General features: G+C 54.8%; 1 protein-coding gene across 2 annotated transcripts; it reads left to right on the forward strand.

Moving 5' to 3' along the window:
• The first annotated feature begins 5,546 nt into the window (after nt 1-5,546).
• LOC133343638 (semaphorin-6B-like) lies at nt 5,547-57,608 on the forward strand. Of its 2 annotated transcripts, XM_061553337.1 has the most exons (18): nt 5,547-5,722; nt 18,662-18,815; nt 20,064-20,196; nt 20,842-20,902; nt 21,423-21,485; nt 22,579-22,698; nt 37,309-37,399; nt 37,685-37,804; nt 38,930-39,018; nt 40,079-40,296; nt 40,695-40,826; nt 41,881-42,036; nt 46,674-46,841; nt 51,477-51,611; nt 52,094-52,168; nt 52,412-52,470; nt 54,394-54,414; nt 55,570-57,608. In XM_061553337.1, exons 2-18 carry the CDS (start codon nt 18,677-18,679, stop codon nt 56,595-56,597), a joined length of 2,808 nt encoding a protein of 935 aa, XP_061409321.1. In that variant the 5' UTR covers nt 5,547-5,722; nt 18,662-18,676; the 3' UTR covers nt 56,598-57,608. The 2 variants fall into 2 exon arrangements, with proteins under 2 accessions (XP_061409321.1, XP_061409322.1); XM_061553338.1 differs by lacking the exon at nt 46,674-46,841.
• Nucleotides 57,609-61,579: the final 3,971 nt, after the last annotated feature.

Below are 61,579 nucleotides of genomic sequence, written 5' to 3' on the forward strand. Positions count from 1 at the left end.
GGTCGCGGTGAGATCAACAGAGTCAAATGCGGAGCGTGTGGGACGAGGGACAGGCCCAGGTATAGGTCCGCTCAGCCGTGTGATTGTGGTGATTTTTTGATCAGCTTTGTGGCCCGGGTACCACCACCTCGAGCCGTGATGGCCTTAATAGGCGCTCGCTAACAACTCGCCAGACGGCGTGTCGTATGTTTACGTGAGCGAGTGAGCTTACATGCGTTTGCATGTGTGCTTAATGTGAGTCCTATTGGTAGACTCGCCCCCGCCATGGGAACGTGGCTTTGCAAGGTTGTGGACTGGAGATGAGCACCGGTGACTCTGCTCATTGAGCAGCAGGAGGTCACCGTGGCTTGTACAGAGATTACGCGTTGTGGAGGAGCGGTAGCCCAGTGGTTACCATACTGCGTCACGAACCCGGCCACCCCAAATTCGAATCCTGTCTATGGCCACCATCGATATCAGGACCGATATCCTAGGCCTAGTTCTACTCTGCTTTTACAATCTTACCTGGTGCGGTATCAAACATCAGCACTAGGGAGACAAAGGCGGCCGGGGGTGACGCGCTTCTGACCACACCAGCCCTCATTGTTTGCCTCTCTAGCCATCATAGATGCTCGCTAATAGAACTTGCCCCAACAGCCTGTGTGGGCTACACGGGGAATCTTTGGTTTGTCTTCATAAGATTGGCTGATTACACTGCTATTGTCAAGTTTAAATAAACTTTCGTAAACACAACTAACCACATATCCACCGTGTCCCATCCACATCATAACCACCTCCTCCATCATCACCTCATCCTAACATCTCCCCAACCACCTCCTTAGGGGCCGTCCATAAATGGACGTCACGCACCTGGGGGGGGAGGGGAGTCAGACATTTGTGACGATGTGTGACGAGGGGGGGAGGGGGGGTTGAGAAATGTGACGTCACATCAAAATGCGCAACTTGACATAGAAACAACACGTTCTACTTAATGAAATAGAATTGTTATAACAACACTAATTTTGATAACTTTTCATTATTAACTATTTGATTATTTCAATTTACTAAGGTCACCTTTTATTTATTCCACGAAGGAGCATTTTGCTTCTCCATGGGAGAATGGAGAAGCATAAATGTTGTACATTTTTTTAATGATTGTTATTAAACATTTTGATTTTAATGATTCTACCAGGGCTTTTCATTCTGTGGAATGAATATGTGATTGTTATAATTGTACTCTCCATTTGACTTCGTTCTACTACAAAGTATTTTTTATAGTTAGAATTACTTTTAATATTTTATAATTATAAGACAATTTCAATATAATAGTCTGAACATCTGCAGTTTTAGTTAGACGTTGAATATTTTGAAGTGAATTTTATGCTAAATTTCAGCTTTCCAACGCCACCTTTTTAATACATTACTTCTCCTACAACATCAGAGTGCAGCGCCACATTAAATACGCACTACAATGACAATAGTTTAAAGTGATTTGAAGCATGTTTTATTTTCAAAATGGAAATATGTTTTTTTTTTTTTGGGGGGGGGCAGAGCTTTGTGACGTCATATTTGAGGGGGGGTGTGACTTTTTGTGACACCGTGTGAAGAGGGGGGGTCAAAAATCGTCCAAAATCGCGTGACGTCATTTATGGACGACCCCTTATCGCATCATCAGTTCCACCTCAGTAAAACCGCCTCGTCAATCACCTCATTTCCATTCATGAATAATTATCCCTCTGCTTGTTGACCCAGGAAAGCCTCACCGGGGCTCAATACTCTCTCAGGAGGGTCCTGCCACGTTTTAGCAATAGGGGGACGATGCTGCTGCTGCTGCTGTGTGAACCCGATCGTGGGGAGCGGTGGCGCAACGGTTAGCGCACTGCATGACGAACCCGGCTACCCGAGTTCGATTCCAGCTCACGGCCAACACCAGTGACGATTATCTGAACCGGCTCTGCGCCTCCCCGAGGTCGACTCAAACGAGTACCTGGTGCGGTGTGTAAAAACATCGCCACGAGGGAGACAAATGCGGCCGGGCGTGGTGTTGGCCACCCACCCCCCTCGTGTGCCGTGCCGGACTTCATCGGTGCTCGCTAATAGCACTTGCCCCAGCAGTCACTTAAGGCTACACGGGGGATCTTTGTCTTTGATTCCGATTAAGTAATCTGCGGGTAAATGTTCAGCATTGGGGATGGAGTGTGAGTTTAGCTGTGGGAGGAAATCAGAGAAAAACACAAACTCCACTCACAGCAAACACCAAATGACACACAGGGGGCGTGTCTTTACGTGTCTAACACGCCCCCCTCAGTGAGGCAGATGTGATAGCTGCCTCCCCTGGTGCATTTTCATTGCAGTTTCATGACGAGACCAGCGAGCCTAAATATCTTTATACACACACGTGAAATAAGTCACCTGGAGTATGGAAGGCGAAGACATGAAATGAAGGGGTCTACAAACATTACATTGGTGACATACTGAGATAGTAACAGGCACGTGCTTATTGCCTGCGCTCCATCCAGTTACTGAGGGGTTGCGCAATCAGAGGGGAGGCTAAGCTCGCCGCTGCCTCACCTCTCGTCTCTTCCTGTTTTTGCAGCGGAGCTCCGCAAATTTGGCGATTTTGACTATAAAAATGTAATAAAGGACTTTGCCACACACTGCTTGGTCTCCGTCACTCTTTATTCGGGTTGACACCCGCACCCAACAGCGGACCAGCTGCTCCTCGCGCGCATCCCGCACGCGCCCTCTCGTCAGTCCTTCCCGCTCCCCCGCTCCGCACACCGCTGGCCGACGGTGTGACGAAGCTCCTGCAGCCACGTGGCTGATGGCGCGGATTCCCTCCCGCCACCCAACGTGGTCCAGCTTCGTGACTCTACCAACTGACCCGGAGCCCTTCCGGGCTCCCACCTATATCCCCTTCACCACGTGACCCAGTCTCCTCCCTCTCACCACGTGACCCTGTCTCCTCCCTCTCACCACGTGACCCTGTCTCCTCCCTCTCACCACGCCCTTCCGAACCTTCCAGATCCGGCCTCCCCATAGCGCCCTGCTGGCTCCGCCCCTAGCTTCCGCCCCCACTCACCCCGCTTCCGATTGGACCCGAGGTGAGCGGCGGACCTTCACATACGCCCCCATACTGGTTCCGCCCCCCAATACCCCGGGCCGTATGATTGGCCCAGAGCCCAGCAGCGAACCCTGCTTACGCTCGCATTACAAAAATGATTGGAATCGTACAGAAATGACATTTATAACACAGATCAGTGGAAAAATCTTAATATTTATTTTATTGTTCTATTTTGATTGGAGTATGGCAGGTGAGGCTCTGCCTTCCCTGCCTCCCCTGGCCGCACGTCCCTGCTTAACAGACTGTTGGGGCAAGTGCTGTTAGCGAGCACCTATGAAGCCCGGCATGGCACGCGAGGAGGTGGGTGGCCAGCACAACGCCCGGCCGCATTTGTCTCCCTCGTGGCGATGTTTTTACACACCGCACCAGGTACTCGTTTGAGGCTGAGTCTACCTAGGGGCAGTTCATGACCGCTTCATATAATCGTTACTGGTGTTAGCCGTGAGCGAGAATCGAACTCGAGTCGTCGGGTTTATAGCGCAGCGCGCTAACCACGACACCACTGCTCCCCACACGTATATACAACAACAACAGCCGCCATTCACCACGGCGTTCGTGCCAGACTAGGTGCGTGGAAGGCTGCCGCTGCTGGCAGCAGGTCACGGGCCAGACCCAGGTGCTATGGGTTGACTGAGATAACTGGCAGATGCAATGTGCCACACAAACACGCACGCACACACGCACACACACACGCACACACACGCACACACGCACGCACACGCACACACGCACACGCACGCACGCACACACGCGCGCACACGCACACACACACACGTGTTCTCTGTTGTTGCTGATCTTGCCCCAGCCAGGCGATGCCATCCGTCTGTCAGCGCTACGCACGTGCAGAGCGCGCGCGTGTGCGGTTGGTCGGGAGTGGTGGCGCAGTCGTTAGCGCACTGCACTCGGAAGTTGAGTTCCATTCCTGCTTGATGGCCGACTCAGCCTTAAAACGAGTACCTGGCGCGGGGTGTAAACCTCAACACTGGGGAGACAAAGGCGGCTGGGCGTAGTGCTGGCCACCCAACCCCTTCGTGTGCCGTGCCAACCTTGATCGCTGCTCGCTAACAGCACTTGCCCCAACAGTCTGCGTGGGCTACACGGGGTGGAGGCGCCGTGGGCTGCGTGCAATGTCCCTGCCGCGTCGTTTACGCAGCAGAGGTCGCGTCTCAAGACTCGCGCACGTTGCGACCAGGAGGCAGCTTCATTGTGCGTCAGGAAACCCGAGAGCCCCGAGGAAACCCGCGCAAAAACAGGGGGAGAACATGAAAACTGTACACACCGAGACAAAGACCCGTTTCGCCTTCAGCAGGCTGTGTGGCTGTATATGAATAGCGTGTTCTCGGGGTGTGTAATGTGCACTGGCATCACACTGTGTGTATATGTGACGGTGTTGTAATGTGTGTGTTTACAAATACACACAGACACGGTGTGCAAGATCAAGATGAGCCCCATAGCCTGAGCAGGCTATTGGGGCAAGTGCTGTTAGCGAGCACCATTCCACTGAAGGCTGGCACGGCGCACGAGGGTGTGGGTGGCCAGCCTCACGCCCGACCGCCTTTGTCTCCCGAGTGGGGATGTTTACACACCGCACTCAGAACAGTACTCATTTTCGGCTAAGTTGACCTCGGGGAGGCTCAGGACCGGTTCAGATTAAGCCTCACTGCTGTTGGCCGCGAGCGGGACTCGAGCTCGGGTGCGTGAACGCATTGCGCGCACGTGGGGAGCGGTGGTGCAGCGGTTAGCGCGCTGCGTCGCGAGCCCTGCGATCCAGAGCTCCGAGTCCCGCTCACGGCCAACATCGGCGAAGAATGTCTGAAGCAATCCTGGGCCTCCTCTAGGTCGACTCAGACTAAAATTAGTACCCGGTGCGGTGTGTAAATGTCGTCACGAGAAAAAAAAAACAAAGACGGCTGGGCGTGGTGCGGGCCACCCTTCCGCCCTCGAGTGCCGTGGCCGGCCCTCATGGGTACTCTCTAACATCACTTTCCCCAATAGCGTGTTGAGGCTACACGGGGGTCCTTTGTCTCTGCACATGCATACGTGCGCGCACGTGTACACACGCATCGCGTGTACATACATGCGACCCCACCACCCCGCCCCGCACTGATGAATGATTAAACGCGGCTCGTAATTGGTTCGGGGCGGGCCGAGACGAGAGATGGAGGAGGCGAGGGGGGAGGAGAGGGGGGAGAGGAGGGGAGAGGAGGCGAGGGGTAGGAGCGAGGAGAGCTCGGACCCTCAGCGCAGGAGGGGAGAGGTAGAACGAGGGGAGTAAGAGCGGAGGAACGGGAGCGCGGAGAGGAGGGCGAGGAGAGAGGAGAAAGGAGCGAAGAGGGAGGGGAGAGAGCGAGCGAGTCCCGAGGTAGAGAGAGAGGGGAGGGAGAGGGGAGGGAGAAAGAGAGGGGAGGGAGAGAGAGGGGAGGAGGGAGAGAGAGAGGGGAGGGGGGATATCCCCCGTGCCATCAGCTCATTCGCGAGGAGCAGGAGGAACCTTCCTCGTCTCTCCCCATCCCTCACCTCTCCTCACCTCGTCACCTTCTCGACTTAACCAGTGAACGTTGGTGGCGAAGGGGGTCACTCCCAGAACCCGCTGGGACTCTGCGCGGGGTCCACAGACAGGTACGGGGTACGCGTATGTGTGTGGGGGGGTGTGTGTGGGTTTGTGTGGGTGTGTGTGGGTGGGTGTACGTGTGTACGTGTGTACGTGTGTGTGTGTGGGGTGTGCATGGGTGGGTGTACGTGTGTGTGTGTGGGGTGTGTGTGGGTGGGTGTACGTGTGTGTGTGTGCGTGTGGGGTGTGTGTGCTGTCGGTGTAGGATTAACCAGATCCATGACATCCGCGTGCGTGGGGCAGGTGCGGTTGTCGGTAAAATACACAGCCGTGGGGGTGCGTGTTCACGTGTGTGTGTGTGTGCGCGTGCGCGTGTTCACGTGTGTGCGCGCGTGTTCACGTTCGTGCGCGTGTTCACGTGCGCATGTGAGGGAACAGTTCGCGCAGCGGTTAGCGCACGTGGATTCGAATCTGGCGACCCGAGTTCGATTCCTGCTCACAGACCAACACCAGTGACGATCCTTGGCCTCCCCAAGGTCGACTCAGCCTCAAATTAATACCTAGGCAGACAAAAGCGGTCGCGAGTGGTGCTGGTCACCCACCTCCTCGTCTGCCGTGCCGGCCTTCATAGGTGCTCGCTAACAGCACTTGCCCCAACAGTCAGTTAAGGCTTTACGGCGGAGGGTTTTTTTTGTAGTTGCATGTATAGGCGGTAACACCTCTGCAGGATTGACCCAGTTATGAGCCTCAAATATTGGGGGAAGTAGTCACCCGCTGAGGGTCCACCCTTGTAAGTGAGTGGCTGGCTTTGTTGTCATTTCTTGATAGCAGACGAAGAGCGATCCAGAGCCTGAGACCAGGTAAAGCGCTGACCAGAGATGACCTCCCAAGCGAAATGCTGAGGGAGTGTGGCGATTGTGTGTGTGGGTGGGTGATCGGGTGAATGAGTGGGTGGGTGAGTGAGTGAATGAGTAACTTGTGAATGAGGGGGTGAATGGGTAGGTGAGTTCAGTTCAGTTCATTTATTAGGTGTAGCCCTGTGAGCCATGCGGCTCTTGAATCGGGTGCAACCGCAACAAACAAAAACACGAACAAGAAACATCTCAAAGTGACGACGCACAACAGAAAAATACAGGAAAAAACAGCAAAGTCTTCCAGAAAAAGCACCGTATATCAACGCTGTGTGCAAAAATCCCAGTGGTATGCAAGTCAAACAATAACAACCATAAGACCAAATTAGATTAAAGTTATCAGTCTCTGTACTACAACAAACAAATATGGCCCACAGGACGGGTTTTGCAGGATTGGATGGGTGCCCTGGTGGCCCCATTTTTAAGAAGGGGGGCACGCTGATTGTAACAATTACAAGGGTATATCCCTCCTAAGTGTGAGGCCGCGAAAGGTCCTGCCAAGGATTATTCAACATCACCTTGCCAGGCATGCTCAAGAGAGGTTTGCGGAGCCCCAATGTGGTTTCAGACTGGCGGTCTTGCACAAACACCATATTCAACAGCAGAGGTGTAGGGAATTTAAACATGACCTACATCTCTGCTGTATCGACGTGGGTGGGGCTTATTATACCATCAGTAGGCTCGGGTTATTCTTCGTGCTTTCCGTGTCCCTGACCCTCTGCTCACAATCATTAAGGTCCTTCATGATGGTGGGTAGCCCGGGCAAAGCTGCGTGGCCGGGAGTCAGAGCCATTCCCTATCCACCTTGGGTGCGACAGGGATGTCCTCTGGCCCTTACACGATTCAACACATTTTTTGTTAACGCTGAATAATGAATGCACTGTACGTGGCGATGAACGCGGGGCGGTGTGCGTGATAATACAGGCTGGCAGGGTGATGGTGCTGTGGTGCATGGAGGTCGCTGAGTGGTGGTGATGATGATTCAGAGAGGGGAGTAAACATTATATGATGCAAAACGGTGATGATAGAAGAGGCAGGGTGATGATCCTGGGTGATTAATACAGGGTGCAGAACGATTAATGTAGGAGGCTGAGTCATGATGATGATGATGCAGGGAGCAGGGTGATGTTGTTGAATGATGTATGCAGAGTGCTGAGTGGTAGATGTAGGATAATGAGTGATGGGTGCAGGGTGCTGAGTGGTGGACGTAGGGTGCTGGGTGATGAGGATGCAGGGTGATGGATGCAGGGTGATGGATGCAGGTTGCTGAGTGATGGATGCAGGTTGCTGAGTCGGTAATAACCCCAGGCCACGCCCTGCCTCCACCTCATTCATTATTCATCCGGGCGCCAAGGGCGTTCAGGGCGACACGTGGACGGGGTGGGGGTTGGAAGGGAAAGGGGATAAGGCGGTGGGGGGGCGACCCCCACCGCTGCCCCCCCCCCCCCCCCACTGCTAACCCCATGTCCGTCAGCCCTGTCGACCTGTGGGCTAGCGGCGCTGGTTCTGAGCTCAGGCAAGCCAAGCAGAGGTGCCCGGGGGGCGAGGTGGCAGTACACCACGTGGGTTCGTGAGCGACTGGGCGCTGTCCGTGTCAGAGAGTTTTGACTCCTGAAAGCTCGGCAAGACGTTGAGCATGGTTGTTACTTGGGAGAATTCCTGCAGGGAATACCAGATGTTATAGGCTTGAGTTGCAAAGTGGCAACACAGGCGATGTCAGTACAGCTATAAATTATTTAATCCATCTGTGCGGAGCTTTGAGAGTTACCCCCTCGTATACAGCAGCGTGGCGCTGGGTTTTCTTCAGGTTCTCTGGTTTACACCACACGAAGTTAAAGTCACTACTCATGGAATTCAGAGAGACCCATAGACTCGCACAGAGACTCATAGACTCGTACAGGGACCAAAATTCTACCACGGAGACCCATAGACTCACAGAGACGCATAGAGGCACACACTCACAAGGAGACCCCAGACTCAACATAGAGACTCATACTCGCAGTGAAACCCACACTGAATAGCATAATTCATGGCCAAACATCCCAATGTATCAGCACCCTCCTGAAAACGAGTCTTGAGTTTGGGTCAGGCTTTCCGTGTAAACAGAGGATCCGTTTTGCGTTCATGTCCATGTGTTCACGTGTGTATATGTACACGTGTTCAATGTACGCGTGTATCTATGTGCCTTGTTGGAGCATTCATGTATGTACACATGAACACGTGTGTTGTTCATGCCTTCGTGTACACGTGTGTGTTCGTGTGTGTTTTCATGCGTGTGTGCACGCGTGCGTGAGGAGCGGTGGCGCAGTTGTTAGCGCAACGAACCCGACGACCTAAGTTCGATTCTCGCTCACAGAGCAAATACTGTAATAGTGATGAATATCTGAACAGGTCATGTACCTCCCCTATGTCGACTCAGCCTTAAATGAGTACCTGGTGCTATGTGGAAACTAGAGAAAGGCGGCCGGGCGTGTGCCGTGCCAGCTATCAAAGGTGCTGGCTAGCAACACTTGCCCCAGTAATCTGTTGCAGGCTATACGGGATTCTTTGTCTTTGTGCACGCCAGTGCCCGCGTCTGTATTCATGATTATTTCGGATCGATCCAGTGATGGATGCGAGGGGCGGGGTTGACGGGGGGGGGGGGGTTCGGCGAGGGGGCACGTGGGTGGGTGGGGGCTAACGGTGATTGTGAGTGGGTGAGTGTAAGGGTGGGGAGGGGTGATAGTGTATGGGTGAGCGATGGTGAGTGTGGGGGTGAGCGATGGTGAGTGTAAGGGTATGAATGAGTTTAGGGGTGAGGGTAAGAGTGTGTGATTGACGAGCTGAGAGTAATTGTGAGGGTGAGTAATGGTGAGTGTGGGGGTGAGTCATGGTGAGTGTGGGGTGAGTAATGGTGAGTGTGGGAAGGAGTAATGGTGAGTGTGGGGGTGAGTAATGGTGAGTGTGGGGGTGAGTAATGGTGAGTGTGGCGGTGAGTAATGGTGAGTCTGGGGATAAGTGGGGGTGAGTGTGGGGGTGAGTCATGGTGAGTGTGGGGGTGAGTCGTGGTGAGTGTGGGAGTGAGTAATGGTGAGTGTGGGGGTGAGTAATGGTGAGTGTGGGGGTGAGTAGTGGTGAGTGTGGAGATAAGTGGGGGTGAGTGTGGGGGTGAGTCATGGTGAGTGTGGGGGTGAGTCGTGGTGAGCGTGGGGGTGAGTCATGGTGAGTGTGGGAGTGAGTAATGGTGAGTGTGGGGGTGAGTAATGGTGAGTGTAGGGTGAGTAATGGTCAGTGTGGGGGTGAGTAATGGTGAGTGTGGGGGTGAGTAATGATGAGTGTGGGGGTGAGTGTAGGGGTGAGTAATGGTGAGTGTGGGGGTGAGTTAATGGTGAGTGTGGGGGTGAGTAATGGTGAGTGTAAGGGTGAGTCATGGTGAGTGTGGGGGTGAGCGATGGTGAGTGTAAGGGTATGAATGAGTTTAGGGGTGAGGGTAAGAGTGTGTGATTGACGAGCTGAGAGTAATTGTGAGTCATGGTGAGTGTGGGGGTGAGTAATGGTGAGTGTAGGGTGAGTAATGGTCAGTGTGGGGGTGAGTAATGGTGAGTGTGGGGGTGAGTAATGATGAGTGTGGGGGTGAGTGTAGGGGTGAGTAATGGTGAGTGTGGGGGTGAGTTAATGGTGAGTGTGGGGGTGAGTTAATGGTGAGTGTAAGGGTGAGTCATGGTGAGTGTGGGGGTGAGCGATGGTGAGTGTAAGGGTATGAATGAGTTTAGGGGTGAGGGTAAGAGTGTGTGATTGACGAGCTGAGAGTAATTGTGAGTAATGGTGAGTGTGGGGGTGAGTCATGGTGAGTGTGGGGTGAGTAATGGTGAGTGTGGGGGTGAGTAATGGTGAGTGTGGGGGTGAGTAATGGTGAGTGTGGGGGTGAATCATGGTGAGTGTGGGGGTGAATCATTGTGAGTGTAGGGGTGAGTCATTGTGAGTGTGGGGGTGAGTAATGGTGAGTGTGGGGGTGAGTAATGGTGAGTGTGGGGGTGAGTCATGGTGAGTGTGGGGATGAGTAATGGTAAGTGTGGGGGTGAGTAATGGTGAGTGTGGGGGTGAGTAATGGTGAGTGTGGGGGTGAGTAATGGTGAGTGTGGTGGTGAGTAATGGTGAGTGTGGGGGTGAGTAATGGTGAGTGTGGGGGTGAGTAATGGTGAGTGTGGGGGTGAGTAATGGTGAGTGTGGGGATGAGTAATGGTAAGTGTGGGAGTGAGTCATGGTGAGTGTGGGGGTGAGTAATGGTGAGTGTGGGGGTGAGTAATGGTGAGTGTGGGGGTGAGTAATGGTAAGTGTAGGGGTGAGTAATGGTGAGTGTGGGGGTAAGTGTAGGGGTGAGTAATGGTGAGTGTGGGGGTGAGTAATGGTGAGTGTGGGGGTGATTCATGGTGAGTGTGGGGGTGAGTAATGGTGAGTGTGGGGGTGAGTAATGGTGAGTGTGGGGGTGAGTCATGGTGAGTGTGGGGGTGAGTAATGGTGAGTGTGGAGGTGAGTAATGGTGAGTGTGCGGGTGAGTAATGGTGAGTGTGGGGGTGAGTAATGGTGAGTGTAGGGGTGAGTAATGGTGAGTGTGAAGGTGAGTCATGGTGAGTGTGGGGGTGAGTAATGGTGAGTGTGGGGGTGAGTAATGGTGAGTGTGGGGGTGAGTGGGGGTGAGTGTGGGGGTGAGTCATGGTGAGTGTGGGGGTGAGTAATGGTGAGTGTGGGGGTGAGTAATGGTGAGTGTAGGGGTGAGTGGGGGTGAGGGTGGGGGTGAGTAATGGTGAGTGTGGGGGTGAGTAATGGTGAGTGTGGGGGTGAGTGGGGGTGAGTGTGGGGGTGAGTGGGGGTGAGTGTGGGGGTGAGTCATGGTGAGTGTGGGGGTGAGTAATGGTGAGTGTGGGGGTGAGTCATGGTGAGTGTGGGGGTGAGTAATGGTGAGTGTGAGGGTGAGTAGTGGTGAGTGTAGGGGTGAATAATGGTGAGTGTGAGGGTGAGTCATCATGGTGAGTGTGGGGGTGAGTAATGGTGAGTGTGGGGGTGAGTAATGGTGAGTGTGGGGGTGAGCAATGGTGAGTGTAGGGGTGAGTGGGGGTGAGTATGGGGGTGAGTGGGGGTGAGTGTGGGGGTGAGTAATAGTGAGTGTGGGGGTGAGTAATGGTGAGTGTGGGGGTGAGTAATGGTGAGTGTGGGGGTAAGTGGGGGTGAGTATGGGGGTGAATAGGGGTGAGTGTGGGGGTGAGTAATAGTGCGTTTGGGGGTGAGTAATGGTGAGTGTGGGGGTGAGTAATGGTGAATGTGGGGGTGAGTAATGGTGAGTGTAGGGGTGAGTCATGGTGAGTGTGGGGGTGAGTAATGGTGAGTGTGGCGGTGAGTAATAGTGAGTGTAGGGGTGAGTCATGGTGAGTGTGGGGGTGAGTAATGGTGAGTGTGGGGGTGAGTAATAGTGAGTGTAGGGGTGAGTCATGGTGAGTGTGGGGGTGAGTAATGGTGAGTGTGGCGGTGAGTTGTGGTGAGTGTGGGGGTGAGTGGGGGTGAGTGTGGGGGTGAGTCATGGTGAGTGTGGGGGTGAGTAATGGTGAGTGTAGGGGCGAGTAGTGGTGAGTGTAGGGGTGAGTAATGGTGAGTGTGAGGATGAGTCATCATGGTGAGTGTGGGGGTGAGTAATGGTGAGTGTGGGGGTGAGTAATGGTGAGTGTAGGGGTGAGTAATGGTGAGTGTGGGGGTGAGTGGGGGTGAGTGTGGGGGTGAGTAATGGTGAGTGTGGGGGTGAGTCATGGTGAGTGTGGGGGTGAGTAATGGTGAGTGTGGGGGTGAGTAATGGTGAGTGTGGGGGTGAGTGGGGGTGAGTGTGGGGGAGAGTAATGGTGAGTGTGGGGGTGAGTAATGGTGAGTGTGAGGATGAGTCATCATGGTGAGTGTGGGGGTGAGTAATGGTGAGTGTGGGGGTGAGTAATGGTGAGTGTAGGGGTGAGTAATGGTGAGTGTGGGGGTGAGTGGGGGTGAGTGTGGGGGTGAGTGGGGGTGAGTGTGGGGGTGAGTCATGGTGAGTGTGGGGGTGAGTAATGGTGAGTGTGGGGGTGAGTCATTGTGAGTGTGGGGGTGAGTAATGGTGAGTGTGGGGGTGAGTAATGGTGAGTGTGGGGGTGAATCATGGTGAGTGTAGGGGTGAGTCATGGTGAGTGTGGGGGTGAGTAATGGTGAGTGTGGGGGTGAGTAATGGTGAGTGTGGGGGTGAATCATGGTGAGTGTAGGGGTGAGTCATGGTGAGTGTGGGGGTGAGTAATGGTGAGTGTGGGGGTGAGTAATGGTGAGTGTGAGGGTGAGTAATGGTGAGTGTGGGGATGAGTCATGGTGAGTGTGGGGGTGAGTAATGGTGAGTGTGGGGGTGAATCATGGTGAGTGTGGGGGTGAGTCATGGTGAGTGTGGGGGTGAGTAATGGTGAGTGTGGGGATGAGTCATGGTGAGTGTGGGGGTGAGTAATGGTGAGTGTGGGGGTGAATCATGGTGAGTGTGGGGGTGAGTCATGGTGAGTGTGGGGGTGAATAATGGTGAGTGTGGGGGTGAGTAATGGTGAGTGTGAGGGTGAGTAATGGTGAGTGTGAGGATGAGTCATCATGGTGAGTGTGGGGGTGAGTAATGGTGAGTGTGGGGTGAGTAATGGTGAGTGTAGGGGTGAGTAATGGTGAGTGTAGGGGTGAGTAATGGTGAGTGTGGGGGTGAGTGGGGGTGAGTGTGGGGGTGAGTGGGGGTGAGTGTGGGGGTGAGTCATGGTGAGTGTGGGGGTGAGTAATGGTGAGTGTGGGGGTGAGTCATGGTGAGTGTGGGGGTGAGTAATGGTGAGTGTGGGGGTGAGTAATGGTGAGTGTGGGGGTGAATCATGGTGAGTGTAGGGGTGAGTCATGGTGAGTGTGGGGGTGAGTAATGGTGAGTGTGGGGGTGAGTAATGGTGAGTGTGGGGGTGAATCATGGTGAGTGTAGGGGTGAGTCATGGTGAGTGTGGGGGTGAGTAATGGTGAGTGTGGGGGTGAGTAATGGTGAGTGTGAGGGTGAGTAATGGTGAGTGTGGGGATGAGTCATGGTGAGTGTGGGGGTGAGTAATGGTGAGTGTGGGGGTGAATCATGGTGAGTGTGGGGGTGAGTCATGGTGAGTGTGGGGGTGAGTAATGGTGAGTGTGGGGATGAGTCATGGTGAGTGTGGGGGTGAGTAATGGTGAGTGTGGGGGTGAATCATGGTGAGTGTGGGGGTGAGTCATGGTGAGTGTGGGGGTGAATAATGGTGAGTGTGGGGGTGAGTAATGGTGAGTGTGAGGGTGAGTAATGGTGAGTGTGAGGGTGAGTTATGGTGAGTGTGGGGGTGAGTAATGGTAAGTGTGGGAGTGAGTCATGGTGAGTGTGGGGGTGAGTAATGGTGAGTGTGGGGGTGAGTGTAGGGGTGAGTAATGGTGAGTGTGGGGGTGATTCATGGTGAGTGTGGGGGTGAGTAATGGTGAGTGTGGGGGTGAGTAATGGTGATTGTGGGGGTGAGTCATGGTGAGTGTGGGGGTGAGTAATGGTGTGTGTGGGGGTGAGTAATGGTGAGTGTGGGGGTGAGTGGGGGTGAGTGTGGGGGTGAGTAATGGTGAGTGTGGGGGTGAGTCATGGTGAGTGTGGGGGTGAGTAATGGTGAGTGTGGGGGTGAGTAATGGTGAGTGTGGGGGTGAGTAATGGTGAGTGTAGGGGTGAGTGGGGGTGAGTGTGGGGGTGAGTAATGGTGAGTGTGGGGGTGAGTCATGGTGAGTGTGGGGGTGAGTGGGGGTGAGTGTGGGGGTGAGTGGGGGTGAGTGTGGGGGTGAGTCATGGTGAGTGTGGGGGGGAGTAATGGTGAGTGTGGGGGTGAGTCATTGTGAGTGTGGGGGTGAGTAATGGTGAGTGTGGGGGTGAGTAATGGTGAGTGTGGGGGTGAATCATGGTGAGTGTAGGGGTGAGTCATGGTGAGTGTGGGGGTGAGTAATGGTGAGTGTGGGGGTGAGTAATGGTGAGTGTGGGGGTGAGTCATGGTGAGTGTAGGGGTGAGTCATGGTGAGTGTGGGGGTGAGTAATGGTGAGTGTGGGGGTGAGTAATGGTGAGTGTGAGGGTGAGTAATGGTGAGTGTGGGGATGAGTCATGGTGAGTGTGGGGGTGAGTAATGGTGAGTGTGGGGGTGAATCATGGTGAGTGTGGGGGTGAGTCATGGTGAGTGTGGGGGTGAGTAATGGTGAGTGTGGGGATGAGTCATGGTGAGTGTGGGGGTGAGTAATGGTGAGTGTGGGGGTGAATCATGGTGAGTGTGGGGGTGAGTAATGGTGAGTGTAGGGGTGAGTAATGGTGAGTGTGGGGGTGAGTGGGGGTGAGTGTGGGGGTGAGTAATGGTGCGTGTGGGGATGAGTCATGGTGAGTGTGGGGGTGAGTAATGGTGAGTGTGGGGGTGAGTAATGGTGAGTGTGGGGGTGAGTGGGGGTGAGTGTGGGGGTGAGTAATGGTGAGTGTGGGGGTGAGTAATGGTGAGTGTGAGGATGAGTCATCATGGTGAGTGTGGGGGTGAGTAATGGTGAGTGTGGGGGTGAGTAATGGTGAGTGTAGGGGTGAGTAATGGTGAGTGTGGGGGTGAGTGGGGGTGAGTGTGGGGGTGAGTGGGGGTGAGTGTGGGGGTGAGTCATGGTGAGTGTGGGGGTGAGTAATGGTGAGTGTGGGGGTGAGTCATTGTGAGTGTGGGGGTGAGTAATGGTGAGTGTGGGGGTGAGTAATGGTGAGTGTGGGGGTGAATCATGGTGAGTGTAGGGGTGAGTCATGGTGAGTGTGGGGGTGAGTAATGGTGAGTGTGGGGGTGAGTAATGGTGAGTGTGGGGGTGAATCATGGTGAGTGTAGGGGTGAGTCATGGTGAGTGTGGGGGTGAGTAATGGTGAGTGTGGGGGTGAGTAATGGTGAGTGTGAGGGTGAGTAATGGTGAGTGTGGGGGTGAGTCATGGTGAGTGTGGGGGTGAGTAATGGTGAGTGTGGGGGTGAATCATGGTGAGTGTGGGGGTGAGTCATGGTGAGTGTGGGGGTGAGTAATGGTGAGTGTGGGGATGAGTCATGGTGAGTGTGGGGGTGAGTAATGGTGAGTGTGGGGGTGAATCATGGTGAGTGTGGGGGTGAGTCATGGTGAGTGTGGGGGTGAATAATGGTGAGTGTGGGGGTGAGTAATGGTGAGTGTGAGGGTGAGTAATGGTGAGTGTGAGGGTGAGTTATGGTGAGTGTGGGGGTGAGTAATGGTAAGTGTGGGAGTGAGTCATGGTAAGTGTGGGGGTGAGTAATGGTGAGTGTGGGGGTGAGTGTAGGGGTGAGTAATGGTGAGTGTGGGGGTGATTCATGGTGAGTGTGGGGGTGAGTAATGGTGAGTGTGGGGGTGAGTAATGGTGAGTGTGGGGGTGAGTCATGGTGAGTGTGGGGGTGAGTAATGGTGTGTGTGGAGGTGAGTAATGGTGAGTGTGGGGGTGAGTGGGGGTGGGTGTGGGGGTGAGTAATGGTGAGTGTGGGGGTGAGTCATGGTGAGTGTGGGGGTGAGTAATGGTGAGTGTGGGGGTGAGTAATGGTGAGTGTGGGGGTGAGTAATGGTGAGTGTAGGGGTGAGTGGGGGTGAGTGTGGGGGTGAGTAATGGTGAGTGTGGGGGTGAGTGGGGGTGAGTGTGGGGGTGAGTGGGGGTGAGTGTGGGGGTGAGTCAGGGTGAGTGTGGGGGTGAGTAATGGTGAGTGTGGGGGTGAGTCATTGTGAGTGTGGGGGTGAGTAATGGTGAGTGTGGGGGTGAGTAATGGTGAGTGTGGGGGTGAATCATGGGGAGTGTAGGGGTGAGTCATGGTGAGTGTGGGGGTGAGTAATGGTGAGTGTGGGGGTGAGTAATGGTGAGTGTGGGGGTGAATCATGGTGAGTGTAGGGGTGAGTCATGGTGAGTGTGGGGGTGAGTAATGGTGAGTATGGGGGTGAGTAATGGTGAGTGTGAGGGTGAGTAATGGTGAGTGTGGGGATGAGTCATGGTGAGTGTGGGGGTGAGTAATGGTGAGTGTGGGGGTGAATCATGGTGAGTGTGGGGGTGAGTCATGGTGAGTGTGGGGGTGAGTAATGGTGAGTGTGGGGGTGAGTCATGGTGAGTGTGGGGGTGAGTAATGGTGAGTGTGGGGGTGAATCATGGTGAGTGTGGGGGTGAGTAATGGTGAGTGTGGGGGTGAATCATGGTGAGTGTAGGGGTGAGTCATGGTGAGTGTGGGGGTGAATAATGGTGAGTGTGGGGGTGAGTAATGGTGAGTGTGAGGGTGAGTAATGGTGAGTGTGAGGGTGAGTCATGGTGAGTGTGGGGGTGAGTAATGGTAAGTGTGGGAGTGAGTCATGGTGAGTGTGGGGGTGAGTAATGGTGAGTGTGGGGGTGAGTGTAGGGGTGAGTAATGGTGAGTGTGGGGGTGATTCATGGTGAGTGTGGGGGTGAGTAATGGTGAGTGTGGGGGTGAGTAATGGTGATTGTGGGGGTGAGTCATGGTGAGTGTGGGGGTGAGTAATGGTGTGTGTGGAGGTGAGTAATGGTGAGTGTGCGGGTGAGTAATGGTGAGTGTGGGGGTGAGTAATGGTGAGTGTGGGGGTGAGTAATTTTGAGTGTAGGGGTGAGTAGTGGTGAGTGTAGGGGTGAGTAATGGTGAGTGTGAGGGTGAGTCATGGTGAGTGTGGGGGTGAGTAATGGTGAGTGTGGGGGTGAGTAATGGTGAGTGTGGGGGTGAGTGGGGGTGAGTGTGGGGATAAGTGGGGGTGAGTGTGGGGGTGAGTCATGGTGAGTGTGGGGGTGAGTCGTTGTGAGTGTGGGGGTGAGTCATGGTGAGTGTGGGAGTGAGTAATGGTGAGTGTGGGGGTGAGTAATGGTGAGTGTAGGGTGAGTAATGGTCAGTGTGGGGGTGAGTAATGGTGAGTGTGGGGGTGAGTAATGATGAGTGTGGGGGTGAGTGTAGGGGTGAGTAATGGTGAGTGTGGGGGTGAGTTAATGGTGAGTGTGGGGGTGAGTTAATGGTGAGTGTAAGGGTGAGTCATGGTGAGTGTGGGGGTGAGCGATGGTGAGTGTAAGGGTATGAATGAGTTTAGGGGTGAGGGTAAGAGTGTGTGATTGACGAGCTGAGAGTAATTGTGAGTAATGGTGAGTGTGGGGGTGAGTAATGGTGAGTGTGAGGGTGAGTAATGGTGAGTGTGGGGGTGAGTAATGGTGAGTGTGGGGGTGAATCATGGTGAGTGTGGGGGTGAATCATGGTGAGTGTAGGGGTGAGTCATTGTGAGTGTGGGGGTGAGTAATGGTGAGTGTGGGGGTGAGTCATGGTGAGTGTGGGCGTGAGTCATGGTAAGTGTGTGGGTGAGTAATGGTGAGTGTGGGGGTGAGTAATGGTGAGTGTGAGGGTGAGTAATGGTGAGTGTGAGGGTGAGTCATGGTGAGTGTGGGGGTGAGTAATGGTAAGTGTGGGAGTGAGTCATGGTGAGTGTGGGGGTGAGTAATGGTGAGTGTGGGGGTGAGTAATGGTGAGTGTGAGGGTGAGTAATGGTGAGTGTGAGGGTGAGTCATGGTGAGTGTGGGGGTGAGTAATGGTAAGTGTGGGAGTGAGTCATGGTGAGTGTGGGGGTGAGTAATGGTGAGTGTGGGGGTGAGTAATGGTGAGTGTGGGGGTGAGTAGTGGTGAGTGTGGGGGTGAGTAGTGGTGAGTGTAGGGGTGAGTAATGGTGAGTGTGAGGGTGAGTCATGGTGAGTGTGGGGGTGAGTAATGGTGAGTGTGGGGGTGAGTGATGGTGAGTGTGGGGGTGAGTGGGGGTGAGTGTGGGGGTGAGTCATGGTGAGTGTGGGGGTGAGTAATGGTGAGTGTGGGGGTGAGTAATGGTGAGTGTAGGGGTGAGTGGGGGTGAGGGTGGGGGTGAGTAATGGTGAGTGTGGGGGTGAGTAATGGTGAGTGTGGGGGTGAGTGTGGGGGTGAGTGGGGGTGAGTGTGGGGGTGAGTGTGGGGGTGAGTGGGGGTGAGTGTGGGGGTGAGTGGGGGTGAGTATGGGGGTGAGTCATGGTGAGTTGTTTCCTGCAGGTGCCGCTGGACTCGATGGGGCTCCCGCCCCCCCTCCTGCTGTGGCTGCTGCCCGCGGGGGCGCTGCTGCTGCTGCTGCCCCCCCCGCGGGGAGGTGAGGGGAGGGGCTCCTTCCCCCGCGACGTCGAGGCGATCTCGCTGGTGGAGGCTTCGTGTGAGTGGGGTGACCTCCCCCACATGTACAGCGTGGTGTGTGTACTGTGTGTGTGGTGTGTGTGTACTGTGTGTGTACTGTGTGTGTGGTGTGTGTGTGTGTGTACTGTGTGTGTGCTGTGTGTGTGTGTACTGTGTGTGTACTGTGTGTGTGTGCTGTGTGTGTGTGTGTGCGCACTGTGTGTGTGTACTGTGTGTGTACTGTGTGTGTGTACTGTGTGTGTAGGTGTTGTGGTGTGTGCTGTGTGTACTGTGTGTGTGGTGTGTGGTGTGTGTACTGTATGTGTGTACTGTGTGTGTGTACTGTGTGTGGTGTGGTGTGTGCGGTGTGGTGTGTACTGTGTGTGTGGTGTGTGTGTGTACTGTGTGTGTGTTCTGTGCTGTGTAGTGTGTGTGTACTGTGTGTGCACTGTGTGTACTGTGTGTGTGTGTACTGTGTGTGTGTGTACTGTGCGTGTGCTGTGTGTGTGTGTACTGTGTGGTGTGTGTACTGTGTGTGTGTGTGCTGTGTGTGTGTACTGTGTGGTGTGTGTGTGTGTACTGTGTGTGTGTGTGGTGTGTGTGTGTTCTGCGTGTGTGTGTGGTGTGTGTACTGCGTGTGTGTGCAATGTGTGAGTGGTGTGTGTACTGTGTGTGTGTGTGTGGTGTGTGTACTGTGTGTGTGGTGTGTGTGTACTGTGTATGTACTGTGTGTGTGGTGTGTGTACTGTGTGTGTGGTGTGATGTGTGTCCTGTGTGTGTGTGGTGTGATGTGTGCACTGTGTGTGTGTGGTGTGTGTACTGTGTATGTGTGTACTGTGTGTGTGGTGTGTGTGTGTAATGTGTGTGTGTGTACTGTGTGTGTGGTGTGATGTGTGTACTGTGTGTGTACTGTGTGTGTGTGGGTGGTGTACTGTGTGTGTGTGTGGTGTGTGTGTACTGTGTGTGTGTGTGTTCTGTGTGTGTACTGTGTGTGTGATGTGTGTCCTGTGTGTGTAATGTGTGTGTGTGTGTACTGCGTGTGTACTGTGTGTGTGTACTGTGTGTGTGATGTGTGTACTGTGTGTGTACTGTATGTGATGTGTGTACTGTGTGTGTACTGTGTGTGTGTGTGATGTGTGTACTGTGTGTGTGTGTGATGTGTGTACTGTGTGTGTGATGTGTGTACTGTATGTGTACTGTGTGTGTGATGTGTGTACTGTGTGATGTGTGTACTGTGTGTGTACTGTGTGTGTGATGTGTGTACTGTGTGTGTGTGTGTACTGCGCAGACACGGCGCGGCACCCGGCGTTCGTGGGGGGCCCAGCCCCGGGGGTATCGACCCCGGAGGGGGGCGGCGCTCCCCCCTCGCTTCACTTGCAGCTGATGGCGCAGGTGGGGAGGGAGCTCCTCCTGGGCGGCAGGTGGGGACCCGAGCCCCGCCCCTCTTTCCCCCACAGAGCCCCGCCCCTCAGCCCCCTTAAAGCCCCGCCCCTCACCCCCCAGCCTCGCCTCTCACACCCCCACAGAGCCCCGCCCCTCTTTCCATCTCAAGGTTCCATCTCCACGCGCCCCCCGTCTCCTTTCATCTTCAAATTAAACCTGTTTGTGTTCACGTGGTTGTGTTCACCCGGTTGAGATCACGTGGTTGTGTTCACCTGATTGAGATCACGTGGTTGTGTTCACGTGGTTGTGTTCACGTGGTTGGGTTCACCTGGTTGAAATCACGTGGTTGTGTTCACCTGGTTGAGATCACGTGGTTGTGTTCACCTGGTTAAGATCACCTGGTTGTGTTCACGTGGTTGTGTTCACCTGGTTGAGATCACGTGGTTGGGTTCACCTGGTTGAGATCACGTGGTTGTGTTCACCTGGTTGAAATCACGTGGTTGTGTTCATCTGGTTGTGTCTCGCAGGGATCACGTGGTTGTGTTCACCTGGTTGTGTCTCGCAGGGATCACGTGGTTGGGTTCACCTGGTTGAGATCACGTGGTTGTGTTCAGCTGGTTGTGTCTCGCAGGGATCACGTGGTTGTGTTCACCTGGTTGTGTTCACCTGGTTGTGTCTCGCAGGGATCACGTGTACAGCCTGGATCTGGACGCGCGGCACGGACCAGAAATCGGGTTCAGCAAAGTGAGGGGAGGGGCGGGGGGGGACAGGGGGGTGTTCATGAGCGTGTAAGCGTGCTGGGGAGTTCTTGGAGTGATGGAGTGAGAGTGTGTGAGAAAGCGTGGAGAGTGTGAATGAGTGAGAGTCCGAGTGAGGGTGAGAATGAGTGAGTGTGCGAGTGAGGGTGTGAGTGAGTGAGAGTGCGAGTATGAATGAGCGCGAGTGTGAATGAGCGCGAGTGTGAATGAGCGCGAGTGTGAATGAGCGTGAGTGTTAATGAGCGCGAGTGTGAATGAGTGCGAGTATGAATGAGTGCGAGTGTGAATGAGTGAGGGTGAGTATATTCTTTTGGTAAAGTCACGTAGGTAAAAAATGAAATTAAAATTAATAAAAATAAAACAATAAAAAATCAAAATCACGACGTTTCGGAGGCAACACAAGTCTCCGTCATCAGGATGAGAATGAGTGTGAGTGAGTGGGAGTGAATGACTGAGTGTGAGTGTGTGAGGGGTGTGGGTCTCAACACGTCTTCCCCGTGTCACAGAGACTCGTATGGAGAGCAAGCGTCGACGAGCAGCGGCCGTGCGCGTGGAAGGGGAAGAGAGCGGTGAGCAGAGAGAGAGAGAGTGTGGTGAGAGTGTGGTGAGAGTGTGGTGAGAGTGTGGTGAGAGTGTGGTGAGAGTGTGGTGAGAGTGGTGAGAGTGTGGTGAGAGAGAGACCTCGACGAGTGGAGCCCCAGGGACCATGGCCATACCAGCAGCACAGTAATGACCCCCTGTGTGAGTCTATGAGTCTCTGCATGAGTCTATGAGTCTCTGCGTAAAGTCTATGAGTCCCTGCGTGAGTCTATGAGTCTCTGTGTGAGTCTATGAGTCCCTGCGTGAGTATATGAGTCTCTGCATGAGTCTCTGCATGAGTCTATGAGTCTCTGTGTGAGTCTACGAGTCTCTGCGTGAGTCTGAGTCTCTGCGTGAGTCTATGAGTCTCTGTGTGAGTCTGCGAGTCTCTGCGTGAGTCTGAGTCTCTGCGTGAGTCTATGAGTCTCTGCATGAGTCTACGGGTCTTTGCGTGAGTCTATGAGTCTCTGCGTGAGTCTACGGGTCTCTGCACGAGTCTATGAGTCTATGCACGAGTCTATGAGTCTCTGTATGAGTCTATGAGTCTCTGCATGAGTCTGAGTCTCTGTGTGAGTCTACGAGTCTCTGCGTGAGTCTATGAGTCTCTGCGTGAGTCTATGAGTCTCTGCATGAGTCTACGGGTCTTTGCGTGAGTCTATGAGTCTCTGCGTGAGTCTACGGGTCTCTGCACGAGTCTATGAGTCTATGCACGAGTCTATGAGTCTCTGTATGAGTCTATGAGTCTCTGCATGAGTCTATGAGTCTCTGTGTGAGTCTACGAGTCTCTGCGTGAGTCTATGAGTCTCTACGTGAGTATATGAGTCTCTGCATGAGTCTACGGGTCTTTGCGTGAGTCTATGAGTCTCTGCGTGAGTCTACGGGTCTCTGCACGAGTCTATGAGTCTATGCACGAGTCTATGAGTCTTTGTATGAGTCTATGAGTCTCTGCGTGAGTCTACGGGTCTCTGCGTGACGCCACACGGTCGTGACCCACTGTCACCTCACGAACTGCTCCCCCCAACTTCAACCCTTCGCCCTCCCCCTAATCCCACGCCGCCTCTCCAATCTCCCCCCTGCACACAGCGCGACTGCTTCAACTACATCAAGGTGCTGCTGCTTCGCCCGAGGAGCGGGGAGGGGCAGGGGGCCACTCTCTTCATCTGTGGCACCAACGCCTTCAACCCCACGTGTCGCGACTATGAGGTGACTGTCATTCCTTCATTCCTTCCATGAGTACATCGTCCCGTCAGTCATTCGTGCCATCAATCATTTCCTCATTCATTCATTGAAGCGACAGACCTCGCGGCCGCTGGGGCTTCGTGGCCACGATTCTCCCAGGACCCCAAGTTGCCCACCGGATAAGGGAGGATCCCAGCACCCTTACGGCAGCAACACCGCTCCCCGCACACAAAGGAACACACACCAACAAAGACGAAGAGCCCCCGTGTAGCTTGTTAGCGAGCACCTATGAAGGCTGGCAATAGTACATGAAGGGGTGAGTGGCCAGCACCACACTCGGCCGCCTTTGTCTCCCCATTGGCCATGTTTACACACCGAACCAGGTATGAATGTGAGCCTGAGTTGACCTAGGGGAGGCCCAGCACTGGTTCAGATAATCGTCACTGGTGTCGGCCATTAGCGGTAATCGAACTCGGATTTCCGGGTTCATAGCACAGAGCACTAACCACTGCCCCCCACACACCAACATACACACCCCAACACCAATATATACACACACACACACACCAACACACGCAACACACACAACACACACACACACCAATATACACACACACACCAACACATACACACCAACACCAATATATACACACACACACCAAAACCAATATACACACACCAACACACACGCAACACACACACACACCAACACACATCAACACCAATATACACACACCAACACCAATACACACACACACCAACACACATCAACACCAATATACACACACACACCAACACACACACACCAACATCAATTGAGTGTCCCTGTTGGCATGCATGTTCTGCCACTGCCGACAGTTGTGTTTGTTATAGTTTAATATTTATCTGGTGTTCTTTTAGTCTTACACTAACGTTACGCCCTGTCTGTCCAATATAGCATCTGCCACATACACAATTCATCCGATATACACCTTCTGTTGATAATTTAGGTAATTCGTCTTTAGTGCACGTTACTAGTTGTTGAATTTTGTGTACTGTACCAAATCTTACTGTAATGTTTTGCTTTTGCAAAACACGGGCTAATTTGTCAGTTACTCCTGAGATAAATGGTATTTTTATTGTTTTAATAATCTGATCGCTTTCAGCAGTGTTGCTTTGCGATCGTGATTTGATCACAATAAAACACATTCCAAATGATTACTAAGCTACAACTCGCATCGTAACAATAGCCTGATTACTAATCTAGTATATAATTACAATCACTCCCCCCTTGAATCTTTGCACCTGATGAGTTAATGAGTTAATGATGACGTCACCCTGCTGCTGCTCTATATAAGAACGGGAGACACAGCAGAGCCTCACCATTCTGGCGAATTGCCCGATGAGGGGGAAACCGCCCTGGCTTGCCAGGGGAGACACCAGGAGCATCGAGGTGATCCTTCTGTAGTGGTGGTATTGACGTGCGCCGGCAGTGATGGATCACGGGGCGCGGGGTTGGGCACGCGGTGTGGGCGTGGCATGGACGCGCGCGCCGGTGGTGAGGCGCGCTCACACAAGCTGGGAAAAGAGGATCGTAGCGAGTGCGCAGTGATTGGTCAGATAAGTGAGTACTCTCAGCGACGTCCGCAGGAGGGGTATAAAGGGGGACGCGCGAGAGCACTCGTGGTCAGTGTTAACCAGTTGAAGACCGAAGACGGGGTGGAGGAGGTAGGGGCCCTGTGTGGCTCGGAGCCGAGACTGGGGGGACCGTAGTCCGACGCCCGTGTGGGTCGGGACGGTGGTACCCAGAGCCGAGACGGGCACCCCGGCTGGGTGTGTCCCGGAAGGCTACAGGGCGTAAGAGCCCGTGTCAGTACAGCTGAGTGGGTGTTGGTCACCCGTGTAGCTGAGTGGGTGTTAGTCACCCGTGTAGCTGAGTGGGTGTTGGTCACCCGTGTAGCTGAGTGGGTGTTAGTCACCCGTGTAGCTGAGTGGGTGTTGGTCACCCGTGTAGCTGAGTGGGTGTTGGTCACCCGTGTAGCTAAGTGGGTGTTGGTCACCCATGTAACGAAGTTGTAGTTGAGTGGGTGTCCGTCACCCGTGTAGCTAAGTGGGTGTTGGTCACCCGTGTAACGAAGTAGGGTGTTAGTCATCCGTGTAACTACAAGTTGGTGAAAATAAAGAGTGTGCTACCCGTGAAGTCGTCTCCTGCCGAGTTACTACTTTACAACTGGCGTCAGAAGTAAACCTGTCTTCAAGGAGAATGGACACAAGGAAGACTTCTCGTTCCCACGTGCAAGACCGGGGAGACGACGACGTACCGGTGACACCACCCTCGGGAGGAGAGGATGAGGAGTTGCCGCCGATGCAGCACTTCGCGGAAATGGCCGATGCTCCGCCCGCCTCCGACACCAGCCTGCAGGACGCACACTCCCGCCTGGCGGAGTTGCTGCTCGCCGCCGCTGCGATCTTGGCGGAGATCTCCGTTCCAGCGGCCGGTGGAACGCCTGCGGGGTTGGAAGAGGCGGCGCGGCTGGAGGGTTCCCGCCATAAGGCGTTTCGCGCCAAAAGTTTGGGAGTTGGCGCCAGTTTTGAGGGTCCGCCTCCGGTTGGCGGGAAACGCGGACACCACGTGGCCAGAGGTCTCCACACAGCGCAGCCCGCGTCATCGGCGAGCGCCGGAGCTCTCCATTTTGCGCCTGCAGAGGGAGCCGACATTTTCTACAACCACAGCGGCGCGCGGGAAAATCGTTCCAACGACGACGACGACGATCGAGTTCTCCAGCAACGATTGCCCGCGCTGTCGGTGTTCAAGGCGGACGGGGGCGACTGGGGAGCCTTCCAGCGACGGTTCATCGCGCATCAAGAAATGTCGGGGTGGTCCGACACCACTGCCCTGCGCGCGCTGCCAGCGATGCTCGACGACGACGCGCTTGCGGCCTTCACGTCTGCCCCGAGGTCGTCCCGCTCAACGCTCCAGGCCGCGCTGCACCTGTTGGCCAAGGTGTTCGGGCCGCCCTCGACCTGTCGCCACCAGTTCTACGATCGGCGGAAGGTGGTTGGAGAAACAACGCTCGCCTATCGCACGGCGCTGCTCGCCCTGGCGGATTCAGCTTTTCCCCGCATGGACAAGGAGGGGAAGGACGCCATGGTGACGGAGCAGCTGCTGGCGCTGGCTCACGGATTGGGAGTTCCCATTAATACGGCGGACGAGATGGACATCTGCTCCCTGGGGATTGCCACGAGTATCCACGCTTACGAGGTCCTACAGCGGAAGCCGACGGTCGTCTGCGCATCGGTGGAGAACGGGGCACCGGCCGCCACGATCATCGGACCTCAGCCTGCTGTGCCTCGGGAGGAGGCCTTCGCTGGTTCGAGGCCGGGGGAGTGGAGAACGGGAGGTCGTTCGCCCACACGCTCCTCCCGCAAGCTGGAGCAACCGAAACCTACGACGTCCCTCGTCGTCTGCTACAACTGCGGCCTTCGGGGCCACGTCGCGTCCGGGTGCCGGGCCCCGCGTCAACGCACCGCGGGACCACGTCCGGACGACGACCAGGGACTCAAGACATCCCAACTGAACCCGGCAAGTCGCGGCACCTCACACGTTCGGTCCACACGCACGGCACGTTCGGGTCGCCGCTTAGCGGTGGGGGGACCGTGTATGGGCGCCGGGGGTTCGGTTCGGCGAGAGGGGTCCGCGTACGGCCCGAAGGCAGTCGAGTGGTCCGAATTGGCCCACAGGATTGTGGCTGCGTCGGCCGGGTCGTCCGTGGTAACGGGGTACATTGACGGGGTTGAGGTCCGGGTGCTCGTGGACACGGGTGCGTCGGCCACTATTATTTCGGACCTTATTTATAATATTCTTCCCGTACAATGTCGACCACTTCTGCCGGTGGACGTACCATTTTACGCGGCAAACGGGGGATCTTTGGGAATCATCGGCCAGATTCGGGCGAATATTTGTATTGGCGACATTAAATTGGCGGGTCCTATTTTTGTATCATCATCGTTGGCCGTTCCTTGTCTACTAGGCACGGACTTTCTGTCTAAAATGCCCATAAAAATTCTCATAGACCAGGCCTGCATTGAGCTTCCGTCGGGTCGGCGGGTTGAGTTTTTGAAGAGTCCAAATAAGATACGCACGGCTTGTGCGACGGTGCAGGCGCTGGCAACCCGGACTGTACGGGTGCCCCCGGGATCGCAAATGTTGGTACCCCTTCGGTTGAGAAAACCCCTTGGGGCGGATGCGGGGGCGCAGGGAGTTCTATTGGGGCCGTCTAACAGGGCTAAAGGGGACCTCAACTTAGCGGTGGCCCAGACCATGGTGAGAGGGGACAGTGAGCCGTTCGTTGTGGTCCTGAATACGGGGTCGCGGCCGGCCGTGATTACGCAGGGAACGGTGCTCGCTCACGCCGCGCCGCTACCCGTCGAGGAACAGCTCGTTGCTCACGCCGATTCGCATGTCGATACGCATCCCCAAAGTGAGGAGGGGACGGAGTGGTTGGACTCGTTGTGTGCCGGGTCCAGTACCTTGTCCAGTGTGCAGTTGGGTGCATTGAGGGGCTTGCTGCTCGAGTTCGCTGACGTGTTTAGCAGGCACAAGTACGACATTGGCTGCACAGACCTGTTGCGCCACCACATAGAGACTGGGGACGCGGCCCCTATTCGACAGAATCCCTTCCGGCTCAGTCCAGCCGAGAAGGAGCATGTGCAGTCGGCAGTAAATGACATGTTGGCGGCCGACATCATTGCGCCCTCTTCCAGTCCGTGGGGTGCTCCTATCGTCTTGGTTAAAAAACAGGATGGATCCCTGCGGTTCTGTGTTGATTTCCGCCGCCTAAACAAAATATCAATGGCCGATGCGTATCCGCTCCCCAGGATGGATGAGTCGCTGGATGCCTTGGCAGGAGCACAGTTTTTTTCGACGCTCGATTTGCTTTCGGGATTTTGGCAATTGCCCCTCGATGACGAATCAAAACCTAAAACCGCTTTCCGGACACCGGGAGGCCTATTTGAGTTCAACCGATTGCCCATGGGTTTACATTCCGCTCCTGCCACGTTCCAGAGGCTCATGGAATTGGTTTTGTCAGGCCTTCAATGGGACACCTGTTTGATTTACCTCGATGATATCATCGTTTTCAGCCGAACTTTTGAGGAGCACCTCCAGCGACTGAGGGCAGTGTTTCTCAGGATGCGTTCCGCGAAGCTTAAATTTAAACCGGCTAAATGTTTTCTGCTTCGGGAATCGGTCAGGTATTTGGGCCATATCGTTAGCCGTTCGGGGATCTCGACGGACCCTGCTAAGACGCAATGCGTCGGCTCATGGCCAACACCGACCTCTGTTACTGAAGTCCGCAGCTTCATAGGATTTGCCTCCTATTACCGTCGTTTTGTCAAACAGTTTGCCACCATAGCCAGGCCCCTGCACGCCTTGACGGCTAAAGGGGTGCGGTTTCACTGGGGGCCGGAGGAGGAGGCCGCGTTCTGCTCCCTTCGTGACGCCTTGGTGCAGGCTCCCCCCTTGTGTTACCCCGATTTCACGCAACCGTTTGTGCTCGACACGGATGCCAGTAACACGGGTATCGGGGGAGTGCTCTCACAGGTGGTCGGGGGGGTCGAACGGGTGGTCGCCTACGGTAGCAGGGTTCTGTCCCCCGCGGAACAACGCTACTGCGTGACACGGCGTGAATTGCTGGCGATTGTGTTTTTTATACAGCAATTCAGGCCGTATCTGTATGGCCGTCACTTTACGGTTCGCACGGACCATGCGGCTCTCCAATACGCTATGCGGGTGGCGCAGCCATCCGGCCAATTGTCCCGATGGTTGGAGGTCCTTCAGGACTACCAATTCACGACGATTTACCGCAAGGGGTTGCGCCACTCGAATGCGGATGCATTGTCACGGTTGCCGACGCGTACGGAATGCGCATGTCAGTTGGGATCGGCGCGGTGTAAACCTTCTGTCGATGTCCCCGCGGAAGTGGTGCTAGCCGCCACGGATACTACGGGGGTCGACGCCCCCACGGGGAGGGACTCGCTGTTAGCATTGCCTCTCATCGAGTGGGGCCGTCTGCAAATGGCCGACAGCTCCCTACTCGCGCTACGTCGGAAGGTTAACGTTCCCGAGGGCGGGGAAACGCGGGTCGGTTCCTGGGTGTGCAGACAGGGCCTCTTGATGAAGTGGGACTCCATGTCCCGGCGTCACATGCTTGTGGTGCCGGTTGCTGTACGGGGTAAGGTCGTCCTGGCTGCCCATGAACGACTCATGCATCTGGGGTTTCACAAAACGCTCGCCCTCATTCAGCGAGACTACTATTGGCCTGGGATGGTCAGTGACGTGGCGAACATTCTTAAGGGGTGTGTAGGGTGCGCTAAAAGAAAACCGCCACCAATAGCGGCTAATCCACCGCTTCAATCCATTCAAGTTTCGCGCACGAACGAATTGGTCGCGCTAGACATCTTGGGGCCCTTTCCCACTACACCTCGGGGAAATAAGTTCCTGCTGGTTGGCGTAGAGTACTTCACCCGCTGGCCCATGGCGTGGCCACTCGCCAACCAGTCGGCTGCGGCAGTGGCGGACGCCTTTGTCCAAGGTTACGTTTTGGACAAAGGCGCCCCCGAACGCTTGCTGACGGATCAAGGGAAAAACTTTTCGAGTGTTTTGTTGCGCGAGGTGTGCGACCTGTTGGGTACAAAGGAAGTACGTACCTCCCCGTACCACCCGCAGACTGACGGTATGGTTGAACGTCTGAACAGGACGATTACGTCTATGCTGTGCCAACAGGTATGCGACGACCAGGTGGATTGGGACTTACAGGTACCGGGGGTACTAGCGGCCTATCGGATGGCACCCCATGCGGCGACGGGGTTTTCTCCATTTTTTCTGATGTATGGGCGGGAGGCTGATCCGGCCATGGACGTCCAACTGGGGATTTCACAGCCACGTGCGAAATCTAAATTGGCAGACCACATTAAGTTTAACATCGCCAAATTGGCTGAGGCGCGAGAGGCTGCGAGATTGAATTCACGCTCTCGGCAGATCGCGAACGAGCGATTGCATGAACGGAAGGTGCATACGCACAATTGGGAACCGGGCGATAAGGCCTGGCTGCATTGTCCACACGCACCGTTGGCTACGTCCCCCAAACTGTTGAGACCATGGAGGGGACCGGTGGAAATTGTGCGGGTTGCACGACCCCAGAGTATACAGATTAAATGGGGAAAACGCCGTTGGTACGTGCACTCCTCCCGACTGAAACCCTACGCGGCGCCGCGTGACCCCGGGTTGTGCCGTGACGACCGAGCGTGTGATGTGACCGTCGACTCGGGGAGGGATGTGTCGCAGGCTGATCCTCACGTGTCTCCACCTGACCCACCCCCAGGTGTCTCGGACCTGACGGCTGTTGACCGTCGGGAACCGGAACCCCGCGGCTCGCACGGAGCCCCGATGCCTGGCCCATGCCTTCCTGAACTGCCGGCGCCGCCGGATGGCCAACTGCGTCCTGTGCCGTACGACGGTCCGGCAAGGCGGACTCGGTCAAGGACGCAACACTTTTCATGAAAAAAAAAAAAAAAAATTCTTTTTTTGTTAAAGCCCGACTTCGTTGCCGGCTTCCCCCTCTGCCGGGGTAATGTCCCGTTCAAGGGACGCTCGGACATTGGGACGCTGCATGAGTCGGAGAGAAAAGAAGAGAAAATGATTAAAGAAATTTTTTTTTATTGTTACTCTTTCCGCATACACAGTATCGTTGCCACTCGCTGGATTGTGCATGTTGTTCTTGTTGCGGGTGTGGCGGTTGCTGGGTTTTGCGGATTGCGGTGTTCATGTTGTGTTGTTAGGGTTTGTGTTATGTTACGGGGCACACATGGGGGTGAAGGGGTGTTGTAGGTTTTATTAGCAGCCGGGTCGGCTGCGAGCTATGTGGTAGGGGGTGATGTAGTGGTGGTATTGACGTGCGCCGGCAGTGATGGATCACGGGGCGCGGGGTTGGGCACGCGGTGTGGGCGTGGCATGGACGCGCGCGCCGGTGGTGAGGCGCGCTCACACAAGCTGGGAAAAGAGGATCGTAGCGAGTGCGCAGTGATTGGTCAGATAAGTGAGTACTCTCAGCGACGTCCGCAGGAGGGGTATAAAGGGGGACGCGCGAGAGCACTCGTGGTCAGTGTTAACCAGTTGAAGACCGAAGACGGGGTGGAGGAGGTAGGGGCCCTGTGTGGCTCGGAGCCGAGACTGGGGGGACCGTAGTCCGACGCCCGTGTGGGTCGGGACGGTGGTACCCAGAGCCGAGACGGGCACCCCGGCTGGGTGTGTCCCGGAAGGCTACAGGGCGTAAGAGCCCGTGTCAGTACAGCTGAGTGGGTGTTGGTCACCCGTGTAGCTGAGTGGGTGTTAGTCACCCGTGTAGCTGAGTGGGTGTTGGTCACCCGTGTAGCTGAGTGGGTGTTAGTCACCCGTGTAGCTGAGTGGGTGTTGGTCACCCGTGTAGCTGAGTGGGTGTTGGTCACCCGTGTAGCTAAGTGGGTGTTGGTCACCCGTGTAACGAAGTTGTAGTTGAGTGGGTGTCCGTCACCCGTGTAGCTAAGTGGGTGTTGGTCACCCGTGTAACGAAGTAGGGTGTTAGTCATCCGTGTAACTACAAGTTGGTGAAAATAAAGAGTGTGCTACCCGTGAAGTCGTCTCCTGCCGAGTTACTACTTTACACTTCCAGCCCGTCCGGATCTCAAGTGAGACCTAGCCACCAGCCCCCAGGCCTGCGAGGGCCCTGACCGTGTGGCCAGGGATGACCACGCTGCCAAGAAGCGGGGACTGCTGGAGAATGGAGACGGAAATCGCAACAGACGAAGAGGGGAAACGGCGAGAGTCAAGGACCACGAGGGCCACCCGAGTTGCTGAAGGAGACCGGGATGACTGAGCCGCCCAGCTTATGCTCGCAGCAGATGAAAAGGAAGCAGGGAGTGCGTCAAGAGAAATGAATGCCACCTGCACTGCTGAGGGAGCCTGGGACGACAGAGTCGGCCAGACGGTGACTGCAGGAGATAAGAAGAAGACGCGGCGAAAGCAGAGGGCCACCGACACCACCTACGCTCCCGGAGGGGACTGGGGCAACCAGACCGACCCGCTGGCAGCAGGGGGATGCGTGGAGGAGGCATGGAGACGGATGGAGGGGAACTTGGCGGAGGCACGGCAGAAGGAGAGGATGGAGGAACTGGATGGGAGGGCGGGAGCTGATGGAGTGGGTGAGGGAGGCCGAGGAGAAAAAGGTACGGCGTCCGGACGCAGAGATGCGGATGCCCCCGAGCGGAGGGTGGGGAACGAAGCCAGAGAGATGCCAGCAACCCTGGGGCAGGGGGAGGCCCGGAGGGAGAACGCGACAGTGGACGCTGGACCAGTGGGAGCTGGGAGGCCCCGGGAACGAGACGGGAAATGGCGAGGCGGGGCAGGGGTGAGTCTGACACCACCTCATGTCAAACGACATAATTGCGTCAGAGTAATGATGGACGAGGTAGCAGAAGAAATGACCATCGACCGAGCGACCTTTGTACGGTCTATAATGATGGGCTTGCTACAAATAGAGCCGACAGACTTGTACTGTTTGATAACTCTGCCGGGAGGGAGGGCGTTTGATGTAAGCTTCAACTGAAGCCCCCTGCTACAAAGATTTATGACCCGCTTCGAGGAAAAGGCGGAGGAGAAGCCATTGATATCAATGAAGCTACAACTGTTATCAGAGCTGGACACGAAGGTGGTGACTATTTTCCTATACAATGAAGCCCTACATGACCACGACGTGGAGGTCTGGCTAAGACAGCACTGCTCGGTACTGTCGGGCTGTAAAAAGGTGAGGGACTCAGTGGGGATATGGACAGGGGCAAGACAATGGAGGGTGCGGCTGAAAACAGAGGGAGGGACCTTGAGACACATCCCGAGTGCCCTGAACATAGGAGGCAACCGGGGATATGTTGTGTATGCCGGACAACCTAAACTGTGTAGGAGGTGTGGGGGCAGCGGTCACCTGGCTGCAGTGTGCAAGACAAAAGTCTGCTATAGATGCAAGGCACTGGACCACGAGGTAGAAGAATGCAGTGTTCCGGCACAATGTAACCTCTGCGGTAGCCGAGAACATCTGTACAAAAATTGTCCGGAGTCGTACGCCAACAAGGTTAGGGCGTATAGGGTAGGAGGAGCGAGGGATGAGGAAGGGGGTGGGAACAAACTGGACCCGGATAAGGAACTGGTGAGGAAAGGACGTGGGGAGGTGGCTGAGCAGCAGCCACCAGCGACGGACGGAGGGGGAGAAGGGGAGAGGCATGCAAAAAGAGCAGAATAGACATCGAGCGAGCAGGAAGAGGGGCTGGCGGGGGAGGGGAGCGACGGCATGGGCAGCATCTCCGAGACGACCGTGGAAGACTGGGCGGAGGCGGTGGAGGAGGATGAAGGAAAAGGGGAATGACAGCAGGAGGAAGGCGGTAGCGAGACATGGGAGGGACCAATCGGAAGGAAAAGGAGGATACGGAGAGCCCCAAAAAGAGGCGCCCCTTTAGGCAGCACGGAATCCTCGGACTCCTCGCTGGACACAGAGGCCTCGAGGGAGGGGATGGAGGAAAGGGTGGAGAGCCGGCGCAGGGGGAAACCCTTGAGAACAAGGGGCAAAATGAAATTGCAGGAACTGGCGAATGAAGACGGTTACGGAGGGCGAGCGGAGAAGGCCGCTTCGGACTGAGACACATCCCAACATGGAACTTTCCGTGGCGTCCGTAAATGTGAGGAGCTTGAAGGGAAAGGGGAGGAGAGGAGCAATAATACAACTGCTACAGGCTACCAAGTGGGAGGTGGTCTTCCTCCAGGAATGCCACCTACCATACACCCTGGGCCGGGAGGAGCTGTTGGAGAGCTGGGATGGCTACTACTTTTGGTCCGGGAGTAATGAAAATCGATGCACGGGGGTGGTTACCCTCCTAGGCAGGAGGGGTATACAGATAGTCGGGTCCCAAGAGGTGATCCCGGGCCGCCTCCATTATGTGGACGTGTCTTATGGAGAGGCAAACCTGAGACTAATAAATGTGTACGCCCCCACGACGTGCACAAAAAGAGTGGACCTATGGAATAATGTAGCGACCCTGCTCGTGACGAGAAGGCAAGTCATAATGGGGGGTGATTTTAACTGCCCGTTGTGCCTGGCAGACCTGTTATCGGTGGCTGGGAGGAGGAGGCTCGACCCTTCCTCTAGAAAGTTGAAGGAGCTGATAGAGGATTTTAAAATGACTGACACCTTCAGAAAGGTACACCCGGTGAGACCGGGATACACGTGGTCGGATAAGGGTGGTAGAACGCAATCACGAATAGATTTCATCTTTGTGTCTGTCAATGTGAAGGTGGATGGAGCTGACCTGGAACCCTTCCCCTTGTCAGATCACAATTTGGTGAAGGCAAAGCTCGGTATTCCAGGTGGCCTGAAGATGGGGAAGGGAACCTGTAAAATGAATGTAAGCCTGTTGGAAGACAGAAGGGTCGTGGAAGACTTTGTAAGGAAGTACGAAGACTGGACGACCCTGCAGGAATGCTTTGCCACGAGGGTGGAGTGGTGGAGCATGGTGAAGGGCCGGATAAAGGCCCTCTTCCAGACACATAGTAGAAGGAGGAGTGTAAACAGGGAACTGCAGCTGTGGAACGCTAGAATCGAGAAGAAGCACAGGTTACTTGAGCTGGGATTCCCGGTGGGTGAGGATATACGGAGATTGAAGGGAAGGTTATCCTCGGTATTGGAGAAAAGAGTCAAACAAATGGCATACAGGGCAAGGGTCAGGGCAACGGAACAGGGAGAGAAATGTACGAGTTTCTTCTTTAAGAAATGCAAGGCAGGAGACAACACACTTAGGGAATTGGTAAGTCCGGTCAGAGGCAGGCAGGCAACGACAGAGGGTATGATAGAGATAGCGGAGGAGTACTATGGGGAGTTGTATGGGAGGAAGGAAACGGATAAGGGAATAAGGGAGGCACTACTAGGGGAGCTAAGACATGAGGTTAAGAACCCAGAGGTACTGGGAGGGAGGATCCAGATGGAGGAAGTGGAGGAGGCAGTGAGGAGGCAGAATAAGAATAGGACGCCAGGACTGGATGGAATTCCAGCAGAATTCTATATTACATTCTGGGATTTAATGAAAGGGGATATGCTGCAGATGTATAGGGAAATGCTGGAGGGCGGACTGGTGCCAGAAGAAATGTGTGAGGGGCTCATCACACTGATGTATAAGAAGGGGGACCGGAGAGAGTTGGGAAACTGGCATCCAGTTACCCTCCTGAACTCGGACTACAAGATTATGGCAAAAATAGCTGCGACGCGCCTGGGGAAGGTGGTGGAGGGAGTAGTCGAACCCGACCAGACGTGTGCGGTGCCAGGAAGAAGGATTTCGGACTCCCTGATTTTATTAAGGGAGGCAATAGATGTAGAAGTAGAGAGGGGATGCCCCCTAGGGCTTCTTAGCCTGGATCTTGAGAAGGCTTTTGACCGCCTCTCGCACGAGTATATGTTCGCAGTGTTGGAAAAAATAGGAGTGAGGGGACCCTTGGTCGATTGGGTGAGGCGTCTTTACCAAGGGCTCAAGACCAGACTACTGATATATGGGGAGCTCTCGGGGACAATTCCAGTAGAGTCAGGGGTGAGACAGGGGTGCCCGATGTCCGCGGTTCTATTTGTAATGTGTATGGAACCCCTTGCACAGGCAATGAGAAACAATGAGGAGATTAAGGGAGTGACCATCCCCGGGAATAAGGAACAGGGGAAGGTGGCGCTATATATGGATGACGTAGTCGTGCTCTGTAGGGACGTGGCATCAGTGTGGGGGGCCATGAAGGAGACAAACCGCTTCGGCCTGGCCTCCGGCTTGAAGGTGAACGCGAGGAAGAGCGACTTGATGGCCTTCGGGGACCTGAGACTATTTGAGGGCCGGCCGCCTGAGTTGGGGATAAAGACGGAGGAAGTCAAGGTCTTGGGAGTGTCCTTTTGCCGAGAGAGGTCGGCGGAACGAAACTGGGACGGGAGGATAAAGCAGGTAAAGGGACAGTTAGGCAAGTGGGCCGGGAGACGGCTCACGATGGAAGGGAGGATTCTGGTAGTGAGGGTGGTGGTTTTACCAACACTCAACTACCTCGCATATGTGTACCCGCCAGGTAGGAGGGAGGCAAGAATCCTGGAATCGCTGTTGTTTCAATTCATTTGGGGAGGCGGGATGGATAGACTGAAGAGGGTGGTGATGTGTAAACGCGTCGAGAACGGGGGGAAGGGTGCCCCAAATATTGCACGTGTGCTGTCCTCAATTTTTGTGTGCAACACTTTGAGGTTATTCTTTTCCGAAGAGCCCCGGGGGAAGGCCGCTTGTTATTTAAGGTATCGCCTGATGTGGCTCCTGAGGGGGCTTGGGATGACCCAATTACCGGCGGGCACGCCCTTGGCCTGGCCACAAGGATGGCTGAATGCAGCGGTGGGTGACTACATAAAAGAGTACAATTTGAGTCAGAGAGGGGGACCGTGGAACTCCAAGGAGGTATTGGCCAAAGTAAACGAAGGGGAGGCCTGCGAGAGGGTGATGGGCGCGAAGAGGATTATGTACCGTCAAGTGTGGAGGAACACTTCATCAACGGCGCTCACAGAAGAACAGAGAGATCTGTCCTGGTTGGTGGTGTGGGATAGATTGGAGACGAGGGGCTTCATGTTTTCTCGCCGAATGGCACGTTCGCCCAAATGTCCGAGGGGCTGCAACACAGATGAGGACGCGGTGCACGTCATGGTGAAGTGTCCCTTCGCACAGGAGGTGTGGAGACTGAGCAGTCCGCTGTTGTCCTGGTTTTACCCGTCGCAGGTGATAAGTCGGGACATTATGTGGGGAGTCTTAAGGGAGGTGCGGGGAGATGACAGAGATCGAACGTGGGCCATAATAGGCGCGACAAAGGAGGCCTTGTGGGGAGCTCGCAGAAAAGAGTTGGATGGGTCCCCTATATCACCGTTGGAGGTGTGCTACTGGGCGAGGAGGTTGCTAGAAAGGGTGATGGAAGTAGACCGGGTTAGGCTGGGATACAAGGCCGCAGGTGTGAAGTGGAAGTGGCCCCTACCCAGGGTGGGGTAGCGAGGGGACCGGCGGGTATAGGGAAGGGATAGTGAAGGATGGCCATGCACATTTTAGCCGGCCTGCTAAGTCGTGTGGGCGAGGAATGTACGTGTTCGATCGGGGGAAGGCGATGTGATGGAGCAGCGCATGGGTGAATGGTGGTGATGAATGTAAATAAGGGGAACGGGGCGGTGTGCGTTATGGCGGCGAGCTTTTTTTGTTGCATTGTATGTGGGTGGAGCTCGCGGATGTGACGGAGGCTCGAAGGGGCCAACCGGGGCGCCCGGGAAGGAGTGGTTTTCAGTACTCTCTTTGGTTTTCCTTGTACCCGCTGAGAAGTTAATAAAAACCTTTAAATCGCAATTACCAGCGAAACGTCGTACTCCAATTGTAAATGTTGTGGCTTCAACACACCGGTGGGCTAAAGCAGTGAACTATTTGTCTTTTGTCAACGTGACACTTTTTTACTGATTGGAGGTGTCGGGTGGTGGAGGGTTACGACACATTTATAAACTAACGTGTGTGATGGTTTCCCCCCCCCCCCCCCCCCAGCTGAGCTCTCTGCAGCAGCGCGGGGTCGATGTGAGCGGCATGGCCAAGTGTCCGTACGACCCCGCACACAGCAACGTGGCGCTGTTTGCCGGTGAGAGGCCGGGGAGGGGGGGGGGGGCAGCCTGGTGGTTGTTGTTGGTGGTTGTATTAGACTGACATCTGCACTCGGACTCCGTGTGGTTGTGGTGGTTCTAGATGGACACCTGTACTCGGGCACGGTGTGGTTATCGTGGTTGTGGTTATTGTGGTTATTGTGGTTGTGGTGATTGTGGTGGTTGTAGATGGACACCTGTACTCAGGCACGGTGTGGTTATCGTGGTTGTGGTTATTGTGGTTGTGGTAGTTGTGGTGGTTGTGATGGTTGTGGTGGTTGTAGACGGACACCTGTACTCAGGCACGGTCACGGATTTCCTGGCGATCGACGCCGTTCTCTACCGCAGCCTGGGCAATGGCACCACGCTGCGGAGCGTGAAACACGACTCCAGGTGGCTGAAGGGTGCGCCCAGCCACACCGCGGCACATGGCGGCACACTGCGGCACACCGCATCACCCACACCGGGGCACAACACAGCACAACGCGCCACGGCACAGCACAACACGGCACCCTGCAATACACCGTACCACGACACAACACGGCACACAAAAACCAAGACGTGCCGCACGAAACGACAACACTCACAGCACAGCAAAAATGCCCACACACCGTGTGTGCGGTGTGGTGTTGCATGGTACGGTGGCTGTGCAGTGTGCTGTGCCACCGTGTGTGGTGTGGTGTGTGTGGGATGGTGTGCGTGTTCGTGTGTGGCGTGGTGTGTGTGTTCGTGTGTGGTGTGGTGTGTGTTCATGTGTGTGGTGTGTGTGTGTTTGTGTGTGGTGTGGTGTGTGTGTTCGTGTGTGGTGTGGTGTGTGTGTTCGTGTGTTCGTGTGTGGTGTGTGTGTTCGTGTGGTGTGTGTGGTGTGTGGTGTGTGTGTTCTGGTGTGGTGTGTGTGTGTGGTGTGTGTGTGGTGTGTGTGTGGGGTGTGTGTTCGTGTGTGGTGTGTGGTGTGTGTGTTCTGGTGTGGTGTGTGTGTGTGGTGTTCTGGTGTGGTGTGTGTGTGTGGTGTGTGTGTGGTGTGTGTGTTCGTGTGTGGTGTGTGGTGTGTGTGTTCTGGTGTGGTGTGTGTGTGGTGTGTGTGTGTGGTGTGTGTGTTCGTGTGTGGTGTGTGGTGTGTGTGTTCTGGTGTGGTGTGTGTGTGTGGTGTGTGTGTGGTGTGTGTGTGGTGTGTGTGTTCGTGTGTGGTGTGTGGTGTGTGTGTTCTGGTGTGGTGTGTGTGTGTGGTGTGTGTGTGGTGTGTGTGTTCGTGTGTGGTGTGTGGTGTGTGTGTTCTGGTGTGGTGTGTGTGTGTGGTGTGTGTGTTCGTGTGTGGTGTGTGGTGTGTGTGTTCTGGTGTGGTGTGTGTGTGTGGTGTGTGTGTTCGTGTGTGGTGTGTGGTGTGTGTGTTCTGGTGTGGTGTGTGTGTGTGGTGTGTGTGTGGTGTGTGTGTGGTGTGTGTGTTCGTGTGTGGTGTGCCTCGGGTTATGGTGTGTGGCGCGGAGTCCCACGGTGCGGTGTGTCTCTGTGTGCGGTGCGGCGTGGCACAGAGCCACACTTTGTCCACGTGCTGGAGCACGGAGCCCACGTCTTCTTCTTCTTCCGCGAGCTCGGGGTGGAGATGGGTGCTCACGAGCTGGTGAGGGGGCGGCTGGGGTGGTGCGGTGAGGGGGTGGTGAGATGGCAGGGGGTTTAATGGGAGTGTGTGTGTTGTGGGGAGTGGTGGCGCAACGGTTAGTGCGCTGCGTTACAAACCCAGCAATTCGAGTGCGATTCCTGCTCGGCCCCCAAAATCAGTGACGATTATCTGAACCGGTCCTGGGGTGTGGTGCTGGCCACCTTACCCTCTTGTGTGCCGTGACGGCCTTCATTGGGTGCTGCTACTCACTGACAGCACTTGCCTCAACAGATTGTGTGGGCTACATGGGGGTTATTCGTCTTTAAACTTTCTATTTTACCAGGTAAGGCCCACTGAGCTATATAGCTCTTATTAACAAGTGACCTGGACACAAATGATACCTCAACTAAGTGGCTTATCACGTGTAAATAAATCCCAGCGAAATACTCTAAACACATGTTGATTATAAATGTGGAGGGTAAAACCGGAGGACGCGTAGAACAATCGATGTAATCGTGGAGAGAGAGTGACCGCAAACTACAAATATACAGGCTTTGGGGTCGGGGTCGGGGTCGAACCTACGACCTCCTGTATACCAGGCGCGGGAGTTAACATCTCGCCTGGTATACAGGAGGTGGAGTCACGAGACTGAGTTTCCTGGGTAACCAAGCGGAATGGTGATGATAACAATCCCAGCAGTGCGACCAACACAGCATGATATCCGATGATGATATCTCATGGTGCTATCTGACAGTGGGATGATGCTGCCCTACCCCAGCACAAGCGGACACCTGACAGCAATGGCGATTGATATCCGAACTTGTCCTGGGTTCCCCCCAAGGTCGACTCAGCTGTGCACGAGTCCAGTACTTGGTGCGGTGTGTATTCAGCAACAGCATTGGGGATACAAAGGAGGGGGGGGAACCAGAGGAGCCGCAGGAAATCAACGCTGCCACAGGGAAAGAGAGAGAGACATGCAGACTCCAATTCTACAGCAGGAGTCGTCGGGATCGAACCCACGACCTCCTGTACAACCAGGCGAGGGAGCTGATATCTCGGGGCCACCGCGGTGTCTTTGCAGGCGGTGGTGTCGCGAGTGGCGCGCGTGTGCCGGAGCGACGCGGGGGGCTCGCCGCGTGTGCTGCACCGCCACTGGAGCTCGTTCGCGAAGGCGTCGCTCGCCTGTGCCGTGCCCGGGGAGCCTCCCTTCCCCTTCCCCGAGCTCCACGCCCTCGTCGGGCTGCAGCCCGCGGGGGGCCCCCACCTCCTCGTCGGGGTCTTCACCACCCCGGCAAACAGGTGGGACCCTCCCCACCACGCACAGCGGGCTGGGGTGACGTGCGGGGTACGAGCAGACGGGGCCCCCCTCTAGCATCTCTTTGAATAGGCGCACGTGTCTTTGGTGCACGTGGGGAACAGTGGCGCAGCGGTTAGCACGCTGCGCTTAGAACCCAATGTCCCGAGATTGATTCTTGATTCTGGCCAACACCAGTAACGATTAGCTGAACTGGTCTTGGGCTTCTGCTAGGTCTGCTCAACCTCGAATGAGCAGCTGATGCGCTGTGTAAACATCACCACCCCCTCGTTGCCGTGCCGGCCTTCGTAGGTCTTCCCTCAGCACTTGCCCCAGAAGTTCATTCAGGCTACACGGGAGACCTTTGTCTTTGGTTTGTGCGTACGTGTGTGTCTGCATGCAGCATCACCGGATCGGCCGTGTGTGCGTTCCACATGGAGGAGGTTGCCCGTGTGTTCTCCGGCCGTTTCAAGGAGCCGAGGTCCGGAGACCACGGCTGGACGACCGTGCCGGAGGAGAAGCTTCCCACGCCCAGGTGAGCTCTCCAGGACTCACCTGCACTCTGTGGACACTCCAGGACTCACCTGCACTCTGTGGACACTCCAGGACTCACCTGCACTCTGTGGACACTCCAGGGCTCACCTGCACTCTGTGGACACTCCAGGACTCACCTGCACTCTGTGAACACTCCAGGACTCACCTGCACTCTGTGGACACTCCTGGACTCACCTGCACTCTGTGGACACTCCTGGACTCACCTGCACTCTGTGGACACATTAGGACTCACCTGCGCTCTGTGAACACTCCAGGACTCACCTGCACTCTGTGGACACTCCAGGACTCACCTGCACTCTGTGAACACTCCAGGGCTCACCTGCACTCTGTGGACACTCCAGGGCTCACCTGCACTCTGTGGACACTCCAGGACTCACCTGCACTCTGTGGACACTCCAGGGCTCACCTGCACTCTGTGGACACTCCAGGACTCACCTGCGCTCTGTGAACACTCCAGGACTCACCTGCGCTCTGTGAACACTCCAGGACTCACCTGCACTCTGTGGACACTCCAGGACTCACCTGCACTCTGTGAACACTCCAGGGCTCACCTGCACTCTGTGGACACTCCAGGACTCACCTGCACTCTGTGGACACTCCAGGACTCACCTGCACTCTGTGGACACTCCAGGACTCACCTGCACTCTGTGAACACTCCAGGGCTCACCTGCACTCTGTGGACACTCCAGGACTCACCTGCATTCTGTGGACACTCCAGAACTCACCTGCACTCTGTGGACACTCCAGGACTCACCTGCACTCTGTGGACACTCCAGGACTCACCTGCACTCTGTGAACACTCCAGAACTCACCTGCATTATGTGAACACTCCAGGACTCACCTGCGCTCTGTGAACACTCCAGGACTCACCTGCACTCTGTGGACATTCCAGGACTCACCTGCACTCTGTGGACACTCCAGGACTCACCTGCGCTCACGCAGGCTCACCCTGCCACCCATCTGGAACACACCTGGGCTCACCTGCTGGGCTTCCCTCTGTCCTCCCCCCCCCCCCCCCCGGGCCCCCACCCCAGGCCCGGCTGCTGCGTTGGGGACCCATGCGCGAGAGGGTTCCACAGTTCTGCTGAGTTCCCTGAGGAGACGCTCCAGTTTGTCAAGTCCCATCCACTGCTGGATGAAACCGTGGGTAGCCTGGGCTCACACCCCTGGCTCATCCGCTCCATCGACCGGTGCGTGCAGCAGTTGTCGGTGTGCGGCAGAATGCAGGTGTCAGTGTGTGGGATAGTGTAGGGGTGTGAAGGGGAGTGTAGGGGAGTGCAGGCATCTGTGTGTAGGGCAGTGGAGGGGCTGGTAACCCCTCCACCTTCAATTAATGACCACAAAACCACGACTGAAAATTTTAATGAATAAGCTTGTGCCGGAGGCCCCGGAGGGACAGGCGTCTATGACGTCACCTGGCCAAACCCCATTTGGCGGAGCCAGGAGACTGAATCTTTACCCTCGGGGCTCCTCCAGAAACAACAAAAAACCTCTATGGGTGGCCACACGGAATGTTCTAACGCTCACTGCAGAGAAGAGGCTGCCACTCCTCTGTTGGGAGCTGGACCGGTACCGCCTGGATCTCTGTGGTATTCCGGAGGTCCGGTGGACTGGCTCTGGCTGCTGCCACCATGAGGGGTGGACAGTCCTCTACTCGGGACAAGAGACTGCCAAACAACAGGGAGTAGCTCTTCTTCTGAACAAAAGAATGAAGGGGGTGTGGGAGCGTGGCGGTGAGGTGTGGGAAGCTGTAAGCCCCAGGCTACTTTGGGCTCGCCTTCCCATCAAATAGAGGCGAGGAGTGGTGGTCATGGTTACTTATGCCCCCACCGAAGACGAACATCCGTGGAGGGATTCAGGCAAGGCCGATGAGTCAGATACCTTTTATGACCTCCTGTCACAGGTGCTGGCTAAAGTAGCCCATTGGGATAGAGTCATCTTGTTTGGGTGACTACAATGCCCGAGTTGGTCATGATGCTGGCACCTGGTCTGGAGTGATTGGAAGGCATGGGCCAGATCAGCTCAATAACAACAGCAGGAGGCTGCTAGATTTTTGTGCAGCTCATGGGCTTGTAATTACCAACACGCTGTTCCGGCATCGGCGTATCCACACAACATCATTGATGTGTAATAAAGGTCGTGGAAGCGACTTCTGTAATCAGGTTCTTTATTTCTCTTTCGTTCACAGCTCTCTTCATATAAACTCCACTACTGTCTTACTTCTTCACGCTGTTGACAGACAGCATGAAAGGGAGGGAGAGAGACTCTTGCTGCCACGTGGCAGGCCTGGACCCCCGCTCCTGCGTGGCCTCACCCTTCGTTCGTTCCAGATCTGACCACGTGTTACCTGTCTCTACCCCTTTTAATACCTGGGTCACGTGGTACCTTTCCACCAGTCCTGGGTAACCTCCATGGAATCTTCCAGATTCCATCCTACGATCCCAGGACCACGCCCCTAACTCGTCCCCCCATTGGCTGTGGCTAAAGCCAGCAGATCCAATCATCTCCTTCCAGGTGTTACCTTCCCATTACATCATGGCCACACCCCTAGACCTCTCCCCATTGGCTATGGGCCTGGACCGGTAGAGCCAATCATCATAACGATGTGTGATCAACCACCCGGATATACCCTCACATTACAGATGCATGCCGGGTCTAAGCAATAACATCTGCTGGACTACATAGTGACGGAACAGCGGATGTGGGCCCATATCCTTGACACCAGGACCTACCGTGGAGCTGATCTGCCCACTGACCATCAACTTATCATCTGTAAGATGCGCCTGCCATTCTTCCACTCCGGTGGTGGGTGTACACCCAGGACCCCATTAAAATCCATAGTGGCATGGTCTCAGCTAGCTTTTGAAAGTTGCAAGTGAGAATTCCATCATCGCTTGCGGCTGGGGTTGGCTCCTGTAGCTGCAATGGCTGCTTTGGATACATGGTCCAGACCTCTCCAGAGACCCTGGCTGAGATGTTCAGGCTGGCTGAGAAAAAGCAACAGGTCCACTCTCATCGTCTTTAGCATTCCACGTCGGAGAATGAGGAGGCTTACTGCAGCCTTCGCTCGGAGGTTCGGAGAGCTGTGAGGCGCTGCAAGGATGGGTGGTGGTCGCTGGTTGCCGAGGAGATGGAGTCTGCCTCAATGGCCTGCGATCACAAATTGCTCTTTAACTCCATCAAAAAAGTAACCTGCAGCGCAATACCTATTACCATCATTAGGGGAAAGAACGGTGATCCAATCTCTAACCCCCGGGAACAGGTTTGCACATTTGCTGAGCATTTCTGTGAGGTCCTGGGGGAGGGGAGATCCCTCAGCCTGGAAACAACGTGGGACAAAGTGGGGATGACCCTGCTGAGGCTGCGGTGCCTCAAATATTGGAAGAAGAAGTCACCCCCTGTGAGTGGCTGGCTGAGCTGCCATCTGTTGAGGAAGTACTGAAGACGATCCGGAGTCTGAGACCAGGAAAGGCACCGGGCAGAGATGATCTCCCAAGCGAAATGCTGAGGGAGGGTAGCATTTGTGCACAGACTTCCCTACATGACATCATAACAACAGTCTGGACCACTGGACGGGTTCTGCAGGATTGGAAGGATGCCCTGGTGGTCCCCCTCTTTAAGAAGGGGGACCGCACAGACTGTAACAACTACAGGAGCATCTCACTCCTCAGTGTGCCGGGAAAGGTACTGGCAAGGATTATTCAACATCGCTTTGCTAAGCACTCCGAGGAGAGGTTTGTGGAGCCCCAATGCACTTTCAGGAAAGGGTGGTCCTGCACAGATGCCATATTTTCTGTCTATCTGCTACAGCAGAGGTGTAGGGAATTCCAACAAGACCTACATCTCTGTTTTATTGACCTGGTCAAGACCTATGATACAATCAGTAGGCCTGGGCTCTGGGTTGTTCTTCGTGCTTTCGGAGTCCCTGACCCTCTGCTGACGATAATTAAGAATCTTCATGATGGTGAGCGGGCCCGGGTAAAACTACGTGGCCTGGAGTCGGAGCCATTCCCTGTACACCTTGGGGTGCGACAGGGATGTCCTCTGGCTCCCACAATGCCTTCATATCCGCCTGCCCGCCGTATCTTTCTTCATTACTGACAACTTGCAGCTCAGCACACGGCAGATGCCTGCGCAGCGCGACTCACGACCTCCTCTCAATACCAAGATCCAGGATGGTCATGTCTACGCGCCGCTTCTCGGTGGCAGCCCCAACAGTCTGGAACGATATCCCTCTGCACATTCGCAGCATCACCTCAATCGCCTCCTTCAAGAGACACTTAAAAACTCACCTCTACAATCATGCTTTTGAGCGACTCTGAGCTTGGCTCCGCGCCTCTGAGTTGCGGCCACTACGTCTGCAAATTTGCGCGCGTTACAAATTGTACTATTATTATTATATTATTTCACATCTATTTCGACCAATAGCTATGCTGGAAGAATTTCCATCTGGTACAGATGCAATGGGAGGCTGATCGATGCCCGGATGCGGTCAAGGGATGGCTCCCTATTGCTCAATCATGTTATGTATGCCGATGACCTGGTAATTGTTGTTCACTCAGAGGAGGGGTTGGAGGTGCTGCTGCTGAACCTGGAGCTTGCCACTAAGAGGTGGGGCCTTACCATCAGCCCCGCCAAAACTAAGCACCTGCCTAGGTATTTTGTACCATCGGACACTCCACCCCCACAACTCCCAATTGGTGATGGGGCAGTTGTGGAAAGAGTGGAGAGTTTCCCATACCTGAGCAGTGTGCTCATGACCGGCTCCGGTTTGACAGCAGAGTTCTCACACCGAATCAGTCGAGCGGCATTATCTTTTCATCGGTTGCGTAACGCTGTGTGGAAGCTACCTGGTCTGTCGCTCCACATGAAGCTTCAGGTCTTCTCGGCCACAGTTATGCCCTACCTTATCTACGCTTGCGAAACGTGGACCCTTCTCATGGAACATCTTCGCTGGCTAGAAACATTTAGGCTGGCCTGCCTACAATCGATCCTGGGTTTAACCAGGCTGAATTTTGTGAGGAACTCACAAATCCTTGAAAGATCTGGACAAAGTCCGATCAGTGAGCTCCTCCAGCAAGCAAGGCTGCGTTGGCTGGATCATGTAGCCCACATGCCCAGCCACCACATGCCTAAACAGCTTTTGTTTGGCCGGATCGAGGAGGCTAAACAGGCGCGGCACGGGCTAGAGAAGAGATGGAGTGATGTGGTACAGGAGGATGTGGGGCTCAGTGGACTTGCTGATGACTGATACCAGCGGTGTCAAGATCGGCCTCTGTGGAGGAGCCTCGTGAAGGACGCTACTGGCCAGTTGGAGACAGTCGCCCTCCAACAACAATCGAGGGCGGAGGAGCAATTCTCACAATGAGCAGAGCGCTGGGTAGCTAAAGCACAGCAAGTTGGCACAGTAGGGGCACAGGTGGTGCATCAGCCAGTCATCTCGGTCAGTCGACCTGTGGCACCTGGGTCTGCCCTGTGACCTCGTGCCAGCGGGCGTTCGCCACTTCACGTGGCCTCAACATGCACATAGCCTGGCACAAGCGTCGTGATGACATCACCGCCACTTAGTGGCCAATGGCGGTTGTTGTTGTAGGGGTTTGTAGGGGTATGCAGAGGCGTGTAGGGGCGTGTAGATGTGTGGAGGTGTGCCTGTGTGTATGACGGTACTGTATGTGGTTCTAGCCACACCGCCCCCTCATGTGCCATGCTAGCCTTAATAAGTGCTCGCTAACAGCATTTGCCCCAGCATTGTGTGGGCTTCCTGATGTATATTTGTCTCCGTGTGTCTGTACGTGTGTCTGGGTACCCACCTATTGCCGTGGCGCAGGTGGAGGCTGACCCACGTTGCCGTGGATACGAGCGCGGGTCCCTACGGCAATGAGACGGTGCTGTTCGTGGGCTCAGAGGGCGGCCACGTGATCAAGGCGTTGCCCCCCCTGGAGTTGGAGGGCTCGGCTGTGGTGCTGGAACAGCTGGAGGCGTTCAACCCCCGAGTGTGAGAGTCATAGCTCAACACCAGAACGGGGCCACAACTTGTGACTGTGTCTGTGTGTCTGAGTGAGCTTTCGGATCCTTGAAATATATGTGCACAGTCTCATCATCTGTGAGCTCCTCCGGCAGGTGAGGCTGTGTTGGCTGGATCATGTCGGCTGCACGCCCAACCACCGCATGACCAAGCAGATTCTGTTTGGCTGGATAGAGCGGACTAAATGGTCTCGGTATGGGCTAGAGAAGAAATGGACTGATGAGGATATGGAGCTGAGTGGCCTTACCAATGACTGGTACCAGCAGTGTCAAGATCGGCCTTTGTGGAGAAGGCTCGTGAAGGATGCTACTGGGCAGTTGGAGGCAATTTTCCTCCAACAACAGGGTAAGGCATAGGACCAACACTCACAACAACCAGCGGAGCACCGGGCAGTTACAATGCAGCAAAATATGAGAATAAGTTTTATCCTTTCTGGCAATAAAACAGGTGTTAAGATGTTATAACGCCAAACTGAAACTTTTTGCAAGGAAAAAAATATATATATAAGAATAGGTAAAACCTATTCTTATATTTATGTTTTGATACTGGTGTAGCGGGTTCGAATTAGGTGCACACACACACAGCTTGGAGGCAACACTATTTATTAAACGGTAAGTAATATAACACTGTACATGAGGTGGTGACCACCTTCCTCAACTCACTAACACTCTGGAACACGACACAGAGTGGACCAGGCAGGCAACGGGTTGCCTGGTCCAGGACGACGACCCGGGACTTGAGGACCGATGATGTCGTCTTCACTTCGGAGTTCAACAGCCCCGCTCTGCATCCACACCCTGCTTATATCCGCTCCGGCGTGGCCGGCTCCGCCCAGGCGTGGCCGGCTCTGCCCAGGCCACGCCTCCCTTCCCAGGCCACGCCTCCCTTCCCCCACCTCACGGGAAGGTCTGGGTCCCTCCACCACGTGACCCCCCAAGCACCCCCTTGGGGCCCCCAGCCCTCGTACGGGCCGACATAGTAGTGACATCCGATGTCACTACATCACCCCCCCCCCCCCTGTATAAACACACAGCCATCCCGGCTGTAACACAACTGTGAAACATCGAAAAGGTGTGCCTCAATAAATGACCGGCGACCGATAAGAAATACAATCACGTAATATACACAGAATCGACGAGGGTAAAAGGAAGGGAACCGCATAGAAAACGAGGAATTGCCAACAACAAATATACATGGAAACTGGCCAACCCACTTACGCTCCAGCACAGCCTCCCCGTGAGAATCACGCATGCACCGACATGTGAGTGTTGCCATTGGAACGACGACGTAGGCAATGAGCAAGGCGTCTGAAAGCCATGTAGAGCAGCCAGTCTTCCACGAGTCCATGTGGCCGGGCCCCCCAGGGGAGGTGCACACCCCCCCCCCCCCTGGAGGCCCTGGGGAACCAGAAGCGGCCCAAAGGGCACGGCCCCTCCCCAGGAGTCAAGAACAGGAGGAGCAGGAGTAGCTGACGCATGCTCCACTCCCTCCCCCCAGTCCATAGCCGGTCGGCATAACCGGCGACTCCAAGGTGCCAGGTAGATACTGCCTCCTGTGACGAGAAACAAACCCTCCTGAGGCATCACTCAACGAACACTCGCCTCCGCTCTTCGGACATGACAGTCACCCGGCCCCAGGGTAGTGGAGATGATTGTATACCACTCGGCGGTAGAAAATAAAACAAAATATACAGATTCCGACGCATTGGATGCACAACCAACACCGGTAATCGAACCAAAATCACACAACCACCCCATGGATGGCAGGGTTCCACACCACCCTACCACCGTCCCATCCGTCAGGTGGTGAGAAGGCGAAGACCAACATGTCTAGCACCCCTCTACACACTAATTATTATTCCGGATGTCTGTCTACGTCCCGGGTCGAGAAGTCGTACTTCAGGGTCGACCCATGTACAGGGCAAAGAAGTCGCACTTCAGGGCTGCTCCAGTATCTACATTTTAAAATATATATATAAAATTGACATGACACAACAAAATAAATCTGCCTGCTCTTGCCCAGAAATGGCGGCCGCACGCGGGAACCGCATCTCCAAGGCATCCCGTGCTTGCGAACCAGCAGCCCTCACTGAGGACCACCACCGACATTACATGTCACCCGTTAGCACGCCCCGCCTTTCCGACGTGGCGTCTCCATCCTAAAACCGCGCACGTCAGCCATATCGGGGGGGAATTTCCATGTTACCACCCCACCACCTTTCCGACGCGGCGTCACAACCAGTAGCACGCGTCGGCCATATCGGGGGAATTTTAAACCAGTCTCTCTCCAAGATTCGCAGCGCAGCATATAGCTGTACCGACCGAGCTGAGACGACCCATCATTCACTCACTGTACAACATGCACCCTAACAACTGAGGGATACAGTCCCAACGTAACGGGACAACTACACCTGAACACTACGAATCTCCAGCCCACTGTTTCAACGCGCCTCGGAGTGTCTCAATCTCCGAGCCGTCAGGTCAAGCCGTCAACCATAGCATGACGGGACCACAACGTTCGTGTTAGACACGCAACACTCACTGGGCCATCCTGGTCAGGATCTGCGCCCCAAGATAGGTGACAGCCAGCACCACAATTCCAAGTCCCTGGCAGCATGTCACCATCGCAATTGAAATGCTCCATACCAATCACGGCAGAGCCACAAAGCAAGCAGTCATCCCCCACACAATCGCAATTTAACACCATCACAACACATACAATTTGAATTAGGATCCCCCACTGAACTGATCCAATGCCGAACAGGTACGCACAATTTGTAACGATCCCGAATATTCAATGGTCACAACAATACACCTCACATCCCGTATCCGTACACATCATCTCCGAGACTCGCATAGCAGCATGCAGCTGTACCAACTGAGTTGAGAGAGTAACGCAATTTGGCGGCAATTAACTGAAACGCACCCCCGATCCATGTAGAACACGAGGGGCATTCCCGCACAAAAGACATCTGTGCAACAATGGACAGGAACCAACCAGTGAGTTTGAAACACACCGAACCTGTCATTTCAAAATCCCCTTCAACATTAACCATGGGACTCAGGGCATTTGAATTTTGAGAGCAAAAAACTAGACACAAAACCCAAGAATCGCCGAATTGATTAATACAGTATATGCAGCATATGCAGTATACGCAGTTCGTACAGCTAATCATTTGGAGCAATGCTCCATCCAGTCCCCACATGGCAACACACAATCAATACTCCAGACAATCCGTACATAGTAAATAATCACAAGCAAGTACCCAACAGTCCATACACTGTTAACACTCTCGAGCAAAGCTCCATATGGTCTGTACCTTGGCAACAATGACGATCAAAGTTTCTGACAGTTACACGTGAACAATCACGAGCGAAACTCCATACAGTATACACAATAACAATCGCGATTTCGCAACTAAACGATGTAACAACACGAGTCATTAACACGGCAACCCACAGGATATCAACGGAGCTCGGGACACCCAACAACGAATTAATCATTAACTGCCCCCTGAAGATAACGATCTCGACGCCGTAATTAATAACAAACACTGTTACAAGCAGACACCTGCACGGACGCCGCGTCAATTTGTCACGCACACAACCGGACGAACACGCTCCGCAAACCAGCGAGTTAAAAAAAACACACGCAACCCGGTGCACGCAACATGGGTGAAGTTATTATTATTAATTTTCTTGGGGCCGGGTGCTTATGTCATGTCACGACTCGCCTGGTAAACTGTGAATAGCGGAGGGCGGCAAGGTGGAGCACTTGGACGCCCCCAAGAATCTTGCATGGTGAACACGGCCTCCTCTGGCGAACCCATCCACCTCTCGCGCTCGAGCAGAAGACGGGGGCGCCACCCGAACGTGTGGAACTCCCCCTCCGCAGGCATTTATGTCGGTGGGAACGGCCTTTCGGCAGCAGGAACAGCGCCCCGACCAGCCGCCGATTTAGCGGGAGCGGCATTTTGGCGGGAACAGCGCCCCGACCAGCCGCCGAGTTGGCGGGAGCGGCATTTTGGCGGGAACAGCGCCCCGACCAGCCGCCGAGTTGGCGGGAGCGGCATTTTGGCAGGAACAGCGCCACGACCAGCCGCCAAAATGGCGGCCCCACCGCGTGGCCCGAATGCCCGGGCCTCCACCACCAGCCCCCGCAGCGACGACGGTGTCCTCTCCCCGCGGCTCTGTCGCTCCGTTCCCGATGGCAGCGAAGCAGCAGTGCGATGCCCTTCCCTATGTCACTACACTGGCAAGGGAGGTCCCATGATGAAAAAATGTTGGCACTGTCGGGATAAAATACAGCGAGGTGGTACAGTGGGGAGCGTATGTGTTGCATCTGTCAGTCTTCTCAGTAAATCAACCCATGGTACCTGGGTCTGTCCCATGACCTCCTGCTCGTGAGCCTTCCACACATCACATGACAGCCTCAACGTGCACATAGCCTGGCACAAGTTGTGTGGTGACGTCACCGAAACCGAGTGGTGAATTGCGCTTCTTGTTATTGATGTGTGTGTGTGTACATGTGCGCGCATGTATGTGTGTGTGTGTGCATGCATGTATTTGCGTGGGTGCGTGTATGTCTATGCGTGTGCGTGCGTAGGTGCGGGGAGTCTGGGGGTGCAAGCATCGTTGCGCTCTCCGTGGACGCTGCGTCCCACGCGCTGCTCGTCGCCTTCTCCTCTTGCCTCGTGCGGCTCCCGCTCAGCCGCTGCGAGCGCCACGCTACCTGCCGGAGGTAATGGGGCGGTGATGAGGCTTGTGGTGATGGGGCGGTGATGAGGCTTGTGGTGATGGGGCGGTGATGAGGCTTGTGGTGATGGGGCGTGTGGTGATGAGGCTTGTGGTGATGGGGCGTGTGGTGATGAGGCTTGTGGTGATGGGGCGGTGATGAGTCTTGTGGTTATGGGGCGGTGATGAGGCTTGTGGTGATGGGGTGGTGATGAGGCTTGTGGTGATGGGGCGGTGATGGGGCATGTGGTGATGGGAGCAGCGATGGGGCGTGTGGTGATAAAGGCAGTGATGGGCATGTGGTGATGGGGCATGTGGAGATGTTGGTTCGTGAGGGGCGGTGATGGGATGGGTAGGAGAAATATGGGCGTTGAGTAGAGATGGAGGAGTGAGGGGTGAGTGATGGCTGAGGGAGCAGTGAATGAGGAAGGGCAGAATGACCCCGTGTTGTGTATGGGGGTGGGGGCTCCGTGCTGTGGGGGTGTGCAGGGCATGTGTGGCTGCGCGGGACCCCTACTGCGGCTGGGTCAGGGGGTCGTGCCAGCGCCTGGGCCCCAGGACCAGGTGAGGGAGGTGTCGTGCAGCGAAGGGGGCTCCCTCACCACCACCCTAACCACCACCATCCTCACCACTACCATCACCACCACCACCGCTACCACAACTTTTGTCATCACCACCATGGATATCACATTTAGCACCACCATCACCAATAATACCATTACAGCTCTGACCACCATCTCCATCATGTCCGTATTTGTGTGTCTGTGTGTGTCTGTGTGTGTGTCTGTGTGTTGCTGGACCCACCAGGGAGCCGTTTGAACAGGATGTTGCCTATGGTGACACGAGCGGAATGGAGGAGTGTGCAGGTAGGGTACTTGTGCATCTGTGCGTGTGTGTGTGTCTGTGTGTGTGTCTGTGTGTGTGTGTCTGTGTGTTAGGGTATTTGTGTGTGTGTGTCTGTGTGTTATGGTATTTGTCTGTGTGTGTGTTTCTGTGTGTTAGGGTATTTGTCTGTGTGTTAGGGGAGCAATGATGTAGCGGTTAGCGCGCTGTGCTACAAACCCGCTCACGACCAACACCAGTGGCGATTATCTGAACCAGTCCTGGGCCTCCCCTAGGTTGAGTACCTTGTGCGGTGTGTAAACATCGCCACTGGGGAGACAAAGACGGTCATGCGTGGTGCTGGCCACCCACCCCCTCGTCTGCCGTGCTGGCTTTTATAGGTGTTTGCTAACAGCACTTGCCCCAAAAGTTAAAAGTCTGTTCAGGCCATATGGGGGGTCTTTGTGTTAGAGTATGTGTCTGTATGTCTCTGCGTCTATGTATGTGAGTGTGCGTGTCTATGTGACTTTGTGTCTATGTGTTTATCTCTATTTATAGGGGAAATGGTGGCACAGTGTTTAGCGCGCTGCACTACGAAACTAGTTAGCCGAGCTCGATTTATCTCGGATAAACAAAGATTCTGATTCCCACTCACCGCCACCAATACTGGTGGTAATTATCTGAACCAGTTCTATGCCTCTCCGAGGTCGACTCAGTCTCAATGAGTACCTGGTGCAGTGTGTAAACATCGGTCCTGGGGAGACAAAGGCGGCCGGACGCAGCGTTGGCCACCCACCCATTTACCGCACCGGCCTTAATAGTTGCTCACCAAGAACACTTGCCCCAGCAGTCTGTTAAGGCTATACGGGGTATCATTGTCTCTATGTGTGTGTAGACGCCCGAGTCCCACTCGGTGACACTGGCAGCTGCTGCTGTGTGGCTCCACAAGGGCAACGCAAACACAGGACGAACGCCCCCCCCGCCTCCCTCGCTCCCCCCCCCCACATCTGGCAATGGGATGGGGGCACCGTGCTAGGGAGTGCAGAGTACTCGCCATACAGAGACTCGCCCTAAGCCCTTCCCCCAACCAGACTCACAGAGACAGCCAGACACAGATACCACACTTTCGAACCTTTAACATACTTGGGGGGAGGCCTTCATCTAGGGGTGGATTGATCATGGCTGATGCTAATTATAACCACATTATATAATTGTTATATATAACATGTAATTGCTATATTGTATAGCTTTGCATCGAACTAGGACCCACATCTAACGGAGAGGATCCTTGCTGATAAGCATCTGGCAATTCACCACCATTGGTTCAAGCAAGCCCACTGGCAGAGCCAGTGGGGGGGCGGGGTAGCACGTGCCCCCCCCCCCAATGATCCGATCGAAATCCCTAATTTTGATCGGATCATTGGGGTTTATTTGTAATAAATCGGCATTTTGCGACCCCCACTGCCAATGGTGTAGCATATTATGTGCCAGGGACTCTATGAGATGATAGGACAATAGTCTGAGTCCATAATTGGCAATAAGTAACGGCAAAGCGGTTATAAGTGACTCACATAATTGTGCGCAGTTGCGTATACATTACACGACTTCCCTGAAGCCATACCTTCAGCGAGCGTGATACCGATCACACACGGTTCGAATTCGATCCTCGATCGATGGCTGCGCCATCGCCGCACACGCAATAGAATAAAAATCAATGGACAAGTCCTTACTAACAACAACTCATTTTTCATAGCTGGAGGGGCTGCCCCCTCCTACCTGGAAATCCTGGCTCCGCCAGTGAGCAAGCCTGACTTTGCTCGGATTTTGCACTCAGAAAAGGAAGAAGGCCTTGGTGGCCGATGGGATGTGTACACATTTATTTGTATTTTTGTATATGCCTCTCTCTTAATGGTGAATGCCTCTGTGCGTGTGTTTAATGCCTCTATGTGTGTGTGTCCGTGTTACAGATGAATGCATCACAGAGACGGGTTAGTCAGCAGTTGCACCAGTCTCCACCACCCTCACATGACCATGTGACCTCTCATGACCCCTCTTGTGACCCTGTGACCCTCATATTGAGCACCCAAAAGCGACAGTCTGGTGGGGTCATGTGGAGTCACGTGGGGTTGCCTGCTGCTGCCCGGAGATCCAGTGGGACAGCGAGCAGGGAAGCCCAGGAATATCGATACGAAGCGGCCCATCGCTTGGTTACATTTGTGGCATAACGGTGGACTCTGGGCTGGGGTAATGGTTCTGAAGCATTCTCAGCCACCATGTGCTCCATCTGTGGCGGAAATGGGGGTTTATATTCCGCCACGTCCACCCACACGGTCCTTCCTGTGCTCACCCCACACAAAATACCAAAACTTGGCTGAAAAGAATCCCCCTTGATTAACCCCACCAATACCACCAAAAGTAACTGAGTGGGGTGTCAGTGGGGAGTCCCCTTATCCTGAATGGCGAAGTGTGTCGAGGCAACAATTAAAACTAACAACAGCACTATGTCCCACAGTTTGCCCCCATGGTCATGTGGCACCTCCTCCAGTTCACAGAGTTCCAGTCACAGGTCCTTGAGGTTTATCGCTCTGGAGAATACGATGAGTTGCCAGGACACGGCACGTGCAGAACAGGCCCCGGGCATATGGTGGCCGTGAACTCCACACTGGGTGAAGGTCACTGACGCGTAAACCAGCAGGCGCTACACCACCTCCTGCTTCCTGTATCGGTTCACTCCACGTCAAAAAACAAAAGCATGTTTTACACTTCCCACCAGCCACACAGCCTTCTTTCTAGGAGTGCATAATCCCAGCGCAAGCATTATCTGGACCAGTTTCAACATTCAGTGCCTCATCAATAGAGTCACCTTTCTTCAACTCCCAGATGTTACTGGCAAGAGCCCCGTCTGTTAGACATGGGTCCTGGCTCAACACAAATCTCTGCATTCATAACGCAGAATAATCAGTCGAAGAAAATGTATTCTCATTGTGGAGAATGAATAACGCAATAACTAAACGATGCGCTGCCTCCTTCGTGCGTGGCAGACGGGATGCTTAAAACATCCTTGCAGTTTGTAGGCATGGCTGACTATCCCAACTAAGCGTCCATCTTTGTTAACGGGCGGCGGTGTCGTGCGGTTGCTGCAGGTCTCATCCGGGAGCGCCGCGTATCGGGGGGCCTGGGAGAGGGCCCCCCCCCCCTCAGGGTCCCTGCCTCCCTGCTGGTTCCTTGCTCGCTGGGCGCATTCCTCCTGGGGGTCGCCCTGGCCCTGCCCGTCGCCTCCCGACATTGCCGCCGCCGCCCTTCTTGCCAGCGCCCCCCCCCATCCCGCAGCCGCCCCTGGGGGGAGCGCCTCCGGTTGTGGAGACGTCAAGGAGATGGGGGGGGAACGCCCGAGGATGGGCCCCAAGGTTCTCCGGACGAACCCCGGCCAGACCCCGGCTCGCCCTGGACACCCCCCGCCGCGGGGCCCCTGCGTCAGCTGCTGCTGCTGGGGCTCCCCACACCGGATGCTACCCCCGAGATGCGGCCCAAGGGGGTCCCCGGTGCCAACCCCAAGCGGAGTCAAGGCCCTGGGGCCGGCGTGGAGAGAGGGGCCCCCCGTGCACAGGTAGAGGAGGGAGGAGGAGGTGGAGAAGGTGAAGGAGGATGTGGAGAAGGAGGTGGAGGAGGCTATGAGGAGGAGGGGGACGATGAACAAGAAAACCTACATCCTGGCACCTCTTTGGAAGTGAGAAGCAATGAGGAGCAGAGAGGAGGAGGAGGAGGAGGGTGTGATGATGAAGAAGATGAGGAGGGAGAGGAGGGGGAGCGACCCGTGTCCCCAACCGGGTGTTCGCCACGGCCACGTCTCCGTCGTGTCCCGTGCGCACTCATCACTCCCATCCAGCGGCACGGGGGCGACCCTTCACCTGGCCTCGACCTCGACCCCAACACTGACCCTAACCTATACTCTGACCCCAATCCTGACCTCTGTTCCAATCATGACCCCAATCTCGATCCTGACCCCACAATTGCCCCTGACTCCAACTCCAGCTTCCACCCCAAAAGTGACCACATTCACTCCCCCCCAAACCAATCACCCCCTAAGCCCAAACCCCGGACCCGCCTACTCCACTCCCACTCCACAACACAAACACCAATGCTAGACTCAGATCCTCAAGGAGACCCCTGAGGGAACCCAGGGGGTCAGGCATTCGTGTAACGGTGACAGAGGGGACTCACTCAGGGAGACCTGGACTCAAACCTGAACTTGACCAAACCCGGTCTCATCTGCGAGCCGTTCAGGAGGAGCTGTGGACTCACGGACCCAGGAGGTTTTGGTGTAAGACTGCCATGTATCTGTGAAACTCAACCAGGAACCAAGGGGGTGAGCTGGCAGCCACCTATCTTCCTCTGTCAGCTCCTGCTCACATTTACATAGCCATGTCCACTCGACCACGAGCCCACTCACGACTCAGGTAACCCCGCCCAATACTCAGGTAGCTCCACCCACTGCTCGGGTCGCTCTGTCCACTACTCAGGTATCTCTGCCCTTCGTCTGAGTCGTCATGAGTCGGGCACGAGGCCAGAACATGGCCATTATGAGACTACCAGGACTATCCTAGCAAAATTGAGACTCCTCTGGGCTGAGATCCTAGCAAAAGCAGGACCTCCCCCATTGGGGCCCCCTGGGGGGTTGGCGACCCAGAAAGCATTTACTTGCCGAGAACATGACATCCAGTATACCTCTCGCTTCTGCTGTGGCTAGGACTCGTCAGTTGCGTGACCACTCCAGTTTACCAGTAACCTCAAAAACATTCAGTGAAAAATTATGCTGGGGGGGCCTGGGTCCCCCCTGGACTCCCTGACCCCAATGTGTGGGGGACCTTGTTTTTAATCCCCTACTGTGAGCCCTCTTTGTTGCTTGTTTAGTAATTAATTTATTTATTATCGATTATTGGGATCTATTGAGGGTCAAAAGGTAAGCCAGACCCCTGTTTCACTATCTGAAGTCCGAATCTTTGACCCCAGCGATCCTGTGAGATATGGGGTTCACAATAGTGGTCAAGTCGGATCCCCCTTGCGATAAGGGGAGGGGTGTGTGGAAGAGTGGCCTGATTCGAGGCACTGAAAGATGGGCAGCTCTTCTCTTGTAGCTGTGTCGAGCACACAAGTCTAAAGTGTCTTTAATAAATAAATAAAAACTGTGATTGTCTATCACGTTATCATGGCACAATTGTGATGTCACTGCAATCCCACTCCCAACACGATATGACACGTGTGATATGTCACTGGCACAAAATGGTGGGACCCACATGACCCCTGATGTTAAACTCCCCTTCCCCCTATCCCCTAGTTGGCTGCTCTGCCGCTCCGCGTGAGACGCGATGTAGGGAGTGAAGGTCGTGCGCGCCACTGGCACCATTAATGACACCGCTTGCGTAGCGAGGCCACGGCCTCGTGTGCGGAGGGCATGGGGCTCATAATTCTGGGGTGTAGCTACTAGACTAGAGCCGGGTGTAGCTACTAGACTAGAGCCGGGTGTAGCTACTAGACTAGAGCTGGGTGTAGCTACTAGACTAGAGCTGGGTGTAGCTACTAGACTAGAGCTGGGTGTAGCTACTAGACTAGAGCTGGGTGTAGCCACTAGACTAGAGCCGGGTGTAGCTACTGGACTAGAGCCGGGTATAGCTACTAGACTAGAGCCGGGTGTAGCTACTAGACTAGAGCCGGTGTAGCTACTAGACTAGAGCTGGGTGTAGTACTAGACTAGAGCTGGGTGTAGCTACTAGACTAGAGCCGGGTGTAGCTACTAGACTAGAGCCGGGTGTAGCTACTAGACTAGAGCTGGGTGTAGCTACTAGACTAGAGCCGGGTGTAGCTACTAGACTAGAGCTGGGTGTAGCTACTAGACTAGAGCCGGGTGTAGCTACTAGACTAGAGCCGGGTGTAGCTACTAGACTAGAGCCGGTGTAGCTACTGGACTAGAGCCCGGTGTAGCTACTAGACTAGAGCCGGGTGTGGCTACTAGACTAGAGCCGGGTGTGGCTACTAGACTAGAGCCGGGTGTAGCTACTAGACTAGAGCCGGTGTAGCTACTAGACTAGAGCCGGTGTAGCTACTAGACTAGAGTCGGGTGTAGCTACTAGACTAGAGCCGGGTGTAGCTGCTAGACTAGAGCCAGGTGTAGTTACTAGACTAGAGCCGGGTGTAGCTACTAGACTAGAGCCAGGTGTAGCTACTAGAATAGAGCCGGGTGCAGCTACTAGACTAGAGCCAGGTGTAGCTACTAGACTAGAGCCGGGTGTAGCTACGAGACTAGAGCCGGGTGTAGCTACTGGACTAGAGCCAGGTGTAGCTACTAGACTAGAGGCAGGTGTAGCTACTAGACTAGAGCCAGGTGTAGCTACTAGACTAGAGCCGGGTGTGGCTACTAGACTAGAGCCGGGTGTAGATACTAGACTAGAGCTGGGTGTAACTACTAGACTAGAGCCGGGTGTAGCTACTGGACTAGAGCTCGGTGTAGCTACTAGACTAGAGCCGGGTGTAGCTACTAGACTAGAGCCGGATGTAGCTACTAAACTAGAGCCGGGTGTAGCTACTAGACTAGAGCCGGGTGTAGCTACTGGACTAGAGCAGGGTGTAGCTACTAGACTATAGCCAGGTGTAGCTACTAGACTAGAGCCGGGTGTAGCTACTAGACTAGAGCCGGGTGTAACTACTAGACTAGAGCCGGGTGTAGCTACTGGACTAGAGCCGGGTGTAGCTACTAGACTAGAGCCGGGTGTAGCTACTGGACTAGAGCCGGGTGTAGCTACTGGACTAGAGCCGGGTGTAGCTACTAGACTAGAGCCAGGTGTAGCTACTAGACTAGAGCCGGGTGTAGCTACTAGACTAGAGCCGGGTGTAACTACTAGACTAGAGCCGGGTGTAGCTACTAGACTAGAGCCGGTGTAGCTACTGGACTAGAGCCGGGTGTAGCTACTAGACTAGAGCCGGGTGTGGCTACTAGACTAGAGCCGGGTGTGGCTACTAGACTAGAGCCGGGTGTAGCTACTAGACTAGAGCCGGTGTAGCTACTAGACTAGAGCCGGTGTAGCTACTAGACTAGAGTCGGGTGTAGCTACTAGACTAGAGCCGGGTGTAGCTGCTAGACTAGAGCCAGGTGTAGTTACTAGACTAGAGCCGGGTGTAGCTACTAGACTAGAGCCAGGTGTAGCTACTAGAATAGAGCCGGGTGCAGCTACTAGACTAGAGCCAGGTGTAGCTACTAGACTAGAGCCGGGTGTAGCTACTAGACTAGAGCCGGGTGTAGCTACTGGACTAGAGCCAGGTGTAGCTACTAGACTAGAGGCAGGTGTAGCTACTAGACTAGAGCCAGGTGTAGCTACTAGACTAGAGCCGGGTGTGGCTACTAGACTAGAGCCGGGTGTAGATACTAGACTAGAGCTGGGTGTAACTACTAGACTAGAGCCGGGTGTAGCTACTGGACTAGAGCTCGGTGTAGCTACTAGACTAGAGCCGGGTGTAGCTACTAGACTAGAGCCGGATGTAGCTACTAAACTAGAGCCGGGTGTAGCTACTAGACTAGAGCCGGGTGTAGCTACTGGACTAGAGCAGGGTGTAGCTACTAGACTATAGCCAGGTGTAGCTACTAGACTAGAGCCGGGTGTAGCTACTAGGACTAGAGCCGGGTGTAAGCTACTAGACTAGAGCCGGGTGTAGCTACTGGACTAGAGCCGGGTGTAGCTACTAGACTAGAGCCGGGTGTAGCTACTGGACTAGAGCCGGGTGTAGCTACTGGACTAGAGCCGGGTGTAGCTACTAGACTAGAGCCAGGTGTAGCTACTAGACTAGAGCCGGGTGTAGCTACTAGACTAGAGCCGGGTGTAACTACTAGACTAGAGCCGGGTGTAGCTACTAGACTAGAGCCGGGTGTAGCTACTAGACTAGAGCCAGGTGTAGCTACTGGACTAGAGCCGGGTGTAGCTACTAGACTAGAGCCAGGTGTAGCTACTAGACTAGAGCCGGGTGTAGCTACTAGACTAGAGCCAGGTATAGCTACTAGACTAGAGCCGGGTGTAGCTACTGGACTAGAGCCGGGTGTAGCTACTAGACTAGAGCTGGGTGTAGCTGCTAGACTAGAGCCGGGTGTAGCTACTGGACTAGAGCCAGGTGTAACTACTAGCCTAGAGCCGGGTGTAGCTACTAGACTAGAGCCAGGTGTAACTACTAGCCTAGAGCCGGGTGTAGCTACTAGACTAGAGCCGGGTGTAGCTACTAGACTAGAGCTGGGTGTAGCTGCTAGACTAGAGCCGGGTGTAGCTACTAGACTAGAGCCAGATATAGCTACTAGACTATAGCCAGGTGTAGCTACTGGACTAGAGCCGGGTGTAGCTACTAGACTAGAGCCGGTGTAGCTACTAGACTAGAGCCGGGTGTAGCTACTAGACTAGAGCTGGGTGTAGCTACTAAACTAGAGCCGGGTGTAGCTACTAGACTAGAGCTGGGTGTAGCTACTAAACTAGAGCCAGGTGTAGCTACTAGACTAGAGCCGGGTGTAGCTACTGGACTAGAGCTAGGTGTAGCTACTAGACTAGAGCCGGGTGTAGCTACTAGACTAGAGCCGGATGTAGCTACTAAACTAGAGCCGGGTGTAGCTACTAGACTAGAGCCGGGTGTAGCTACTGGACTAGAGCAGGGTGTAGCTACTAGACTAGAGCCAGGTGTAGCTACTAGACTAGAGCCGGGTGTAGCTACTAGACTAGAGCCGGGTGTAACTACTAGACTAGAGCCGGGTGTAGCTACTGGACTAGAGCCGGGTGTAGCTACTAGACTAGAGCCGGGTGTAGCTACTGGACTAGAGCCGGGTGTAGCTACTGGACTAGAGCCGGGTGTAGCTACTAGACTAGAGCCAGGTGTAGCTACTAGACTAGAGCCGGGTGTAGCTACTAGACTAGAGCCGGGTGTAACTACTAGACTAGAGCCGGGTGTAGCTACTAGACTAGAGCCGGGTGTAGCTACTAGACTAGAGCCAGGTGTAGCTACTGGACTAGAGCCGGGTGTAGCTACTAGACTAGAGCCAGGTGTAGCTACTAGACTAGAGCCGGGTGTAGCTACTAGACTAGAGCCAGGTATAGCTACTAGACTAGAGCCGGGTGTAGCTACTGGACT

The sequence above is a fragment of the Lethenteron reissneri genome, chromosome 18, assembly GCF_015708825.2.
Source record: "Lethenteron reissneri isolate LAM-NWPU_2019-01 chromosome 18, ASM1570882v1, whole genome shotgun sequence".
Taxonomy (NCBI): domain Eukaryota; kingdom Metazoa; phylum Chordata; class Hyperoartia; order Petromyzontiformes; family Petromyzontidae; genus Lethenteron; species Lethenteron reissneri.

Excerpts from the sequence above, each read along its gene's own strand:
- LOC133343638 (XM_061553337.1), top strand. The coding sequence starts at position 18,677 with ATGGGGCTCCCGCCCCCCCTCCTGCTGTGGCTGCTGCCCGCGGGGGCG. Across the intron at positions 20,197-20,841 it reads GAGCTCCTCCTGGGCGGCAG|GGATCACGTGTACAGCCTGG; the intron begins GTGGGGACCCGA and ends TGTGTCTCGCAG. Across the intron at positions 51,612-52,093 it reads CGCCACGCTACCTGCCGGAG|GGCATGTGTGGCTGCGCGGG; the intron begins GTAATGGGGCGG and ends GGGGGTGTGCAG.